Source organism: Strigops habroptila, chromosome 10 (genome assembly GCF_004027225.2).
Source record: "Strigops habroptila isolate Jane chromosome 10, bStrHab1.2.pri, whole genome shotgun sequence".
Taxonomy (NCBI): Eukaryota; Metazoa; Chordata; class Aves; order Psittaciformes; family Psittacidae; genus Strigops; species Strigops habroptila.
Genome location: NC_046359.1, coordinates 35,320,350 through 35,381,297, shown reverse-complemented (window position 1 = coordinate 35,381,297; position 60,948 = coordinate 35,320,350). Strand labels below are relative to the sequence as shown.

General features: G+C 46.0%; 3 protein-coding genes across 3 annotated transcripts; 2 read left to right on the top strand and 1 right to left on the bottom strand.

Moving 5' to 3' along the window:
- Positions 1 to 536: 536 nt before the first annotated feature.
- SDE2 (SDE2 telomere maintenance homolog) lies at positions 537 to 10,445 on the bottom strand. The gene is given in 8 exon segments (XM_030499786.1): positions 537 to 1,810; positions 4,383 to 4,788; positions 5,411 to 5,522; positions 6,241 to 6,410; positions 6,948 to 7,059; positions 9,176 to 9,293; positions 10,331 to 10,399; positions 10,401 to 10,445. Coding segments are annotated over 8 exon segments (1,248 nt in total). The 3' UTR covers positions 537 to 1,594.
- Positions 10,446 to 10,487: 42 nt separating this feature from the next.
- On the top strand, positions 10,488 to 25,610 carry LOC115613910 (forkhead box protein L2). Its single transcript, XM_030499977.1, has 4 exons — positions 10,488 to 10,520; positions 24,646 to 25,029; positions 25,340 to 25,371; positions 25,482 to 25,610. Exons 1-4 carry the CDS (start codon positions 10,488 to 10,490, stop codon positions 25,489 to 25,491), a joined length of 459 nt encoding a protein of 152 aa, XP_030355837.1. The 3' UTR covers positions 25,492 to 25,610.
- A 1,327-nt stretch (positions 25,611 to 26,937) lies between these two features.
- Positions 26,938 to 34,200, top strand: LOC115613840 (histone H3.3A). The gene is made up of 4 exons (XM_030499844.1): positions 26,938 to 27,140; positions 28,576 to 28,730; positions 30,485 to 30,638; positions 33,551 to 34,200. Exons 2-4 carry the CDS (start codon positions 28,603 to 28,605, stop codon positions 33,677 to 33,679), a joined length of 411 nt encoding a protein of 136 aa, XP_030355704.1. The 5' UTR covers positions 26,938 to 27,140; positions 28,576 to 28,602; the 3' UTR covers positions 33,680 to 34,200.
- The last annotated feature ends 26,748 nt before the right edge of the window (positions 34,201 to 60,948 follow it).

Below are 60,948 nucleotides of genomic sequence, written 5' to 3'. Positions count from 1 at the left end.
AAGCTGTGGCTGCCCCATCCCTGGCAGTGTTCAAGGCCAGGTTGGACACAGGGGCTTGGAGCAACCTGCTCTAGTGGAAGGTGTCCCTGCCTGTGGCAGGAGGGTGGAACTGGATGAGCTTTAAGGTCCCTTCAACCCAAACCAGTCTGTGACTGTATCACGCACAAACCTGCAGAGCACTGAGCCTTGCAACATCATTGTATAACACAGTCTGCCTGGGAAGCCGTGTTGGTGCGGGAAGGATGAACTATCAGGTTAACCAGCATTTCAGAGCAGCTGCACCAACACAGCTGTTTAGCAGCTTGCCTGTGGAGTTCATCAGGAATAAATCCTTGACCTTTAACACCCTCTCTCAATCCAAAACTTCCACACATCAACAAAACAGCTTCTGAGGAGAGATGCTGTAAGACTGCAAAACTGACTGAAGCATCAAACTGCTCGTGTCAGAAACATCCAATACTACAGGAGTGATTTCCCAGCATTGGCAGCCCATTTCCTGCCAGTACTGCAATTCAAAACGTGATGAGCCGAACGGATGGTGTGACATCAGAACAGGAGAGAGAAGATTTAATTTTGCAAGCATCTCTACAAGACAATCTGATAGCAGATCATAAACACAACACTCTCCGGCATATGGTGGTAAATGTGAGATCTGAAGCACTGAACTAAACACTTTTCAAAGCTTCTCAAACCAGAGCTGTGGCAGTTGCACCCATGAGGGGCCCTCACCACTGCACTGGAGGCTCCCAGCACTGGGGGGGGGTGTCAGATACTGCTCCAGGTAGGATAAATGACTGCAGTGGTGACGCTTTAAGTCCTTCCATTGGTTTCCACATAGGAAAAGAATTAAAAACCACATCCTAAATTTCCCATTCAGGTTCAGATGATCACTCTGTATGCTACTCACCTTCAGCAGCCAGCCAGTGTATTCTTTCTAATTTCTTAAGGATGTGATTCTCTTTTCCCTCACTCAGATATTTTTCCAGAGCAAAATAAGTAAATACCCTTATTTAACTTCTTCTAAAAGAAATATTTACACACATTAATGATTTACATCATACCTGACATCCCACAGACAAGCACAGTTATTTATACTGACCTCATCCATATAAAAGTGTTTGTTTTATTCAAGGAAACTTCAGCTTCTAAGCCTAGATCCTAAGTTCAGTGCTTCTCATTTGACAGTTGTCTCTGTGCTAACTGGAATTCACATTAAAGGTGATTCAATATAAAGCTCACAAAGGATTGCTATTTTTCTTAAAATAGGTGATGACTGTGCCATACAGCCATTTTCCAGAAAACATTCAGGCTATTTCTGTCCATATACAGAGAGTCTGTTTTACCTGTTGCATTAAGACTTGTTATAACCATCTGTAAAGCTGATCAAAAGACAGAAGTTTCACTCCTTTAGTATTGAACATATTGAATGCATAACTAACTCGCTATCTAGCAACTCACTCTGTGTTACGTTACTCAAACTTCATTAAGAATAGAAACAAAACCTATCCAGGGATGCCAAAGAATTACATGTGGCCGTACAGAATAACAACAGAATAAGAAAAATGTAAAAGCACATGGATACAAAGTTGAAAAATCACTTTTTTTTCCCTTTGGAGGGCTTTGCAAATAAGGCAGGATCGATCTGGTCTCTAGACAGCCCTCGCACTGAAAACAGCCTTGCTGCTCTTTCCTTTAAAGTGCCTCCACATTTCAGTCCCAAAGACATCAATTCCATCTTCAGTTTGTCTAAACCCAGGGCTTCCATTTCAGCAGCAGAGTTGAACACCATCAGGTCTATCGGTTCCACCTCCTGCAAAGAGAAAAACATCCCATCAGACTATTATTATTGTCTTCTTAATTGGTGGGAGGAAGAATGAGCCTAGACAGAATGCTTCGTTTTACAGAAGACCTTCAATTAGCATTGTCTCAATCTCCTAATTACTCAAGTTGAGCAATGTCTCAATGTGTATCATCTTGCATATTATTAGGGGTCCTTATGCTACCCAGGCAAAGTATTAGTGCATCACATACAAGCAAACTGAAGCTAGCCAGCAGTAAGTAACTGTAAGACCCATAGAAGTACTCCCCAAAGAGCTGTATTAAAACCAGCCCACCATCTCACCTAGCACTTCAGGATCTTACTCTTGGCTTCCAGAGGCATGGCAAAGCCAACAGCCCCTTCTGAGCCCAACATGGACTATAACCAATACACCCCAGCAGGAGCAGGAAGGAGGCTGAACAGTTATTTCCAATGCAGTTACACTGTAATTATAGAAATACATACAAACCCACCCTCTTTTTAATAAGATTAATCAAAAAGCAAGTTCTGAACTTCACATCTCATCCTGCTAGAAGAAAATGGATTAAAATTACATCTTAAAAGGCAATTAGGATATTTGCAGAATAATCGAGGGTGAAAGAGACCTCTACACATTGTCCAGTCCAAGCTCAGGGCCTTGTACACAAAAGAATATGGACAAAGACTGGCTAATTCAAATGTTGGAAAACACTAAGCATGAACACACTAAAAAGGACACAAAAATCTATACCTGTTTCATTAGATCCTTAAAAGCACGTGTTAGTCTTATGGCATGTATCATGATGGAGTTCTCAAAGAGACCTCAGAGCATGTAATGCCAGCAGTGGGAATGGGACCACTCCATTATGCACTCAGCAAAAACAATTAGCCCTAGCAGAATTAGAACCTTTGTCCTGCTAAGCATACGAAAAGAGACTGGTTGCCTCATTATTCTCATCCTACTTGAAAAAAAAATATCCATCAAGGGCTATTATAAAAGTATTTCCACCTGCAATAACAATCTGCCACAGCATTGGTGGAGTTTCCTGTTCTAGGAATAGAGAGTCTCACAAATACTGAGCAAAAGGTAAACAGTGAAGAATGGTAAACATCCTGTTCAAAATTTGCCAGCTCTAATAGGTACAGTAGATGACAAAGTCCTAATTTATCTCATTATATCCTTGGTTGTTTTTCCATTTAACTGTATTAAACTTCCACTTACCAGAATTCAGTCATTGGCAGTGGTAGCTGATGGTAGGCTTAAATCCAAGCAACTCCTTAGCCCGCAAAATGAAGCCACATTTTGTTTTACTGCTAGAATAAGCCTAGATTCACTACCCCTAAAAATGTTTAATAGTAATATCATGCAAGGAGCAACAAAGTATAAGTATGGACATCTTCTACTGCCAAGTATTAGTTGGGCTTTTATCAATTCAGTGAGAAACGCCACAGCCTCTCTTGGCTGGAAGACTGATCCAAAGCCTCTTGAGCAAAACAATCCCAGCCATCCTCCTGGCAACCACCAGAGAAGGAACCTCATGGTCAGCCCTGCTCCCGATGTGGCTGAGGGCTATGACTGCCAGTGCAATAATGGTATGGCAACAGTACAGACCTGCATCCTCCACAGGCATGGCAGATGATCAGTTTTAAAACCACTCTTCCAACACTCTCTGCAGTTCAGATGAAGCCCATCACTTACACTAATCCTGTCTCTCTAGTGAAGGAGCTGCTGCTTCTAGGCTTTCAACAGTCAACAAAGAACTCAAGTTTGCACTAGAACACCAGGGTTCTCTATGAACTAGACTCAAGTCTTTTTATACTAAGAACTAAGAAAGACTCATCAGCCGACTGGTTTAGGGGACATCTACTTAGAGCATTCTAATTTAAACATTGAGGTCAATAATAAACATTAAGGTCAAACTATAAATAAGATTAGCCAAATTGGACAGTGGTAATGTGCAAAAAGTATTTATAAGAGTCCTTCATTCTACAGAAGGGGTTTATTTTCCTTTTTCCCTTCATGAAGAATTTTGGATCCAGAGCGTAACTATTTATGTAGAAGGAGAAAAAACAAAACCAGAACACCCCCAAGAGAAACATGGCTCTAAGGAAAGACAATACTAGACAGCCAAGGGCAACTGCATCTTAGTAGAAACTCTATAGACTATTAAAATCTTAATCTTACAACATTCTTTCTTGACCCATCCTATTTAGCATCTCTCAAGACAATGCTACCATCCTCTAATTCAACTTTCTCCATGGAGACACTGTCAATGAAGAGCATCCTTTGGCTGCAGTTGCCATTAACTTGCTACATTCCATTGTCCTAATTTGTGTGATGCATCTTCAGTTAAGCTGTTTTTCCTTTTAACTCTGGGATTTTTTTATGCTCTGAAGCAAACTCTGGAGATTCCATTAGCTTCTTAAAGAGACTATGATTGTAATTCAAGCACATACATCTAATGCACTGAAGTCTTAGGATACAAATCCCCCCCCTTTTTCTGCAATCCACAAAGGGAAAAGTGATGGAATAAAAGCAGCTGAAGAAAAGGACAGAACACATTTTGTACTGCTTCATACTTACTGTGCTCTGTAACTGGTTTGTTTCTTGTGCCTTAGGAGAAACATTATCTTGTTGTTCTTTTGGAGCTTGGGCTACTTCATTCTTTTCTTGGACTTCTTCCTTCAGGGGCTTTGTCATTTTACTGTTTTCTTCAGCTGGAATTTCAGGTTGCCCACTTGTGCTTGTCTCTCCTTGGACATCTCTTCCACTACATTCCGGCTGCTCCAGTGGTTTCTCAGTTGCACTGGTAGCCGGACTATCCTCTACCGGCTCCATAGAGGTGCTTGAACATGCATTTGAATTTCCAGCATTTTCATTACATCTGCTGCCTGATGGACAACCTCCATCAGATGCATGAGGGGAATCATCTTCACTGTCATCCTCAGAATCCGAACTGTCACAATCATCCAGTCCTTCCAACCCCAGCCTGGCACAAGCAATGTGTTACATATTAATATTCATCTATTTGAACCTTTTTCTTGAAAACAAAATAATTCTTTTTCTTGTCACATTTCTCTTTCCAAACCTCACTTCAGAGAGATATTGTGAACTACTCTAGTTAGGATAGTTTAGCAAATGGAAGAGCTGCTAATACTGAAGAGGACCCAACATACCCAAAAAACCAGGTATTTTTTTACAGCATTCCCAGTACAGAAATATGTGCTACCTATTGCTACTTGGAACACTGGAATCATTAAGATTTCCCTTGTGTGTTATGTTAGGTGAAAGATGCCAGGAATAAAAAAAAACATAAATCTTTTTTCAGTTCATTGTAAATTTAATTCATTAATGAAAAAAGGACAATGTGAAGTAGTGGAATATAACCATATTAGAAGGGTTTAGTTCAAATAAAGTTTGCTTGCTCCAGCTGGACAGAATTATATGAACACAGCAACATTTACTCTGAGTTCTCCGATTTAACCAGTTCAATTTCCCTATTCCTATTGAAGTCGACATCTCAGATAAGACATTGCTCACTCGTATGTATCTAACCTTTCATCCTGTTCAAGGCTTAATACTTGAGTATAAAACCAAGGCATAATGCTTACCAAAAACATTTTCTTTTTCGAGGTTTGGTTCCATTCTTTCCAGGTTCACCTGGACGTTTCCGGCTACTGCTGCTCTCTGGTGACACCATTTTGCTTGAAGAGGCCTGCAATCCTTCAAAACAAAGTTAAAAGTCCACCTCATCAGTACACAACTCATATGTTGTGAATTCTACTTTTCATTTCAGATGCAATTTAAAACACTAACTGAAAATAATTGATATTGATGTCATGTGAAGAACTCAAAGATTCAAGACTCGGTAGCAGCAAAAGCTTTTCTACATGGCTATACTAAGGCAAAGAGTGAATTCAACTTGGAGTCCCCAACTGAACTCTCAGGTTCTACATCCCATTCAGCCTCGAGTTTCACTATCAAGCTGCCAGCAAGGGAACAATCCATGGATAAATAAAATAACTACAAAGAACAGTAAGAGAAATAAGGTGTTTTCTAGTTGAATTCAGTTTCTGGTTTTTATGTAAGACCTGTTAATATTTTATCATTTCACTGAAAATGACTGCAGAATTCTTACACCTGAACTAGCAACACTTAACTTCACAGAATTTTGCTTTTATAATGAGATAACACTGTAGCACAGCAAGATGAAGCATCACTTCTCTGTGTTATGCTGTTCAATACAATTTAAGAGAACCAGCAGACAAAGACTTAAAAAATCAAGTCCAACAAATTTTACTGGAATTTAAAATTTCATTCAATTGAAAGAGTTATTGTCAGAATTAGGGGGTTTTCCCCATTTTCATACTGGAATGAGGCTACAGGGACTTTTAATTTGCTTTATTTTTTGAGGAGAGGAAGTGAGGTGAAACTGCAATACCTTTAAGGACTGAGTCTTCCAGTCTCTCAGCCATTTCATGACACTGCTGCTGGTAGTCTGGGTTGGTGAAAAAGTGCTTTGGCTCCGCAAGTTTCCGCTGCAGCCTTTCCAAGCGCCTCTGCTCCTTCTCTGCTTCCCGTTCTGCCTGCTGCTTCACCCATTCAGCCATCCTGCAGATGACAGAACCATGAAAATCAGAGTGTTTCCAGCATTTAATGTAATATCAGTTTGTTGCTTGGCAATTACTGAATGCTTCTACCACCTGCTAGGATGGGAAACAATGGGGAAAGAGAATTAACAGCACCCAAGGGAATTACTGAAGGAATATATAGAGATTCTGCTACAGAGAAGAGAGTAAAGTTTATTTTGGAAGCCAGAAACAGCAGTAAGGTCACATATCCCCAGTACCACAGTCTGCAGCTTCAGAGAGAACTGTAAGAATTGCAGATAAGAATCTCAGAGGTGCAGATCACTCAGAAGCAGGCTGCAGTGCAATCCCTCCTATTCTGCATTAATATAATTACAGTCAGAAGAATCCTGCTGGCTTCCAGTCCATCTGTGTTTAAGATCTCACTTCTGCTCTTCTGTATTATTCAAAATAAAATGTCATTGCTACAACAGGCTGTCATTTGACATTTGTCATTTGCTAACAGTGAGCTACATGGTCAGTTTAGTTTGTAGTTCTAGCCTCTAAGAAAATGCCTTACGCTTTCTCATGGTTGACATCTCGAAGTCTCCTCCCACTGAGATCTCGGCAAGCCTCCCTGTTTGTTGTCTTCTCAATCTGAGCACCAAGTGCTCGCAGCATAGACCCGAACCCTGAGAAAAGAGACATCAAGAATTAGCTAAGCAGAAAGAAACAGAGACAAGCCGTTACACAACAAAAGAATTCATTCTGGATAAAGAACACGGTGAAGTCAACACCTTCCTCTCCCTCAGTGCAACTGAAATAAAGGGTAGGTTGAAAGTTGCAACGTCAGAGAACTGTCACTGGGTGAAATGCTGAAAGACTACATGGAAAAAAAAGGTACCCAGCATTCACCACTCATCTTGGTTTTGTACTCCTGGTATCACACCAGATGGACCCCAGACTTGCTAGAACCTGTACGGCACTTCTAACATGCAAGCCTACTTCTGGACTCCCCCAGCAAAATGTTTTGAAACCTTTTTTGTCTCAAGATAACATTTTGCCAGGATATACTTCCCCCTTAAGCCCCTTTAGACTCCACCAAACTTAAACCTCCTTTTAAAAATCTAACAAAAGATAAAATAACTTTTTTAGAAGATAGCCTTAACCACTTCATCAAGATGATCATGACGTATGTTACGCTGGAGAGCCTCCCAAAATAGATCTATATACACTCCTCAGCCACTAACTACTCATAGGCAAGACAGCTGATTTCTCTCACTTGGTCCCACCTTATGTTGTCTCCAGCTGGAGAAAGACACTTGTTTAACTACCTCAAAGAAACACACTCTGGATCAATACTAATATAATCCAACCAGCAATTTGGAAGTGCCAAGCACTGGTTTTTAACTAGAAGATGAACAAATCTATACTTTTTAGTGCCCCACAAGTACCTTTAAGGAATCTCACAGTCACCAATCCAAGCAGCCTGCTGTATCATGAGGCAGAAAAAGCATCATGTTCGGTTAATAAAACCAATGGCTGCCATTAGTGAGGAGAATTTTCGTAGCTCATGAAACATGCTATTCAATTTTACATTCTGAAGAATGAGGACCTAGCTGCTACACCTGGCCAGATGTGTTCCCAAAAATCAACAGCAGTGCATTCACTAAGCTAACTGGTGCTGAGTTAGGTCTGATAATAAAATACGCAGTTCTCTTCTAAGCCTGCATAGTCTGTGCTCTGTTGAGATCATACAACAAGTCCCAATAGTTCTGACCCATTTTTGTCTGCCTGGTTTTATCAGGCTTTTAAGTTATAAAGTCAAAACAAAAGGAACCCTTTAGAAAGCAAATAAAATTGCACATCCTATGTCATATTCTGTCTTTGGTTATCCCAGGATAACCAAAGCTGATGGACAATACGCAAGGAAGAAGCACCCTATATTATGAACTTCTATCATACGCACAACTTCTAGGGCACTTAAAGAAAACACACCACCTCATAAGCTATAGCAACTATATTTATTTCCAGTTCTATCCCAAACTGAAGGCAGCAAAGTAAGCTGAGCTGCAGTCTGTGCAAGACTGCACAGTTATTCAGCATTTTAGTGCAACAGCTGGAAAATTGTGACAACTGGATTCAAAAATCAAACATATGACTCCAATTACACTCAAATACTCTATTAAACTTGCTTCACCCATCATGTTCCATTGTGGGGAATGCCCGCATTGCCAGTGGCTCTATTGTTCTATATGATTGATATACTCCCCAAGTAACACAGTTTAAATATTTTATCAATATAAGGAGTCCAGCTTAGATTGAATTCTTTAGTTCTGAGGCTACTGAGAGCTTGGAATTTATATGTTTTGGTTGTTGGGGGTTTTTCTTAATAAGAGAAGACAATTAAGTCATATAACATACTCAAATCGCAGACTATTTGTACCTGGAATATTTGTCCTAAATGACCACGAATGAAACTTAGGAGCCTAAGAAGCCAGGTACTTTTACACACAATTTCAACTCTGAAGTCACTTTGATATACTTTACAGATTTCTACTAATAGAGCTAAGCTGACCAGGGATGTGAAGAAGAGCTATGCCAGCAAAGCTGGTAGCTGAACTGCAGCCTCACTCCTCAATTCTCAGCTTTGCATGCAGACTTTGGTTTCAGCTCAGAGACATTATCACATTCATCCACATTAGAAGAGATCTAATGTATCAGGACTGCTGCTATCAGCATAGACTACAGCATAACAAGTTTTCCAACCTTAGAATCCAATCCATAACAAGCAGTTAAGCAACAAACCTCCTTTGCCACCACAAAGCCTTGGTTCCAGACTATAAACGGCTCCGTTTTGCAACACATCGTCATCACTAGCCAGTCGTCCGTTACACTTCACATACAAGCTTTCTTCAGGAATGTTCTAAAAAATAACAAAATTGAGTCACATTATGGCTGAAATCAAACATTCTTACAAAGAAATTCATTAAGGAGTAATGTTTGTTTCCTTCCTTCCTACAGGAACTGAGGAGAAGCAAAAATCAGACAATCTCGGAAGCATGAATATCCTCTGTGGTGCTTGTTTTAATTCCTGTTTATTGAAGAATTAAGCACAGCCTAAATCAGCTGATTGTAAACACGAACAGGAACCCCTCTCTACAAGAGAGACACTGAGTTGTTGGAGCAGGTTCATAAAAGGGCAACAGAGCTGGTGCAGGGCCTGGAGCACAAGTGTGATGAGGAACGGCTGAGGGACCAGGGGGGGTTAGCCTGGAGAAGAGAAGGCTCAGGGGGGACCTTATCGCTCTCTACAGCTGCCTGGCAGGAGGATGGAGCCAGGAGGGGGCTGGTCTCTGCTCCCAAGGAACAAGGGATGGGACAAGAGGAAACAGCCTCAAGCTGCACCAGGGGAGGTTTAGACTGTATAGTAGGAACAATTTCTTCACCGAGAGGGTGCTCAGGCATTGGAACAGGCTGCCCAGGTCATTGCCATCCCTGCAAGTGTTCACAGACCGTGTAGCCGAGGCCCTCAGTGCCATGGGTTAGTGCTGGCCTTGGCAGTGCTGGGGAGTGGTTGGACTTGATGAGCTTAAAGGTCTTTTCCAACCCGGTTGCTTCTATGATTCTAACAGCCGTGCTTTGGGAAGCACACACCAAGTGTTCAAACACTCCGCATTAAAAACAAACCAACCCCACCGGTTTTGAACCGTAAAGAACTTCAGATTGACATATTTTATATACATACACCCTGTGTAAGTGCCCATAGCACTCTTACAGCAAGCCCTCCCGCTCTGCTGAGCGACAGCCCCCATAAGCAGCGTGCCCACCGCGCTGCGACCCGCCACAGCCGCCAGCCAGGCGAGCAGCCGGTAACCGGGGGCTCCCACCACCCTCCCCACCGCATTATCCACCACCACCACCACCGAGGCCTGAGGGGCGGCCGCTCCCCCACTCACTCACCAGCGCCCGAGCGCGGTGCCGGCGGAGGCCGCGCACCGAGCAGTCTCCGCCGGGGGGGGGGCAGCGGCCAGGGCCGCGCCCGCGGAGCCAAAGGATCCCGCACTAGCGCCGCCATCGCTACCGCTCACCCCTCCCCCTCCCGCCGCGCACGCGCCCAATGACGGCGGCGGCGGGGCGCGAGCCCGTAACGGTAGGCGGGGCTATGGCGGGAACGCTGACGGGAGCGCTCGGCCCCGCGGCTCGGTGCTGCGGGTGAGGAACCGGCCTCGCTCCTGGGGTGGTGTGACCGGGCTGCGTAATGGCCGTGAGCTGCTTGGCCTGAGTTGGGAGTTTTAAAGGTTTCTTGAGGGGTTTTGGTGTGTTTTGGGTTTGGTTTTGGTTTGGTTTTTTTTTTGGTGGTGGTTTTGTTTGTTTTGTTCGGCTTGGGTTTTGTTTTGGTTTTTAAGTGCTGGAGGCTCACGCTGCACTTAAGGCAAGCTGTATTTCTGGTATTTCTAGGTCAGTCTGATGTTTCAGTCCTTTTAGGGGCTCAATTTATCATTTTTAACCCACAACCTGTATTTATTTTTTTTTTTTATGTTTTAAAGTTTGGAATCAGTCTGATATTTCAGTCCTTTTAGGGTTCCAATTTGTCATTTTTTAGACACATAAGGTTCAATGAGAATCCAGGTATATTTATCAGTTGGTCTTTGGGAATGGAAACATTGGAGCATAGGATAACTCCGATCCCATAGGATAACTCTGATCATACCCTAATCTTACACACGCTGTCCTGATACCTTGTTTTAGGAAATAGCCCTGAGCACCATTTGTCCACAGTGTGATGCTCAGAGAAATGTCCCTGTCACCTAGCGTGATACAAGAAGCAATCCCAGGAAGCAGTTTCCTTTTCTACATGAGAGAGCCCCATCATTCTAATTCAGACAGCGATGTGCAGCCTACCAGGTTGTAAAGGCTTTTTACAACCTGTCACGTTGACTGTGTGAAGGTGTAACAGCAAACAAAATGGACTGTGGCTCAATGGAAATACTCATGCAGCTGGAAACAGGCAGTGCTGCTATCGCAAAGTGTTGCAGGTGTATGAAATGTGATGGAAATGTGCAGCTGTTAATTGTCCTGTCAAATATAGCGCAAATTTCATGTAAGGGCTTGCAGGATGATGGACTCTGTCTCTATGGCTCCTTTGTCCTGCTTATTCCTACGTGCATTTTAGCATATGGGTGGGGGGAGGCTCCAAATGCTGATATTTGGGGCAGATTTGGTTACATAGTCCAATAAAGTGTTTTTAAATGAGGGTGAAAGTTGAGCTGGAGCAGGAGGCCACACTCAGCTCTTCACAACATGCAGGAACTACCCATAAGCAGGAAACTGGAGATTTGGTTAGAAGAAAATGCATGTCTCTGCCTCTCTAGAAAAGGACATATACAGGGGTGTGAGATGGCGATCCAGGTAGTGTCGTTATCGCATTCTTTGGTGGCTTCAAATCTCCTCCATGTCTTCAACATAACCATCCTGCTAGATGATATGTGAATGTAGGTCGCTCTAGTGGAGGCTGTTGCAAGCACTAGCGAAGGCCTAGCTGGGCTGCCCTGCAAAATGCAACCTGAGCTAGTTAAAAATGTCCCTGCTCCTTGCAGAGGTTTGGACTAGATGAGCTTTGGAGGTCCCTTCCAACCCAAACTGTTCTGTGATTCTGCAGTGCGATGCACCTCTCACCTTATTTCCAAATAATGACAGTCCCTGCAGTGCCTGTTTCTTTAGTAGCAGCATGGGCAAGGATTATCACTTCCCATATAATCCACCCACTTCAGCTCTGTCCTTACCCAAGAGGGAGTCTCCTGCCAGGGTGGCACCTGGCACCCTGAAAATCCCCTGTTGGCAAGTGAGATAAGCACCTGTGTCGAAGCCTGCGGCTAAATTCAGGTCTTAAGCATTGGCACTGCTTTAAAAGAATGGGGCTTGTGTGTGAGCTGCTTGGCTGTTCCAGAAAGTCCCACCCTTTTTGCTTGCAGAAGAGCCCTGCTGCCTGGCCAGGCCTGTGTGAGCATGGGTAGGTAGCTCTTGTGCCTTATGTCAATGTGGTAGAAAAAGAGGAAGCTGGGAAACAAAGGGGTGGAGAAGTGACTTCACTAGGAAGTGAGGACCTCACTTGCAAATATAAACAAATTAGTGACAATTTAATTAAGGGGATTTCCCCAAGGGCTTGTTTTGGCCAACTCACAAATCAAACTTTGCTCACCCTTTCTTGCACTACATTCATTTTAGCTAAAATATTTTCACAAAGCACTTCAACCCACTCTAGACAATCCCTTCCTGCCTTTACTTTCTATAACAAGTTAGTGTTTCTGAATTATGTGTCATGTTGCCACACCATGACCATTCAAACCCGATGCCTGTGTAGCCTGGAAAAGCCGTGGTTATTTTGTGCTGCATCGGGCCCAAATTCAGTCAGTGTTGTATTTTAAGTCACGTGGTGCTGCTTGTTTCATTTATAGATCACGTGCTATATCTGTGGAATGCCATCTAATGTTAAATTCCACTAGATCCGGAGTATTTTTTTCACATGTACTATCTGATTGAAATGTAATCGGCAATATAGGAGGTATGCACACACACGTATGTGCAGATGAATAAGTATTTTCTTACATCTGTGGGATTTCAGTTGCATTCCGAGGGTATGATTCATTTCCTCCTCTGAAGCTCCTGCTATTGGCTCTCAGGGTGTGGAACTTGCCAGTACTGGCCAAATAGGTGGAGTTGTCCAGGAAGGAGCTGGGCCACAGGACTGTCCAGTGGATGTGCTGAATGGGTGTAATTCATTTGAGCCACATCCTTTCTGAAGGTTTTGAACTATTTTATCTGTGGTGATGAATTCCCAGCCCTAGTGAGCACCAGCTGAATTAGAAATTCCCAGTGAGGAGCACCTTAGCTAACACAGCTGTCATCGTAGAGAAAAGAGGACCAGAATAGAGAGCCCAATGCACCCTGAGAGATGTGTGTCAGTGACAGCTGCCTGTCATTCGTTACTCTGACACCTGGATTCTGCCTGCAGGCACATGCTAGAGCTGTGATACACCTGTGAGCATGAGAGCTGACAGCAGTGGAGTCCTACTGACATAAATCAGGCCTTTTGCAGATCATGCATTGCCACTTACAGGTACTTTTGGGCTATTAATGCCATACTCTCTCTGGTTCTGGGTGGCTGTACCTAGGTGACCTGTGCAGATCCTTACGCGTAGTCAAGCTACAAGCAAGTGACATCTAATAGGCAGCGGAGTAGTTTTCTTCCAGCTTGTTCCTACAGCAGTGTTAGGTATATAGTCCCCATTCTCATGATTTATGCAATGCTGTTTAGCTGGTGCCACGTTAATGTCAGTGGGCAAGTGTTCCTGTATCTCTTGTTCTTGATTACATTTCTCTTCCTAGAACCCATCACAAATGTATTGCCTTGCTCCTCAGAAAAAAGTCTAAATAAGTCAAAAAGGCTCTTGTTATAATTTCCCATCTGAAATTTGTTTTAATAGGAATGTTATTCTCTTGATAAAACAATTCTCAGTCTCTAATTCTGCAGTGGTGTTTTAGACTTAGTTAATAAATCATGCTTGCCACTTTTCATTTAGAAAGGTTTACAGACATAATTAATTAAACCTGGCAGTATCCTTCTGGGATAAGTAAGTACTCTGACTTTTTAAATAGTGACACTCAGGCAAACTGGTTATACTACTTTCTCAAGTCAGTGGAAGGACCAAGATTAGAATTTAGAATTCCCTGCTATCTTGATATTATTTAAGAGATGAGACTACCCATCCTTTTCTTATTTCATTCTGATACCCATGTGTGTGACGCCTGAGTTATTGGGTGTGCTTAGAGTATGCAGTGTGGTAGATGAGACTATTTCCTGCTTAAAATCTACACAGAACACAATTTTTTCAATATCTCTATCTGGCACCATCAGATATGCTGCTATTCATTCATTCATTCATTCACTCTTATTGTTTCCTCCAGTATATTCTGTTTTAATAGTAGTAGCAGTGCTTTATAGTGCTTAATAACGGTCGGTCAAGACCAAGATTACATTATGCAAGACTCTGCTGAGAGATCTGTGAGTTACTTACTGGCCTTTGACTTCTAATCTGCACATGAAAGATGCCTGTGGGAGTGAAGAACACAAAACCAGTTGTTGACAAGGTACCCAGATTAACAACGGATGGGGCAAAAGTTGCTCTGATAAGAATTCAGTGTTTCTCACTTCTGAAAATGTTCCTAGACACAGGCGAGAGAAAGGATGAAAGATACCACTTAAAATATGAAACAGATGTTCCTTTTAGCATAGTCTAAGTGTGCAGATACTAACCAAGGTAAATTTTGTCCACTAAGGGCACTTCAAGCATTTGAAAACATTTCTTTTACGAGTGAGTTTCCCGTCTGCTCGTCAGTTGGTCACGTACTGTCATATGCATGGAGACTGGCTCATCTGGGTCTATTTTCATATACATTTTAATGGTATCCCAAAGCGCAAGTTCCAGATAATATGTTTGCAAGACTTCAATATGTTACATGCTTTCATATTATATTTGCATGGATGATCAGGACAGGATGAAAAGGAACCTTTGTGTGCGTGTTCTTAGGACAATAATTAAGATGTTGTATGACATGAGGGAACATTTTTTACTTCAGATGTTATGACATCATACTGTGTGACAAAAATGTAATTAACCATAATGAATCTAAGTTGATATTTGCAAGTGCAGCTTCCTGCCAAATGTCAATAGGCATCTGCTTCAGTTTCTGTGTCATCAGCACAATGGGTACAGACAGTGTGTTAAGATACCTGATACTGGGTTGGGAGCAGGGGGGAGAGATACAAATGTTATGTTACTTCTATTACCCTTGTATGAACACAATAGCTACTGTTAAATATACTTATTGCCTCTCAGTGAATGCCCAGATCTCAATCTCCTAACAAGTCTGTGGTGAATAACTGTATTTAACTCTTCTTATAGCCCACAGTTGGTAATTGTGCAGATACTTAGACGTAATCGAGATTTAAAGATAGCTGTAAAACTGGTTTTGCCCTCACATTAGTCTCTTTGTTGTGCTCAATATCTTTGTCTCCATCCTATGCAAGGATGTTTAAACTGTGAGTCCTTTCAAGAAGGGACTCTGCAGTATATATGTAATGAACCTGAGAAACCAAGGTCCCTTTTTGTTTGGTCATTAGCATGAGCAACACAGTCTGACTTGTTTGTCTTGCTAAAAAGAATTTTACATTTGGCAGCAATAATTTGAAATAGATTGGCTGATTAGACACCCAGGTAATACTGTAGAAACAACTTCTACTTCAGATTCCAGGATTTCCTTAACCTCATGTTTCCTCTGATTTGCTAGCCTTAATGCTTAGATTTGGTCTGTTCTGATGAATTGTAACTGAATCCAGCTGGAGAGCAGTGAATGGGGGAGTTGTAGCGGACAGGATATTTTATAGGAAAACAATACCAAAAATAGGTCTTTGCCTCTTTACTTTTGCTCTCCCTGTAACGAAGCTAACTGCTTTTAATTATAGCTTTCAGAGACACTGTGCTAAATTACTTAATCTCTGTGTAAGGACTGGATCCCAGTTTCCTAATTGGCATCTGAATGTTTGGCAATTTTGCAAAAATCCAAGCCTAAGAGTGACTATATGGTACCAGATGTGCATTATGTACGTGGGAGATCTCTATTATCTGTCAGACTCCTCTGCCTTGAAGTTTTTAAGAAACAGGAGTGAACATTGCATGTACTTGCAATATGAGTTTTTCATCCCATTGTGATGCTGTTTGCAGTAATTTGAAGTCCTTAGACCAAAGCAAGTTATACTCTGCTTCAGATGAGCTGAAGGAGAAAAAAGTCAGGTATCCTTATTTGGTTTTCAACTGAGATGAAAGTTGATTTGGAAATGTTCCTTGCTAAAACTGAAGCTGCATTTCCAGTAGTTGGGAGGAGCTCCCAAATTACATTACCCCACCCACATCTGCTTGCTTTCGGTTTACCTGGGGAGATTCTACAAAGAAACTGAAGGAGAAAGGGAGGACAAAAGGGAGAGCACACAGGGCAGGTCTAAAAAGACAGAAATGTAAAGCAGAGTACCTCAAGTTTGGGTTATACTCAGGGAGGTAACATGTGGTTAGCAGTCTGTGGCAAGTTGTTGGTGTTCATAAATCCTTTTTAAAGCAGATCATGTCACTGATCATTCAGCCCTTGATAAAATATGAGTCAGATCCTCAGCTAGTGTGAATTTTCAAAGCTTCATTGGCTTGAGGGAGAAATGTCTGAAGGATCCAGCCTGTAGTGTAGAGAGGCCTCATTCTTTGGGTGCTGAGTTTGACGTAGCTTCCTTTTGACTGGCTCATTATAAGCCCCACTTACATTCAGACAACATTCTTGTAATAGTAATATTTATCTCCCTGTGTAGGGAATGTTCTGCTAGCTTAAAGAGGACCTACAAATGAATAACCATGGATGCAGGTTTTGATTTGTTTTCCCTTAACAGAAATAATGCAAATAATTTTTAGGGAAAATGCCTGGGGTTTGTTTTGTTTTATACAGTAAGTTTGAGTTGGAGAATACTGACATTATAACACTGCAGACGTGTGGCCTCTTGTTGGCTCGATACTAGAATGCTTTGCTATTTTGTTTAGACAACATCTTTTCACAACCATGCAATTGAAATTAAATTGTTCATATGGTGTTTAAGGAATGTCACTGGTGTATTTTGGACTCCCCTCCACTGTTTCTTCTAATCCTTTCCAAAATAGAGGTAACTATGTCTCATCTATGAGGAATATGTAATACAGCCTACTATGCCCCTTGAGGATCTTTCTTAAGTCATATGTATGTGAGGCCTGGAAAAATCATGTCCTCACATGGTTATATTTGAGTATTAGCAACATGACAATGATACAGCTGTGCATTTGTTCCTTTGTGTGCCTGTCTGACTTGGGCTCTGGCCTAGAAGTGATGTCGGTGTCAGAATATGTCATTGCTTGTTTCTCAAAGGAGGGCTATGAAGAAGTATTGCCAGTGTGTGAAAGTCACAGTTGGAAAATCTTGTAGATGTTGGTGGTTGGTTTTTTTTTTTCCCCTCACTGTTGTTCTTTTATAGTGGAAGTTACAGAAACAGTTTGTCTGGAGAAGCCTTCATGCCGCTGGAGCTGTGTCTTACATCTGTAGAACTGGACATGGCACTGGAGTGTGTTCACTGCATGGTTTGTGCAGGCGGCCCTTTACCTGTAAAGGCTCCACAAGTATCTTGTGGCTCTCATAACCAAGAATCTTAAGTATTGTAGATGTAGTGTGGCCCTCTGAGTCACGTACCAAAATCCAGGACTGCCAGCCAGCCAGCTCCTTCTTCAGTGAGCCAAGGGAGAAGGGCGCTGTGTGCTTTTTGCAGGTGGGAAATGACAGTGGCACCCAGGAATGTTAGCTGTCCATTGTGGGTCAGGGCTAGGCTGAAGGGTGTAACTTCAAGATGTAATGAAGTGTGTAATGTCAACTTCAGTAGCACCTGATAAATTACTCCCTCTCACAGTAGGGATTTATCCTACATAAGCACAGCTCCTCCGCTGGATGTGGGACAGAGTGCCAGCGTGGGAGCTCTGCTTGAAATCCTTGTAGCCCAGGGGAAACAGGCTGGAAACCTTTCCTGTAGCTCTTTGTTGCCGAGGTTTCAAGTGGTGCTGCTTCTCTGCCTCTGTCTTGAGATGTGTGCTCTGCAGTCCATGTTAAACCCAGCTGATGTTCTCCACTTGGATTGTGGCTTGTATTTTAACACCACTTGTACACTTTGAGTAGCAGCGCTAGGACTTAGCATGCAAAAATCATAGCGAGTCCCCACACAACATAAGATTTGCCAGAATCATGCAATGTTAGCACATGCAAAATTTGTGCATTCTCATTTACCTTCTGCTGCTTGTTTGTTTGTTTTCATGGGTTTTGAGCTGTTAGGGCATCAAGCTTGTCTCTGCAAGCACAACTGCCTGACACTTTCTTTAGCACTTAAATCCAAAGACAAGATTTTGATGTTATCATCCGTCTGCAGAGCGGGAGAGAGCAGGACTTGGCTGGCAGCTTTGGATCAGAAGGAACTACCTATTGCCACATCATTCCTTTGCACCCTTGCTTCCGGCTCTCTGTCACAAGAGATGTGTGGTCACAGCATGTTCAGGGAGCCATGAGCTTCAAACTGTGGCTCTAGCACTATCTTTATGGTAAGAAAGCAGGTATTTGGGCATTTTTAAAGTATTTTTTTAAATAGCCTCTGATTGGGATGCCCACATCTGGGGATGTAGTCAAGGTCATCCTAGGTCTGATTTTCAGTGAATCCTTTTATTCTCATCTGGGTGAATACCTGTGAATCCTTTTATTCTCATCTGGGACTGTAAATTGTAGAATACCTAATTTGCCCTGTAATCAGGGCAAATTAGGTATTCTTTAGAGCTTGAGCATGAATTGTGTTACTGAAGTTTCTAAGCACTAAGAAACTAATGAGCAGCACTACTATTAAGCACTGTTCTTAATAGCAACTGCAGTTTTCACATTTGAGATGCCTTATGAGATGTGAATTTGAGAAGAGGAGGAGGAGAAAGGAAGAAAAATGATCTAAAGATGTGGTAAAGTCCACAGAGTGTGACTTACAAAGGATGTTAGGGAAAACAGGAAGCTTTCATTTGTTTAAACAAACAAACAAGCAAAAAACCCCCCAAACAAACAGAACCCCCCCAAACCCCAAAACTCTGTAGTCTTGGAAGACTGAAAATAATTAATGTTCTTTGCTGTCTCTTTAAGATAGACTGTCTGCCACTTCATTTTCTCTTTCCCTTTTCTGCTCTCGGGAGACTAGTTCTCCAGAATGTGGGGTTTGCGATTTGGGAATGCTTGTTAAGAAAAGATGGGATATGGCAGAACACTTCATAGCTGTGTTAGGGTCAGGCCTCAGAATAGTCATTTCATTTCTGAGACCCTTCCTCAGCTGGTGTTCACAAATGAGGCTCGTGAAGCATCCATGCCATTTCAAGACAATCTTACTCCTGTGCTTTTACAAGGAAGAAGCAGATGTAATTTTAAAAGTAACCAGTCTACAGAAGATTGTTCCAAATAAATGACAATGCTGGGCATCATACTTGATATTTCGTTCTGCTGTTTCCTCTTGGAGCCTGAGTACTACGGTCTGTGCTGTTTGCATTGTACTCAAGTATGGCTGAGTTTCACTCTGATTGCTGCCCCCAGGGCCCTCATGAAGAAGAGATTCATATCTCATGAGATTACCCCATTGAGCAGAGAAATGAAATAAATAATATTACTCTTAGTTCTGTCAAGTATAGTGGCTCATAGAGCCTTTCAAGGCAGTGTCAGCATGGGCTGGATACTGCCTCAGTGCATAAAAAGACATCCTTTACAAGAACAACACTGCAAAATGAGGCCAATGTGAGCCTAATGGGTGGTGGAAAACAGGGAGCCTTTTTTTCCTCCTCCCTAATGCAAGCCTGCAGGGGTTTATTTTCTAGTGTGTTCGAGTCTTGGGGCAAATCAGCTTGCTGAAATTCTTCTACAACAGGAGCTCCCTGTAAATCACTGTAGTAGTAGGGATCTTATTTGGGAACCAATTAGAGCTTGTGCTGGTTGTTTCTCCTTGGCAGCTTTAATGAACCTATTGACACAGAAGTGCTGGAAATAAAAGATTTTACAGTAGTCTCCATTAGGATGAAGCCCACGGGCTCTCCAGTTCCTTCCACTGTACAATCCAATGCCTCAAAAAGACAGAAAAGGTTGTTATGATAACTTAGTCATGTGTGAAGAACCAGGAGAGCTAAACCGAGTTGAATAATTCTATCGTACTGTAACTTTAGGAAGAAATATTCCCCAGAACAATTGTTCTTCCCCATAGTGCAGAAAATCTTGCAAAAGCCCACTTGAAATGTGTCTGTCAAAGCAAACTAATCAAGCAGGTATGGCAAATTTCAAAATCTTGTCTTACTGTTAGAGAGCACAAACTCCCTTTTCTTTCTACTTGTCCATCAGTCCTTTCCCCCAATGCCTTAGACATATTTTTATAATTAAATTTCACATCATATCTCCAAAATACATTATGACATTTGATCATATTTTATCTAAAAATCACAGCTACTCCTTGTCGTCTCACATAATTCCTCGTCTTTGGCAAGGCTGTCCAATAACCTCACAATTATCTGTTGTACCCTATTCCCTATCTCCTGCTAGGACTCGGGTTCTGTTTCAGTTAACCCTGTAGTGCACTCCAAACCAACAGTGTCTGCGTAAGAAACAGAACAGAACTGTCCTGAGAACTGGAAGAAGAAAAGGCATAAGCTTAGAGAAGTCAGTAAGAAGCTGAAGCTCTCTTGACAAGGAGAGGTCCGTGTCTGTGTAAACATGTAATGCTGGTTTTATTGTCATTTCCCTTTATCACCCCCATGCATTGAAACAAATGAGAATATAATTATTCCATATTAAGCACGTGAGTCATGCAAAATGAAAACACGGTATCATACAGAGTACAGCTGTTTAAAAAGCCACCTCTGTTTCTGTTTAGGATTTTTCTAGTGTCAGTGGAACAGGAGGACTGGTTTTTGGTGTAATATTTCAAGTCCTGTTTCCACCTTAAGAAAATGAGCTGTTGCATGCAAGCTCTTCAAAGCTGATAAGACAAATGGAGACTGGTTACAGCTACGATGCGTCTTATGGACCTGAAACTGTTCTTAGCTGTGTAGCAGGCAGATAAAGATATTTAAAAAGATTTATTTAAAAAGATATTTTTAACTTCCAGTCTTTAAAAGGTGATGGACTCTTTTTTTCTTGTAATATAAAAATGATACTACAATATTAAGCATATTTAAAAGGCTATCATGAATAAACAAGATAGGAATAGGAGTGGAGCTTTGGGATGTCATGCTAGGCTGCTCTTACAGGTTTTCTGTGTAGCACTCCTTCCACCAGAAGAAACTCGCTATGGAAAAGAAAGAATTAGGGCTGGTTTAATGTAATGTTATTTACTCTTTCACGTTCTGCAGGACCTCATTAGAAGGATGAGAGATGAGTTCCAGCCATGCATGTATGTTAATAATAGGCAGTACAAACAAGATTATAATAAGAGAATCCTGCATGATACGTAGGGAATTAGAGCCAGGAGTCCATGTATAAAAGCAGGCACGTACTGGGTGAAAGCGAGTGCTTGTAAGTCTTTGCAGAAGAGGAACCACAAAGGTAGATGCTGAGTCAAACTCTTCAAGCTTGCTAAAAATTAGTGGCAATCCAAACAGTAAAGTGAAATCCAGGAGTCCTCTGAGCCACTGTAGGCTCATTTTCACTCTCTTAGAACTTTGTCCTTGAAATTCCTTTTGGAAGAAACTTAAACCAAAACAGATTTACTGCTCTGGGGTTGTGAGACAGTAGAAAAATGCAGTTTGTCTCCAAAATGGATTGTTCTGAATCCCCTGCACACATGTGATGCTCAAAGTGTGAACAGAAGGACCTTTGACAGGACTTGTAATTGTGCATTTTAAAGTAGCTGCTGCTTTTAAGCCTTCCTAAAGAATCCAGGAATTCCAAGATGTTTTTCATGTGGCACAAGTACTCTTTTCTTACTATTTAAACAGGAGGACTTTCCTTAGAGACCAATCTTCAGGGAAACACTTCAGCACGTGTGTAAATTTAAAGAGTATTTATCTCCCATTGAAGTCCGTGGAGCTTGAGAGGTACCTAAAAGTAAACAGGGGTTTAAGAGTTTTCTTTACACATCAGGGCCATGATGTCTAATACATGTGAAGTCTTTTAGAGAACTGCAAAAGGCAAAATACACGATGAAAAGACTGAATGAAAATAGATGAAAGAGAGGAATAAGCTGTGTCCACTACTATTACACAACTTCTTATCAGTATTTCCAGCAGGTGCCAGTCTCTAAAGATAAGTACACCATTCAGCTGCTAGTTTGGGATGCTGTATTTTTTGCCTGTATATTGGCAGTATACATTAAATGATGGAAGTGTGCAGTGCGTGGTGTCGTGGTTCAGTCCAGCGTATCAAACCCCTGTGCATCACAACAGATGCTGTTACAATGCTGTTATTTCTGTGGGATACAAATCCAGGACAGAAAACTTCAAAACAAATAATAACAGAAAACTATTTACACAGAGACAAAATCACTTTGAGGTTTTAAATGACCTGTACTTTCCCTCCAAAGTGCCAGTGATTCCTACCCCTAGTAACTTCCTAGCAAAACCACTGGAACTAGTGTATTTTCATCTTTTATGTAGATGATTATTTAGGAATACATTAAAATCTGCACCAAAATGTACTGGTCATACAAAGTTAAGGTTACAAACGTCTTCATTCTGCCAAAATGCATCTTAAGAGGAAGAGAGTTGACAAACTTGTCAGCATTTTGTACTGACATTGTATAATTTTCAGGAGACATTTTAACTGCGTAGCAGCCACAGCCAGAAACTGGGTGGCAGACTCGCCAGGATGAAGCAACACTGGGCTGGACTTGCAAGGATGGAGTTGGAATTGGCTAGGAAAGGCTGTCCAGCCTGGGAGCTGCAGAAGGAAACACAGCAGGTATGGTTCTGGGACTGGCTGAGAAACTAGGGGAAGGTGGGAATGGTTTGGCATGAAAATCAAGAGGATGCAGGGTAGGGATAGGAACAAGGAGAAAAGGGAGAAAGATGAAACAGCCTGAGCAAATACACTGAATCAAGGAGGGTGAGCAGGGAACATGAAATCACAAAATGGCCACAGGCTGGGAGCTGGGACAGGGAATTGGAGTGAGGGTGTACAGCTTGAGTGCAATGGTGGTGGGGGTTCAATGTGTGAGAGAACAGAGATGGAGCTGAAGGAGAGCAAGGAAGGGAGAATTTGGTCTGGGAGGAGTTATGTGAAAGTAGGAGTCAAGGAGTGTCGTAGATAAATAAAGCTAGTCTTTTGTACTCCTTCCTTCACCAAAATGTCTGGGTAGGTTTTTGCGTAAAACAAGTAACACCCACAACTTTGCCTGGGTAATAGGAGGGGACCTTTCTCTGAGTTGGAACTAGACTGAGTCTTTTGGACTTCTAGTCCGTGCTTTTAGGGGGATTGGAAAGAAACATTTCTTCTTTGGTCAGAGTCCATTTGGAGTTTGGTGATAAACAGTCATTATCTCTTGTTGTGGAAAACTTTTCTGTTTCTGAAAGATATCTGCAATGTTGCTTAGAAGCAGTCATACTCCAGGCTCACTTGTTCTTCTCTGGCCAGATAACCTCAGAACAGGCCCACTTCATCTGCTCTGCTATGTTTTGTTCTGGGGCTTGTAACCTGTGCTGCTGTTGCTTGTGGATCTTCACCCAGCCTGTGATGTTCCTGGGGCTGATCCCTTAGCTCTTTGACCAACAGGGCCAGTGCCTCACACCCGTTAAGCTGACCAGGAGCTATTTGGAGGACTTCATCTTGAAGCCTTAGCTCCAAGGAGAATTTATTCTTTGTATTTTCAGCTTGATAACAGTGAATTGAACTAACCCAACCTGATGTGAGGAAGGCCTGGCCTTGCTGTGCCCAGAGTCTCCTGGGCAAGTTGAGAGCTTCCCAACAAAGGGAAGGTGATAGAGAGTAGTCTGGAAAACGTGTGCTGCTTGGACAGCCCAAACGAGTATCAGCTGTGGAACTCTGCCTCATTTTGCTGCATGAGGTCTGTGAACTTTCTGTGCAAGGTGCTAAAAACATCTCTGACAACTTCTGATGTGGATGTTCTTCTTTTCTATCCAGTATCACTTATTTGGCTCCAATCCGGACCAGCTGTTTTCCATCCTAATCTTCTTTCCCGTGGCAATCTGGACACGTTCACAGCAGCAGTGTTACGCGGGGTGAGGGTGAAGCACTGCGGTTGTCCTTGCCGTGTTATTGTCGGTTAAACCAGGGGAATCTCATTAGGCTAGACTGCTTCGTAGCAGCTTACAGATGCTAAAGGGCGGAAGATCCCTGTGGTCCGCAGAGATAAAGGCCTTCGGAGAGGGAGAGCAAAGGCTTATCAGCGCTGCCAGTGGCACAGGAACGGCTGGAGCCGTGTTGGTGTTGGGCCAGCTCTTTCTGCAGTGTCCCGTGGGCACGCAGACAGCGCTTGCGTACAGCTGAAAGGGCTGCCCCGGCCTCGGGCCTCTCCCCGTAGGCCTGGAAAAGCGTGTTCGTAATGGCGTTAATCAGCAAGGACGAAACGAGGGTGCCAAAGTTGATCATGTTGGAATAGTTTTTCCTTAGAGGGGCGTTTCGTGGGGTTCGGGGCCGGCGGTCGGCAGGGAGCACGCCCTGGCCCTGCCTGCGGTGCCTCGTCAGCGGGGGCAGAACCGCTACCGGCGGGGCAGGCAGCAGCGGAGCAGCCCCGGGCACGGGGACAGGCTCCCCCGGTGCCCGCTTTCCCCGGCTGCGCGCGCGGGGACAGGGCCGAGCGGGCAGCCCCGGGACAGCCCCGCGCCCCGCCCCGCCGGCACGTCACGGGATTCCAGCGCGTTTCCTCCAATGGCGCCGCGGCGCCCCCGACCCGGCCGCGTTCCGGTGCCGCCGCCCGCCGCGGCCTGGGGCGGCGATGGTGGATGCAGGGAGGCGCTCCCCGGCGGTCACCTCACTGCGTCCCTCCGGGGGAGCCGGCTGCGGAGCGCTCCCGAGCGTGGCCGGCGTGGAAGGTACAAGAGGGGCACGCCGTGAGTTGTTAACGTCCGGGCGGCTGCTGGCAGCTGGGAAGTAGCGCTGCCGGCTATCGGCTTGTCCAGCTGCTCACGGTGGGGTGCGCGGGGTATGGTGGGAACCCGTGCCAGCCGCAGCGCCTGGATTTTGGAGTTCAGAGAGTATGTGCAAATACTCGGTTGTAGGAGCTCTCCCTGGCTGTCCAGTGAGGTGCTGTTCTCTTGTAAAATTCTATCGGTAGATAGAACTACTCCACTCATTCTTCTGTAAGCAGAGCAAAAATCCTTTGTAGTTTCTTTTTCCCGACAGCCATCTCTCATCAACTCACCGCCAGGTCAGAGGTGTGTATCTGCATAGTACAGCCTGGTTTATCCATACAAGCATCGCAGCAGCTGACATCGGCTTCAGCAGGGTGTCCAGCCCACGGCAACAACGCCCCTTTCCTCAACAGGTTTGGTTAGCCCCAAGCAAATTGCTCTGCTCGCATGGGTGAACTCTGTCTGCTGCTGGAGGTAGCTTGGATGTCTCTGCACAGAACTGTGTTACATCATCAGCCCTAATAAAGGCTTTGCAAATCAAATGTGGCTCCTCCTTATAGCTAAATGACAGACAAGATGGTGGCACCAGTTTGCCTGAGTACAGAATTTATCTCTGTAGTTGAAATGTAGTTAAGGAAATCATAGAATCATGGAAAAGTTTGGGTTGGAAGCGACCTTAAAGCTCATCCAGTTCCAACCCCCTGCCACAGGCAGGGACACCTTCCACTAGAGCAGGTTGCTCCAAGCCCCTGTGTCCAACCTGGCCTTGAACACTGCCAGGGATGGGGCAGCCACAGCTTCTCTGGGCACCCTGTGCCAGCGCCTCAGCACCCTCACAGGGAAGAATTCCTTCCCAATATTAATCTAAATCTCCCCTCTTTCATTTCAAAGCCATTCCCCCTTGTCCTATCACTTCATGCCCTTGTAAAAAGCCCCTCTCCACTTTTCTCATCAGCCCCTTTAGGACCTGGGAGCTGCTCTAAGGTCTCCCTGAAGCCTTCTCTTCTGCAGGCTGAACAAGCCCAGCTCTCAGCCTGTCTCCATAGCAGACTGAACAGTCACTGGAGCACCTCCAGCCATTTCCTTTCCCACAGGGCATCCCATTCCTGATGTTAACAGCAAATGAAGGAAGGATGAAGCTGCTTATTAAGCAACATGGCAGCTGATACCACTGCATGGGATCCATTGGTGATGACGGTGCTAAACTCACATCGCTTTTCCGACAGCTGCATTTCAAACTTGAGATAGTTTGACAGCACTATTATGGGGAATGAGACTCCTCTGCCTTCCCAAAACCGGATTTTCCTTGTGAACCAGTGTGTCAGCAGTTTGTTTCCAAACTGAGGTAACCCCAACAGCCCCCTCACGACGCTCAGCTCTTACTTTGGTGGAACAAGGAGTACGGCGCTTCCACAGCAGACCCTCACCGGGCCTGCTTATGGCGAGAATGTTGGCATTGCTTCTGTGTAAAGCGATAACAAACCCGAACCCCCAAATCCCACCCATAACCCCAAAACCCACCCAACCCCCCCAGCTCCCACCCAAACCCCGCAGGCCTGAGGGACCTCATACTCCGGTAAGGCTGGGAGCTAGGCGGGCTTCCCCCCGCAGCGCTGTGCCCGGGGCGCGCCCCCGGTCACCCCGCCGTGGCCCTGCGCGCCCCCGACCCCGCGGTGGGGGGAGTGGGGGGAGTGTGTATGTGTGTGTGTCAGGAGGGAATCCCCCTCGCGCGCGCGCGCGCGCGCGCGCGGCGTGTCTTTTGTGTTTGTACACACGGCGCCGCGGGAGGAGGCGGGGCCGCGCGCGGGGCGGGGCCGCGCCTTCCCTCCATTGTGCCCCATTGGCTGGCGGGCGGCCCCGGGGCTGGGGGGGCGTGTCCTGCGGTCGCACCGCCCCTCGCGAGTCAGCCATCTTTCAATTGTGCTCGGAGCCGCCGACAGCGCCAGCAGCAGCACCAGCCGCGGCAGCGCCGGCTCCTCCTCGCTCCCGCCCGCCGCCCGCCCCCCGCCCTCCTCTCGTCTCTCCTCTCGCTCTCCCTCCCGCACGGCAGCCGCGCTCGCCCAGCGGACGGGGTAAGTCTGGCGCCGCGCCCGCCGCCCCCCCCCGCGCCCCGCCGCCCCCCGGGGGCACCCCGGCCCCCTCCTCAGGGCCTCCCCGCAAAACTTTTGGGGGCGCTGGGGTAAGCGGCGGCGGCAGCTCGCGTCCCCTTTCCCCGCGCCGCCTTTCCCGGAGCGGCTCCCTCCGCCGGCACCCCCCGGCCCCGCTTCGCGCGGCCGTTGCCCCCCTGTGCCCCCCTCGCCCCGGCTCCAAACCCCCCCCAGCAGCCTCCCGGACCCCTTAGCTGTCCCCTCGGCCCCGCATCCCCCGGATCCGGGCCCGGGAGCGGGCGCGGAGCGGAGCCGCTCGCCAGCCCCGGTAACTCTCCTGCCTGCCTTCCCCTGCTCCCCACAGTTGTTGCTCGGCTTCACCATCTTGTCTCTTTTCTCTGGTCACCGACCATATTTTTTTTCCTATTGCATAAAAAACAATAAAAAGGGAAAGAAATTCGCTGAAGAAACGACCCAAACCGAACGCAATTTTTCGGTTTTCGAGTGCAAACTTTTCCGTTGCCTCCCCCTTCATCCGCACCCGCACGGTTCGGAGTTCCCAGCGATTTTTTGGGGCGTTATTTTTCGCAATTTATTTTTCCCTTCCTTTGCAAAAGGACTAGGGCTGCATTTCGTGATTGTTTCCATTTTGTTCTGGGGCTGGGAGATGAGTTTGCCTGTGAGAGGCGCTTGGGAGCGAGGCAGCTTTGGGGAAGCAGTTACACAGGCAGAGACGGACGGCACCCGAAAAACACAACACCCCCCCAAAATATTTATATATATTAAAAAAACAAAGTTAGTTGCTTTATCGCACTTTCCCCGGACCTTTTCCGCCCGGTAACGCCGGTTTCCCCGCGGCTGCCGCCGGCCCGGGGAGCGCTGCCGGGAGCCCCGGGCTGCCTGGCGGGCCGGTGGGGACCGCTCCGGCGGCGCTTGTGGGCCCGGTGGAAGCGGCGGGTGGGTGCCAGCCCCCCGGGGCTCGCCGGGCGGTATCGCTGATCGCTTGGCAGGTGACGGGCGGCCGGCGGGGGGGGGAGGCGGCAGCCGCTGCTCCGCGCCTGCTGCCGGGCGGGTGGCTCCGCTTCGGCCGCCGCCGCCTCGTTAGCGAATTCGTGGGCAAAAACCCCGTTTTTAAATATTCTGCGATCGGCGGATGTTTAATTCCTCTCTCTAGATATAGATTTTGATTTAATGTTTCTTCCGTTGGCGCTCGGTCCGTTGTGCGGCCGCGGGCTCCGCGGCTAACGGCTCGCTCCGCGGGCAGGGGCGCGGGGCTGCGCTCCCTCCCGCGGGGGGCAGGTGCCGGCGGGGCGTGCGCTGAGTGGGGCGGCCCCTACCCCTGTGTCCCCCCCACCCTCCGCACCCCTTTCTCTCTCTCTTTACCCCCCCTACCCCGTTCCTCCGCCCCATCGTTGTGCAGGTGTAAGGCAGCGACGTCGGCAGGAGCATGGCCCGCACCAAGCAGACCGCCCGCAAGTCCACCGGCGGCAAGGCGCCCCGCAAGCAGCTCGCCACCAAAGCCGCCCGCAAGAGCGCGCCCTCCACTGGCGGGGTGAAGAAACCGCACCGTTACCGGTACGAGCGCCGCGCAGAGGCCGCGCAGGGCCCCACCGGGAGCACCCCCCCCCCCCAACCCCATCCTCCCTCCCTGCGGTGCCGGGAGGGGCGGGGAACCGGGAACCGGGAGAGCTTGGGGGGGTTTCCGCCGCACCCGCCCGCCGGCTTCGCGCCGGTGTGTAACATCAGCGCGTTTTGGTACCGGTGCCTAAAAAAATCAACACCCCCCCCACCCCTCCCGGTGAACGCGGCTCTCCCGGTGGTGTTTTATTATTATTTTTATTATTTTTATTATTTTATTTAATTTTAATTATTTTTTTAAATTTATTTTTACTCGTGGATGTTTCAGTGCTACGGGGGGGTTGTGCCGCCGCGAAGTTTATTGTTACCGGCGTATCTTGGTTTATTTGAAGGGGTTTGATCCGTCCCCGGTGCCGTTTGGGTGCCGCTGGACACGGGAGCGGGGGGGTTGGGGGGTGGAGGGAGTTGAAGGTGGGGGTATCTGCCGCGAGAGGGCGCGATGCGTCCACGGATGCTCGGTTGTCCCGTGGACCGGCGCTGAGGGTAGAGGGGGCAGCGGGTCTTTCTGACAGCCCTCCGGTAACGAAGTTTTCCAGCCCTTGCTCGGTGCAGAAGGGTAAGAGTCGTACTCCAGCCCGGAGGATGGTCCTGGGCTATATAGGTATATGTATTCCCAGTGGAATAAAAGCAGATTGGGAAGGAGAAGCTGGTTTGAAATCTTAATTTCATAGGGTGTTGCTGTAGGTATGAGGCAGAATTAAGTGACTGGGAGAAAGGTAATAATGCCAGAGTAGGAAAATACAAATTTTCTGCAGAGATAAACATGATGTTAATTTCAGGGATGAACTTTGTGTCTGCAGAAGTATGTTGTTATCTGAATTTGTTGTTCTGACACCAAAACTAACAGAAGGAAACACAATAGATACTTTGTACAGATGATACAGAATTTTATATATATATTTATATATGCATGTATATATATGTGTGTGTATGTATATGTGTGTATACATATGTAGGACAAGAGGTAACAGCCTCAAGCTGTGCCAGGGGAGGTTTAGATTGGATATTAAGAATAATTTCTTCACTGAGAGGGTGCTTGGCCATGGGAACAGGCTGCCCAGGGCGGTGCTGGAGTCACCGTCCCTGCAAGTGTTCACACACCATGTAGACGAGGCCCTCAGTGCCATGGGTTAGTGGTGGCCGTGGCAATGCTGGGGGAACAGTTGGACTTCATGATCTTAAAGGTCTTTTGCAACGTGGTTGATTATATAATATATATGTAGATATATATAATGTCAGTTCTGTGAATGTTGACAGTTTCTTGCACCAGTAAGGAGGAACCACCAGACCCCCCATTGAGGCTGTGCTCACCATCAGGCAGGTGGCTGGCAGGGGGGTACTTCGGGTGCACCCAAACCAGTGAGCTCCCAGCCAGGTTGTGGTTTGCCATCTCCACTCTCAGTCATGTTGATGCCATGTTAGCGCCAGCTGGGCATGCTGCCCACCTCTTGGAGAAGTCAAGACCTTGGGGTGATCCACACGGGGTCTGGTGTGGATCCATCTCATGGATCCGCAGTGGGAGAATGGTAATCTTTTACCAGTGGAACTGGTTTTGTATTGTAAACACTGGGGTTCTTCTAGTGAGAACAGCGTACAGTGCTTAATTCAGTGTAGGCGATGAACCCGTATCTTTAAGGTGACGTGGAACGTATCTTGAATACTAACCGCTTTCCATCCTTTAACGTCGAAAGGCCGGGTACCGTGGCTCTGCGTGAAATCAGGCGCTACCAAAAGTCTACCGAACTCTTGATCCGCAAACTTCCCTTCCAACGTCTGGTGCGTGAAATTGCTCAGGACTTCAAAACAGATCTGCGCTTCCAGAGCGCTGCCATCGGTGCTTTGCAGGTGAGTGTCCCCCCGGGGCCGGGGGGGCTCCCCACTGCGGGACCCCCCCAAACCTGGGCACCGCAGGTACAGGAGGGCTCCGCCCCCCCCCCCCCACGCCCATTGGCCAGCCTGTTTCTAGGGTTAGCCCCAGCTCCTCCTGATTGGTGGGCTGGCGTGGTGGGCGTGGCCTCAGCGGGGAGGCGGGGCTGATGTGGGGGGGATGCCCCCATTCATCCTTCCCGCACTCGCACTCGGAGTGGGGCTGGTGATGCCCTATAGATGCCATAGGGTAAAACAACGCAGCGATGGGTCAGCAGCTCCTCGCAAAGGCTATAAATGTGGTTGGATTTGTCTTCGTTTAGTTTTTTGTGGTGGGCTGGGTTCTTTTGTAGTTGCTGCGTTTTTTGTTTGTGTTCTTTTGGGTTTTGGAGGGGTTTCTTTTTGGGGGTCAGGGGTGGTGGTTGGGATTTTGTGGTTGGTGGGGTTTTTTTGTTTGGGTTTTTTAGGGGGTCTTGGGGTATTTTGGGGGGTGGCGATGTTTTTTTGGGGGGGGATGTGTGTGTTTATTTGTGGGTTGTTTGGGTTTTTTTGTTGTTGCTTTTTTTAATAGCCTCCACCCCTCAAGTAGTCACACTTGCCAAAACAGCACATCCTATTAAGACACTTAAGATAAATCTGTTTCCTCTCTCCTTGAGCTTTGTTAGAGGCTTTGCCTTCAAAAGCTAGGCAGCCTCAGAGGAAAGCGTCCTGTATAGCTTCTTCTGCTGTGTCCACATGGAGGTCTTGATGACCTCAAATGATCTTTAAAGAAAAACAGCTGGAAAAGCCCAATCCAAATGCAGTGTCCTGGTTTTGGCTGGGATAGAGTTAATTTTCTTTATAGTAGCTGGTACAGTGCTGTGTTTTGGCTTTAGTCGGAGTATAGGGTAGCACAGGGATGTTAGGGAAATAAGTGCTTTTGTATATGTAGTTGATGCTAAACACTCTAAAAAACCACCTTGGTTAAATAACTTATTTAGAGTATATTGAGGGTGAAATATCAATTGTTCATTTCTAGCCCAAATTCCTTGATCTAAGTGAAGTCACCTCCAAGACTCTGTTCTTATCATAAGAACATTTCCCTCTCGCGATAGAAAGACAATCTCAATTAAAGATATGTCTTTAGTGTTCTTACAGCTGTTGAAAGATTGTTCCAGAACCTATCTGTAGTTACAGAATATCTATAACCAGAGGCAGGCAACATGGTCCTTTTTTGATAAAGGACTTCCACTTGATAAAGGGCCAGGATGTGCCACGAGGTCCTATAAACTTCAGCACATATTTAACTTCAGAAGGTGCTTTTGCTTTTAGTTGTTCTGTCTTCACTGCTGTGAGTGAATGTGGTGGCTCTTAAATCCTGAGGTTTACCTGTGTGTCTTCTTATCAGGAACCGATTATTGAGTCAGTACATTTTCAGAAGGCTGGTTTGAACATTCCTGGGTTTGCATTAAGGAGTTGTTGGTATAGAACTTGTTCACATACTGTTCCTGGTGCTTCCTGCTTCATATTTGAAAAGGGAAAAAAAAGCTTAACCCCTTTAGTAACATAGTGTTGTTCATGCCAGCATGGCTTATTTGGTGAAGTGTCCTAACTTTCCAAGTAGTGATTTAGTAAGACTGTGTTGGGGTGCTATATCCTACTGCATATGGAATGTCTTACTAACACCACAGTCTTCATCTGCTGTAGTAAATGCTTTGCTTTCTTCACATTAGATAATCTCTGTTTTTAAACACAAACTTTGAACCTTGTAAGTTGATTTTTGTGGTTCCTGGTGATGAAATGGTTCATACAAGCTGTTCTCTAGCTTGTATTCTAGAAAGCAGGACCTCAATCTCCTTTCTGTAAGCAAGCCCCATCGTTCCTGCCTTCTCACCGCAGCTGTGTGCTGTGTCCTGGTCTGTGTGCTGGTCTGATGTGGCATGCCAAGATGCTTCCTAGAAGATGGTTAGGTGTTAGAATGCTCTGTCAACTCAAAAATGCATAAACAGTTACCATTGTTGCGCTGGGCTCTATAGCAGCTAACTTACTCTGAGCCAGAAGAATAATTGGGTCCAACTGAACATCTGTCCAAGCCGGAATCCTTCCTGCAGTTGTTCAGTAAAAGGGAAAAAATACTGTGGTCAGGGTTGGGGTGTTCCCAGGATAGGGCTTTGTGCTCCCGAGTGCTGACCCCATCATTCTGAGAGATGTGAGATGAGAACCTTCTGTGGTGGGGGCTGGTGCTGCGTGTCCCACATGGACAGGAGATGCTTAGGCAGGCAGAAAGTATAGGAGTAGGGCAAGTGTCTAATGGTAATGCTCTGATTTCTGCCTTGGTTTTGCTGATGCTAAAGGAATAGTTCTCTTATTTCTATAAATTCTCACTACATTTTTTTTTTTCCTGCTGATTTTTGACTTTTGAAAGAAGTCACCTCTTCAGTATCCTGTGGCAAGGAGCTGTGTGCCCAAACTGTTGTGAAGGAATCCTGCTGCTCTTTTTCCTTAGCATCTGCCAGTTTTACCTGGTGCTCAATAGCTTTTACTCTGGAAGAGGCAGGAGACAAGTCGCCCAAATAGTGTAGCCCAGCCTTGAAAAAGAGAACCTCCTAAACTAGCCTTTTGATAAGTTAACCCTTTATCTTGTGAGAGTCCTGTCAGAAGGGTGGTCCAGTTGTGTTCTGGAGGATGTCTTCACCAAATGGCAGTAGTAAGCAACTTTGACATAGAATATTATTTGGTGGTTTATAAGAAAATAGAGGCTTTAACTTTTTGAGAAGCTAGAACTTCTGATGTTTGTGAGTAATAAAGGTAGAAGCCTAAACTTAATGCCACGTTACATTGTACTTTGAATTACTACTTTTTCCTTGTGTTCAGAGAGTGACCGTGTTCTTAACTCTTTTCTCTTACACTAGGAGGCAAGTGAAGCCTACTTGGTTGGCCTGTTTGAAGATACCAACCTGTGTGCTATCCATGCCAAACGTGTCACAATCATGCCAAAAGATATCCAGCTAGCACGCCGCATACGTGGGGAGCGTGCCTAAACTTCACCACGATGGGTTTGTCATTCTCGAAGCAAAATCTTCTTCCTGTTATTGGTAGTAATGAACGTTAGATATTTTTTCCATGGGGTTAAAAGGTACCTAAGCATATGGTTGCAAATGGAAAAATAGGGGACAGAATTGGGTATTGGCAAGTTTTTTTCCATTTTCATTTGTGTGTGGATTTTTAATATAAACGAGGGGACGTAAAACATCAATGTGGTCAAAAAAAAAAAATGTTTGGGTGAACAAGTTTCAACAATTCAACTTTATAAAAAAAAATAATAATTATAAATAAACCTGTCAAATTTTTCTGGACAATGCCAGCATTTGGATTTTTTTAAACAAGTAAATTTCTTACCAACGGCAACTAAATGGTGTTTGTAGCATTTTTATCATACAGTAGATTCCATCCATTCACTATACTTTTCTAACTGAGTTGTCCTACATGCAAGTACATGTTTTTAATGTTGTCTGTCTTCTGTGCTGTTCCTGTAAGTTTGCTATTAAAATACATTAAATGATGCCTGCTTTTAGTCTTGATTTTTAAGTACTACATGTGGGTTATATTTGATTTTAAAAATAATCCAACTTCCCTTCTGCTTTTTTTCCTCTTCAATATGTGGCTTAAATACTTGGAGCAGATGTAGGAAACACTGGGGATACTACCTTGGCTGAAGTAGTCTATAGGTGAGGGTTTTTTGTCTTAAAAGCGTAAAATCTCTCTGCTCCATGTGAAAGCAAGTTTGGTGAGTATAATACTGGATAGAATCTGGAGCTGGACTGAGCTCTCTAAGCTGCAGTGCTAAGAAAAAGCAGGTTTGTTGCCGTTTAGATTCTTTTCTTACCTGATTTAATGCTGAACTTGGAAGCATTTCTGATTTTCATGATTTGTTAGTATGGTGTAAGTGGTGAGGTGTAGTGGTTGAGGGTTTTTGGTGTGTTTTGGGGTTTGGTCATGGTGGGGTTCTTCCCCCCATTTCTTTTTTGAACCCGTTTGCACTCTTACCTGGTTTCTCGGTTTGTAGGTGTTCACTTTCAGGTTGAGTACCTTTCTGTTTCAGTCATACCCCTAGCATGTTTAAGAGCTTAGTCCATGTGTGATTAGTTTCAGTTTGTACACTCCATTGGAAAGACACTTTTCTACCATTTTTTTAGTTATAACACTTCATAAAAGCAGTACTTAGACAGGAGTGCATGTTTGAAACTTAACTGCGTTTTCTTTATATCCCGCCACAATTGCTGATGAAAGTTCCCGTGAAGAAATGTACTGTTGAAATTATGTTCTGTAAAAACTTGGTTTTAATTTTTCACCTGAAACTTGGTTAAAGATTCTGATGGAAATGAGTTACGTGGTGTACTTTCTGATAGCTCTTGCAGATGATGAAATGAGTTACGTAGAAGAAAATAAGGAGACAGTGAACAGATTCCACCTCTGTGCTAAGACCCCTACAGAGCTTATTTGCTGTTATCTTCTTTCAAGAGGTTCTGAGTGAGCTCTAAACACACGAGTGAATTTGTCTGAAGATTTCCAAAGAGGATTAATAGAGATATGTTGTGTGCTTTGGTATCTTGAACAGAAAGCCAAAAACTACAGAATATATCACATTATTCATAACTTGCTCGCTCCAGTAATGAATGCTGTCTGCCACGGTTGTGCGGAGTAAAGTCTATTTAAATGGAGTAACTTGTCACAGGGAAAACTAATGCTTGACAAAATGTGATCACACACTTTTTGATGCCAAGCAGTTCATAGCTATCAACTAAAAATTAAGGAAGACTTGTCTTGGAGCATCCAGAACAACAGGAATACAAAAGGTGAGCAACCAAGGCCTAACTGGTTTGAGATGTTGCTTCTGTCTGCTTGGTAACGACCCTCTTAAACTTGCTGTAAATGCATTTCAGCATAGTAACTACTTGTTTTGTCCTGTACTTCAGAATTCTGTTTCATGCATCAGTCAACAGTACTGTAGTCACCTACACGAAAAGGTAATTAGGCTGATTTGTTTGCTTGTTTAATAACCTGGAATTAAAGTGTTGATAAGGAACTTAATTTTTTGTTTCTTAGATATCTGTAGACCCACATCTAGGGATTTTGGTAGTCAAATGAAATACTGAGCTCTTGAGAGAACCAGGGTGAGGAATATTCCAGTCAGTTCCAACTGACTATGCAGTTAAACTGTTCAAGGCAGAATAACTCATAGTGTAAGATGGGAGGGTTAGGAATCTGTGCAGTTGACAACATTTTAAGTGTGCATTGCTATACCTGCAGCTTAGGGAAAAACTATGCCTCTTTGAGAGCGCCATTTGTAATGGTGGTGGCCCTAGAGATGCTATGTGAATGCTGCTCGTGACGTCAATCTATATTGATAATATCAATTAGTGATATCAATCTATATTGATACCAAGCGTTGTCTTGGTTGTATTCTTGAGGAATCTTAGGGTAACACTTCTGCTCCTCTGTTTTTTTTCCGCAAGTATGATGGATTTTCATCCTTCAGGCTTTTCCGTTGTTTTACTGAACAAATTACTTAATCTCCATTCTCACCCCCTCCCCTGAGTACGCTATCCTTTTGTCTTTACTGTGCAGCAGCGTGAAAATAAGAACAATTAAACCATCAGCTTTCATTATGAAATCCTTTTTTACAAAGAAGTGGTCACATGTCAGTCCAATTTTTGGATGAATCTTGATGCTGTCTAATTTTAATGGAGGAAGGGGAGTACAAAAGATGAAGTCGATTTTTTGCATTTATTTATTTTTTAATGCTCTAAGGTTAGTTATTTGGTTTATTTGTTATTTCGGTTATTTTAGTTACTTGTATATTTTTTTTTTCCAGCAAAATCTTAAGTATTGCTGGCATAACTCATCCAGAGTTGAGAGCTCACTTGCACCTGGGAGTCTCACAAAGACAGGCTCTGCAATACAGAAAGAGCAAAATGAAAATGGTGGGGATTGGTGTTAATATAATATCTGTAGAGGAGGAGGAACAAGACCATCTACAGTTCCTGTTCAGTCAACTTATTTTCCTTGTGTGATAGCATTCCTACAAAAAACATTTTTGGAAAGTGTTGGAGGGGCAGGAGGTCTACACAGCGCTGGAGAATCCACAGTTAGGGCACACGTGGATGGGTAGAGAAGGTAGGATACAGCATGTTATTTAGAGTACAGTTTTAAGCTGCTGCTGTTGTAATGCTGACACTCCCTTTGGTCACTTCAGGATTACAGGTTCCTGCTCCTTGGGGTGAAGATGAGCAGACAAAAAAGTGCTGATCCATTTACGTGCAGCGATGTGGTTTAAAGATAACTGAAGAATTGTGTTTTGGTCAAAGCAGTTTTCCTATTTCACACGTTGCCACATGTCCGCCATGCTGTTCGGAGTGATCAGTAGCTGCTGGTGGGCCCTGTTAGCTGTCTGCATGTGAGGGTCTGGGCACCAGCTGGAAAGAAAATCATCCTGTAATCTGAAGTCTGGAGGTGTTTACCAAAGAGGTATTGCAGCTTGTCATTTTAACTCTCCTGGTCTGGTGAGGAAATAAGTCACAGGGGGTGTTAGCTGACCTGCAGGATGACAATCCACTAAAACATTGTATTGTTCTTGGGTGTCCTAAGTGTTATTCTTCAGAGAAGCACACTTTTCCTCAGCCAGTTTTGCAAGCACTGTTTAAAGTCTTGCAAGACTCTTAAACTTTGGGTTTTATTCTTAAAGTCTTAAAGATTCTTAGCATCTACGGTTGCCATACGTCGAAGAAATTGTAGTATTTAAAAATGTAAATTCCTACTAGTCTGTGGTATTTGGGAGTTGTGGGGACAGGAAAATACCATCAAACTTGAATGTGCGCTAAATGAACAGTGACAGAAAAAGAAACCGCTTAAATCACATGCTGCATTCTCTGCAAAAAGAAATTGATTTACATGCGAGAGAGACGTACTGATTTAAAGCATTCTCATTCTATGGAAGAAGTGGCTTCAGGTTCCTCTTTCACATCTGAAAAAACCCCAGGCTGAGCTTCAGTTCCTACAATAGTTTACCTTTTTTTCCCCCCATAGCAATTCTGCTATTTCCTGGGCAGTTTACTTGCAGCTGAGATTTTTGAATACTAGAAACAAGTTGTGGTCATGTGCGCATACTGCTGGGGAGGAGTTTAACTGTAATGGGTGGAGGGATGGATGTGGTGGGGCTCCTTACTTAGTGACAAATATATTTGAAGTTTGAACATCTGGTTAAGGCATGTCGTTACATGTATGTCCACATTTCAATATCTAAATTATTTTGTGAAGTCCTTTATAATGTGTATGTGATAAGCTGGTTTTTAGGTCTTTGTTTTAGATCTGTTTGTTAACAGCTGTATTTACCTGCTATTTTCTCAAAGGTAAATACAAAACCTCTTTTTCCTTAAGTTCAATGCTTTGTATTAACAACACACATCAAGCTTGCCCACCAGAGCCAAAAATTAATGTACTGGGAGATCCCTTCAGACACAAGATCAATCTCTCTCATGTGGCTGTATCAAATTCAACTGGTAGTTTTTGAGAGCTTGACCACCGTGGAGCTTAAACCCAGCATGTCACATTTTGTTTAGGAAAGTAACTTGCTGAATAACAAACACTAAAAATAACTTGTAAAATACAAACACACTTTTTTTACACTCGTTATTTTACACTTGTAAAATAACAAACACTAGTGTACCTATGTGTAAGCGACGCATTGCTGAGCTGGGTTCACCCTTTATCCTATCTGGCAGTAGCTGTTAGGTGATGCCACTGTCCAGGGACCAGATTCATTAACAGATTGTAGCACCTACTTGAAATTAGTAATGCTGTCTTCTGGAAGGAGAGTAACTGCAACTATTTGTTGGAACAACTGCTTGCTAACAGTCTCTTACACTGGGATGCATTTTGTAGTTTGGGATTACTGTCCCAGGACATGCATCCTTGCCTTCCAAATTTCATGGGGTTTTGTGGCCACTTAATGAATTGACTCCGCTTTTCAGTGTGACTGAAACCACAGACACATATTTCCTTTGCCACTGTTTTTGGTCAATTAGCCAAATAATTTCATTCAGCATATCTGCTTGATTTGAGTATCTGCTTGATAGAGCAGGCAGGAGAGCAGGACTATCCATTTCCCTAACAGTACGTAGTTTAGGCTCAGTTTCACAACACATTTAATCCAAACTTAGGCCTGTGCTACCATTCTAATACCAGCTTTTCCTGCCACGCTTGCCTCTGTTTGAGACTGAGTGATACTTCAGTTTATCTTCTGGAGCTTAATTCTAGATTCAAGGTTTGATGAAGTACAGGCAGTGCTCAGATCAAAGATGTTGATTGTGGTGTTTACTCCAATTTTGTTTCTTCCTGTAGCAAACAAACGCTTGCAAATTTTCTTGGTCTTCATAAGGAATAAGGAGTTAAAAACACTTTCATGTAACTTTGATTCAAAGGCTTGAATTTGGAGGAGGAATTCTAGTACCAGGAAAGTTTTCCCCTGGTCTGGACTACCCTGTTGATACTGAGGAGCTGTTTGCTCAGCTTTTACTTGTGTGTTATTCCCATCGCCAAGTATAATGATTCATTCTCAGTGAAGAGATTTTTTTTGCACTAAGTGGATGTTGCAGACTTGTTTGTGGCACGTTTGCCTACAAACAGACAAGTATTTGCCAAACAAAAGCCACTGTTTATGTATTTATTTTGTTTTTAACCAAAGGAGGCTTTGTTATCTTCTGGATAATATGATATATAAAAAAACCAACCTAGCTTAGTGTGTGGAACACTACATTTATCAATATTATAATTTAAAGGGGACCATTACAACTGCATAGGGTGATCTGCTTAATGTAAGCTACTGAATTTTATCAGGTGGTACCTAATCCAGTTCATACTGTCTTTTTGAATTTAAAACACATTTTGCTTAGCAGTGCATGTAGCAGAGGCTAAAGACTTGTTATAAAAGACTGTGCACCAAAAACATCTCTAGGGAATGCGAAGGGACTGTCTGGTTTCTGCTTGGGAGAGCTGCTTTCATGTAGTTGATTAAGGCAAGAAATTGCTCTTCAACCCCACAAAGTATAAGAATTTATTACTTGTCACATATGTTTTGGAAGGATGCTTCAGCACAGTATGGGCCCTCTTTTGAGGGTTATATTTCAAGCAGTGGTTGCCTGGTTGAGGGAGCAGAGTCCCCTTATTGCCTGGTTTCATATTGTTGGACAACTGTTACTCAAAATGCATCCCTTCCCTGCTACCCTGAGAATAAGGAATATGAGACTAAAGTAAATATATGAGAATAAAGTAAGTTGGGCCAAAAGAGTTCAGGTGTATGGCCAAGTACTTACTGCAGATGAGATGAATTGGTGACATCTCAGGGGCTATGCATGCAGAAGTAGGCTCAAGGAGGGTCATGCAGGTAAGGACATGTCTTTTACTTCTCTCGCCCTTGTAGCTGACTTTCTCACTTCTCACTGGGCAAAAGTTGTGACCTATTTCAGAGGGATTTTCTGCATAGAAAGTTGGTTTTGGGGTCTTGTCCCACAGGCAGCTGTTACATCTATGGTTTTCTTTACTCATACCACCCCTTCCCATCTTCCTGGCCCATGCATGTGGATTTTAATAAAGTTTAAAATAATAATAAAATCACAAAACCGAAACCACAACAGCAACAAATCTGATTCTTGTAGGAGATAGGTACCACAATTCTTTATCCAAGAATTTTCTCTGTATGCCTGGCAGTGATGGGGTACTTCTGAGTAAATGGGGAAGGACAGCAAGAATTGTAGCTGTAAGTGTGAGGGGCTTTTTGGTTGCCTGTCATCCCTGGGAATATTACCTGATCACAGCTAAATAAATATACAAGAAAATATTTACTTAAAATGAAGAGTACTGTCTAATTGTGAGAAATGGCTGCAAAATGCTGAGGCTTAGGAATGCTCACTGCGCTTTCTGCTTTTTCCTTGGTGGTGATGCTTACTGTCCCTTCACAGCAGCAGCACTGAGGATCCAGATGCTTGGGTAAAAGATGAGGTTGGGGTCAAAGGCAGGTATGGTGTGTGCTCTCCAAGCCACTCTTGATAACACATGTGTAGCTTGTGGTTTGAGATGTGCACATGTATTCTCTGCTCTATTGTCCCCTGCCAACAGCATCCCCCTCATCTTCTTGCGTAGGCATGCCATTACACACAGCAGGATCTCTAACAGCAGGGATGCTTTGTGTTACTAGAGCCTCCTGTGAAGTCAGAAAGGTTTAAGGAGGGGAAAAAAAAAGCCTGGAAAAAAGAAAAACCAAATCCCTATGGCTCTAGAAAACTACATCTCCTGATGGTGTTAGGACTGAGCGCTCTTGTCCCCTTACCTTGAAAGGAGCCTGTTCTCACCTCCTTATTGCATGATGTTTGTGTTTTATGTATATGCTGTTTCGTGGAAGCATCCCAAGTAAAACCCACCTGGAAAACATCTACTGCATATACATCCCGCAGTGGCTGTGAGCTAATCCCATATGTCTCAGCGCGATCAACGTTAACCCTTGGTTTTGCTCCCACCACCCTTTGCTCATGAATAATTAAGCTAGTTGATGCCCTCTCCTTCCAACCTGGATTTGTGATGTTGTAAGTTCAACTACTTTTGAGTTTTCCTTAGCATGTATTGAAGTTGGTGAAGAATACGATCATCTCTTCTGCCTTTACCCTGTGGACTGCTTCAAGGAGAGGACAGGCTAGGACAACACAGCAGTCATCAGGTGAGAGATGCTTCATTCTTTCCCTTGTACTGGAGGAGGAGGAAAGCTGAAGAAATGGTATTTACAGTCCTGCTCTGGCCTCTCTAAATGCATCATTGCCTGGCAGCTGAGCCCCTGTCAAGCAGCCCATGGTGGGAAGGCTGCCAGGTGAACACATGGGCATGGATGCCGGCTGTGAGGAGCGTGAGCATGAATTGTGGATGGCAGCATGGGCGTCCCAGCTGGGTGCATCCCCAGGACCGGTTACTGCTGAAGGGCTGTGTCCCTACATCTAAAGGTTGGAGTGACTTCAAACGGCCTCCGTGCCTGCTAATTTGGGGCACGGGAGAGTTGCCAGGCTGAGGCACGCATAGCCCTGAGACCTCAGGCTTCGGCTTAGCTGTGGAGCAGGTAGGGAGTTGGCAGCAGTGATGCAAGCTGCAGTGTGCTGGCTTGCCAATGTGCTTTGCCCGGAGGGGCCGAGCCCACGGGCGAGTGGATGATGGCTTTTTCTTTGTGCCTCCTTCAGTCTGCACCCCGCTGAGGCTGAGGGCAGGGGCCAGAGAAGATGCACAGTGGAGGGGACACCTCTACAGCAGATCCTGGACAATGTGGGCAGGCGTATGTAGGAAGCACAGGGCTGATAACAGCACTGCTCTTGCAGGAGGACAGGCTAGAAGCTGGACCTTCACCAGGCAGACATGAGCGATGAGGGAAGTCCAGGGTGTTGATCTGAGGGATGCTGCCATGGATGCATGCACTGTCTTCCAGGACATAATTGGCACAGTTGACTCAGGTTGTGCTGGCAGGGCTTTGCTGTATTCCCAGGCTGTGATCAGAGCTGTGGTCAGCAGTGCTGACTCTTATAGTCATTGCTGATCCGACACTAGGGAGTTGTGCCTTACCCTGTGGCTGGGTGGGAAGCTCATGTGCTTCCAGAGGCACAGCACCAACCAAAGAAAAGCATTACATGATGTGTGAACCTGTGATAGCTGTTGCTGGCTCCCTCCAGCCCTCTCCTTCAGGTCTGTGTGTGCAATAAAGATGAGCAAAAGCATTTTTCTCTGCTGGAGTTGTTAAGGAAGAGGGACTCATTTTCTTTTAGTGAATTTGGGGTAGGTTAGATAGCCCCATCCCCATAACAAAGGTGTCTTTCCTCCATTCCATTCCCTGGTACACAAAATCCTTTAAACTGATGTCTACTTGCCCTTGTTCTGCAGTTATGGACCTGGCTCTTTGACATAACCACCCCCTCTGCTGTGCAGCTCAGTCGTAGTGAAGTTAAGAGATGCTTTCTGTCTGGTGTCAGCTTGAAGCCTCGCAGGCACCGAATCCCTCTAGAGGAGGGCACATCTGTTCAGGAATCTGATCTCATTTCTGCCTTACAGAGTCTCCAACTAAATGGCCCATTTGCTTTTGTGAAAGTAATTGCTTTGAATGCTGTGGAAAAAAAAAAAGAAGCCAAAGCCACAGACAGTATCTAACCTCACTAGTGTATATTCAATAAATTAATAAAGTAAACACAACCAGGGTCGCTTTCAGGTTCACAACAGGGCAGTAATCTGTTTTTCAGCTGTGGTGGCTATTGCTAGCAGAGCACACTGCACAGCAGCCACTATCTGTAATGTAAAAAACTTGGCTAGGGGTGCAGAGAGCGGTTATAGTGCACCCAGGAGCATCGTGGAGCCAGGGCATAACAGCTCCATAGAAACACATCTGCTCCCTGCCACGCTGATGAGAGCTGCTCTGGTTCCACTGCCAGCCAGCCGGCACTGAATTTGTCCCCCTGATCTTGGTTACCTGAGCTACAGGAGGTCATGTAAAATATGATGCTAATAGTGGGGGTCTTGGCACCTTGCTCCTGAAGCTGCTCTGACCTTCCTGCTGCCCGGCTGTTGTGCAGGCAGGACATACCCTCCCAGCATGGAAAGCAGCCACTGTGTCCCTGAACACAGGGAAACCTGGGTCACCCAAACTCTTTGTCAGTGTGACTTGTGTCCTCTCTGTACAAGTAAGAAAGGCATAATTGCATTCTTGCTATAAAGCTTCTTCCCTTCCCTGCTATATCACCCTGCCCCTCTCCACCACATCCATAGTCATCCTGCTCTATACCTATTATAAACCAGAAATGCTGCTGTGCACCGTGTCTGAAAGGAGCAGCGGGTACATCTCTCCCCATGCACTGACTCCCTCATCTCCCTTTCCTGCCACTGCATCCACACTGTTCCTGGCCTTTCCTGTGGCCGGGAAGGTGCTTTATTTCTGCAGGAACCACAGCTGCTGTAGTGATTTGGCTGGCTAAGGCCTTGTCCTCTAAAGCTGGCAGCATCCTGCCCTCATAACATTTGTTTTCCCTCACCTTCTGCTTTTTTATATGCTTAAATAATAATAGAGATTATCTACTATATTACAATAAATAATATAAAATCTATTATACATAAATAATACACATAATTTAAGCATATAGTTACTGTAAATATATTATGAATGTCTTTATAACAGTATATAGGATCACAGACTGGTTTGGGCTGGAAGGGACCTTAAAGCTCATCCAGCTCCAACCCCCTGCCACGGGCAGGGACACCTTCCACTAGAGCAGGTTGCTCCAAGCCCCTGTGTCCAACCTGGCCTTGAACACTGCCAGGGATGGGGCAGCCACAGCTTCTCTGGGCACCCTGTGCCAGCGCCTTAGCACCCTCACAGGGAAGAATTTCTTCCTAATGTCTATTTGTGTAATATAAACAATATTATATTTATTTTATTTAAGTATATATGCACATATATAAATATATTGATAATGTTATTTAAGCGTAGGAGGTTGGGTAGATGCTTTTTTTGTGCGTAAATAATAATACATTATTCATTAGAAATACCTATTTAAGCTCATTAAAAAGCATCTCCTCAATCTCATACCGAATTGACAAGGTGAGAGGAATTGAGTACTATGACAGAAGGCTCTGCTAGCTTTATATATATCTATATGTTACTAATTTTCTTTTCTGGAGGACTGGTAAAGGTGGGTTGCCTTGGGTTTACCTGTTAATTTTGCCTTTTCTGATTTTTTTTTCCCCAAAGAAACAGAACTTAAGTGGATTCCTCAGGCAGAAGAGACATTTTTAAGGATATACAGCTATTAAAATGGCACTAATAAAACTGTGGAACTCAAAGCTATTACCCAGGCCACAGCCACCAGGGGCCAGCCCAGGCACTTTCTTCAGTGGGTGTGACATGCTGCAAGCAGAGGGAGGACTGTGATTTCTCTCCCTCTCATACATGTACCTGCTCTGTCCTCACCTCCTCCGAGAGCTGCCTTTGCAGTTTTAAGGCAGATGCAACACAGTCTTAATGATGGCTCTTTCTTGGGTATCTTTTATTAGGTGCTAGAAAACCCATTTTGTTTCTCTAATGGCTTGCCATCCTACTGAGATTCCGGGACGCGCTCTGCAGAGCAGCTCAGGGCCATGGTGTATCCTCAGGTTCCAGCCTGCAGAGACAGTGAGCAAGGCAGGTGAGGAATTGAGTACAGGAAAGCTGGTGGCAGAGCAAGTGTCCAGTGTAAGCGGGCTCCTGGGCTGATTTGCTGTCACAGAGAAGTGATTTGGTGACACAAAGATGTGGTTTCTCATGCCAGGAAAGGTTTTGCTGGGTGGTTGTGGTTTTTACTGGCAGATGGATGAAGACGGCTCCAGTTGGGGACCAGGACAACTACATGCAACCTCCTCTTTCCAGCTTGAGGAACACACATATCCACCCCCAAACCAGAGCTTGTGTAGGTAGATGTCATTTCTCCCTCTGACTCCATGTCCCTGCCCAATGCCCATGACGGGAAGGCAGTGCTGTTAATTTAAACTGATAAACCTGTGCAAAGGGTCCTTGTCATATGAAAAATAGTAAAAATCGGTAGGAAAAGTATTTTCATTCTGGGCTTCCAGAAAAGTACATGACCAAGCTAAAATGACCTCCTCAATACTTACCAGCAGAAGAGCCTTGTCCCCAGCTTTACTGGTTGTGGTGGCACCAGTAAAACCTAGAGGTCACCCCTGATGGGAGATGTGATGGAGATGATTCTGCCCCTCTATTCTGCTCTTGTGAGACCCCACTTGCAGCACTGTGTGCAGTGCTGGTGTCCTCAACATGAAAAGGACATGGAGCTGTTGGAGCAAGTCCAGAGGAGGCCATGAAGATGATCAGGAGCTGGAGCACTTCCCATATGGAGACAGGCTGAGAAAGTCGGGGCTGTTCAGCCTGGAGAAGAGAAGCTGCACGGAGACCTCAGAGAAGCCTTCCAGTATCTGAAGGGGGCTACAAGGATGCTGGGGAGGGACTCTTCATCAGGGACTGTAGCGTCAGGACAAGGGGTGATGGGTTTAAACTTAAACAGGGGAATTTCAGCTTAGACATAAGGAAGAAGAGCTTTACTTCAAGCGCCCAAGGCAAGCCCACCCATGGCTTACATGGTAAAACATCACCTACTGGGTACTGGGAAATAGTGTGGGATGGTGCGGGCTGGGTTTGTGATTCCTGAGTTCTGAAATCCTGTTTTACGTCCATGTTTCCCCCACTCATTTTTATTTCTCTCTTTCTCCACACCACATCCATGCTGCTTTTCTTCCTGGTAACAGCTTAGGCAGGCTCTGCCAGAGGGAGAAATATTGGCCACTGTCTGGAGCTTGCTTTTAAGCAAGGTAAGCAGGGAGCAGGCAAGGTCCATAGGAAGCCATTTGGCACCATGTAGAGCTGCCTTTATTAACACCGTGGTGCTCCTGTCATCCTGAGGATGCAGCCTGGCACTAATAACTTCTCCACTTGGCTTAATTATGATATGTTGGTCCTGAGATGCTGCTGCTTTTATACCAGTAATGTGAAGATTCAGACAGTACCTGTTGCTACATCTCAAGGGTGCTGGGAGCTGCTGGACTGAAGTGCCAAATCTCAGCTCTTGAGTAAAACTTAGTGAGATGCTGACCTCTAGCTTTGGGGTGGAGGCAGCCAGAATAAAACTAAGCAAGCATCTACCCATCAGTACTTATACAATGCCACAGTTATGACTGCTGCCTCATGGGTTGGGGAAGAGCTTGTTGGAAGTGTTTCTATAGCAAATAAACCCAGGACCAAGTACAACAAACCACAGGGTGGAGCAGAAGTGTGGTGGAGACACAAACAAGCAAAGATGAGGACTGGGGAAGAGCTGCCCTGAAATGCAGGCAGCAGCGGGTAGACAGAGACCCAAACTTGCCCCATCAGCCCAGGATCAGGTTTCCCTTTCCCAGTATTGGGAAAGGGAAACTGAGAAACACTTTCTCAATGGTTTTAGGCAAGTAACATCACTTCTGAACTTCCCTGTTCTCTCTTAAAAATGAGGCTCCTGCTTTTACGCCTTTGCAGTGGTGCTGGGAGGACTCTTACTCATTGCAGCATGCTCCAAAGAGCCACCAAATGCTATGTGAGCTTTACCTTGGAATGAGAGGTTTAGCCCTGAAACGCACCCTCCTCCTATTACAAGTCCTGTGGAAGCTGGAAGAGACTCTCCACTGTTGGCAGAGCAAGAATTCAGGTGGGACCATTGGGGAGAGCTCCCCTAGGCAGCTCGGAGATGAGCACAGGAGAGGAAATCTGCTTTCAGCAATGCTGCTGAGCTCCCTGCTGCTTTACGTGCTAGTCTAGATGTTAATAATGGTATTATTCCATTGCTGGTCAGATTAAAACAGTGGGATATAAGCAACCTTATTTAAGGGCAGCTAAGTAAGCATATTCTATTTAATGAAGTATCCTGGTGCAATTTTGGTCCTTGGTGTCCTGCGTTGGTCCTTGTGCCTCTGTTGGGTACAGGGCTGGACAGTGCTGATGTTGGCAGCTGAAATGGGTTTATTTGGGGAGGAACCAACACCTTTGGCTGAGGATTTTAACTGCAATCAGCCAGCGACAGTTGAAGATTATGATATTAAAAATATACTTTTTAACTACAGTTAATTGATTCTCTTGGGAAATTAGCATGCAATGGGCCATTTACTCTCTGTTTATCACTACGCTTTGCTAAATGAACTCGGCACTGCTGTCTGCTACTGTATTTCCTCTGTGATCAGTGAATGTCCTTGTACTTCAGTGAAGCCAGGCTTTGATTTTGGAAGACAGAGGCTAATGGAAGACAGGGGCTAAGCGCAACTGGGGCAGGCAGCAGCCACCCGGCTCTGTGGATAGCAATGGATGACAAATGCTGCTGGATGGTTTCAGTTATTCCATGGATGCTGTGCCGTACCCTGCATCCCCATATTTCTTACTGCTGTTTTCCTTTTCCTGCCCCACTGCAGCTCCATCTGGGAAGGCAGAGCCACGTGCGTGTCTCGAGGCTATACATCAAAACTCGGCTTTCTGCAACTGTGGCTCTGCAATAAACAAGGAGGAGAGCGTGTCCCTGCTTGACTGGTACGTTAAGCAGATGTTCAGTATCTAGACCTCATTTCAGGCAGGCGGAAAAGAGAAGGAAGGAGAAGAGGGTGATTTTCTCCCCTCCCTAACAGCCCAGTGATGCCCTTGCAAACCTTTTGCGATGTGACGCCAGGCTGCAAATTCAGCGTTAACATCTGTTCTTGAGCTGCTGGCTGGATTGCAGGGATGCTACCTCCCAGGGTATTGGAGCGTGTGTGAAGCTGGCTGCAGCTGCAGAGATGGAAAGGGCTAAAAGGATGCTTTAGAGCCACCAAGGAAATGCTGAGAGAATATGCTAGAAGCTGGGGGGTTATCAGGCTGTGTCACATTCGAACTGACCGCTTTAACTCCCCTTCAAGCTAGTCTCCTTTGTATTTATTTCGTACAGAAGCAGCTCAATTTTTCATAACTTCCCTGTGTGAAAGGCTTATTATTATCAGTTGCTGTTATTATTCTCCAAGGTTACACAGCATCTCTGTGGTAGAAATGCAGCCTTAAGAATGAGCTGACACTTCTTGGCTCTTGGTCCCTTTTTCACATCCATCCAGACACCTTTGCCCTCACTCACAAGCAGCAGCAACAGGGAAGTGTCCCACTGGCAGAAGGATGTAATAACTGTTGTTAATATGACAGGGATTTCTAGGCACAAAGCATGGGCTAATTAATGTGTAATGTGCCCTAGTTATTTGAGGAGAGTATAGATACCATTCTACGTGGACTGGACAGAGTTAAGATGAGGTGGCTTGCTCCATTTCATCTGAGGGCTGAGGAGCAGAGCTTAGTTCTCAGCCCTGTGCCTCAGCTAAGAGGTCAGCCTTCCCCCTGCCAGCTTAATCACCCCCTTCCCCCCTTCATCTATGCAGACAGTTGTTAAAATACCCCCTCATGTTCATATTTAAGTTGTTTTAACTGCACAAATGACTTCTATGTAGGTACAAGAAAGACAGCAGTCAAAATTGCAGCTGATGGCAGAGCATCTGTGTAGCAGGTTGGTAAATTCTGAGTGTTTTGTGTATGAAAATGGAAGGGCAGTGTTGCCTTTTAAAGCTGTCCCAGAATAAATCCATCACGAAGCAGAACTGCTTTAATCCACATACTTCCTAAGGAAAAATTTCCCTTCAGCAGCAGCACAATAGTCACCACAATGGGATGCTTGTAGCAAAAAACATCTCAAGGCTGCACCAGGATCCATGGCATTTCATAGGATGCCATGGGAGCGACAGTGACCAGGCTGGTTTCCTCCACTTGGCCACTGAAAAAATTCAAAGAGCATCAGTTGTGGTGACAATGATTGAAGCTGGGTGAAAGCTTCATCTTCCTATCGTAATAAAAAGGGTTATCCTATACTAAGACTTCTTCTTAGTCCCGGAAGAGTGCTGGTGGAGGCACAGCCACAGAGGGAAACAGATTTCTGCCAGCTAATCATAGAATCATAGAATGGTTTGGGTTGGAAAGGACCTTAAGATCATCTAGTTCCAACCCCCCTGCCATGGGCAGGGACACCTCACCCTAGATGGTGTTGCGCAAGGCTCTGTCCAGCCTGGCCTCGAACACTGCCAAGGATGGAGCATTTACCACTGCTTTGGGCAACCTGTGCCAGCGCCTCAGCACCCTCACAGTAAAGAACTTCTTCCTTACATTTAACCTGAACTCCCCCTGTTTCAGTTTAAACCCATCACCCCTTGTCCTATCGCTATAGTCCATGATAAAGAGCAGCTACTCCTCTAGCAGCAAAGCAAGGATGCAGGCAGGGACCCAGCCATGTCCTGCTCTCCAGCCAATGCTCATTTTGTTTTCAGCAGGATTTGCAAGAAGTAAGAGATTAAAATCCTCTGGGCAGTGTAGGGCAGGTATTGAAGGGCGGTATGTTTTACACGTGATTGATGGCTCTCAGGCAATGAGGCTGTGCAGCTTCACTGGGCCTAAGGGACTGAATCTGGACCCCGTTGAAGGAGCCAACAGCTCCCTCAGCTTCAATTTGTTCTCTCCATCTCTGTGTTTCAGAAAAGAATGGAGATTTTACAAGTTGAGGAAGAAGGAAAAGGGGAAAAATAAATCTTTGATTGATTACTTTGCTAAAAAGTAGTTGAAAATTGCTCCTGCCCATTATGCATCTGTGCTGGCAGCAGTGATACTGAGGAATCAGTGAGGAGCTGAGTTCAGCTCTTTGGTGTGCATGAGGGCAGTTTGGGCAGTTTTCTGTTCTTTTAGCAATAAGGCAGAAAGAATTTGGGGTAAAGGACTCATGTGGGAGAAAAGATGCTCAGGGTACAGAGTCAATTCAGAGAGGCAATAGAGTGCCTGGGTGCAGGGAAAAAACATGGTTTAGCAGAACACAGGGCTCCATTTCCAACTGTGTGGAATATCTCAAGCCCTGGGGGAGGCTTTTGCAGGAGTTGCCCTTTGTCAGTGCTTCTGAGGACAGCGGCCACCCCAGCGCCCGCCTGGCTCAGCTTTGGCCACCATGGTGCTGGGCACTGAGTGATGACAAAGGCCATTGCAGCTGTACCAGAGCACCCAGCACTGGTCACTCACTGGGATAAACCGGCAACTGTGGCTGGAAAGGAGGAGGTGAAGGGGTGTGGAGGTTATTTTGGGTAGCAGGGGCAGAAGTCGAGGGTGTTTGCTCAACAGACATGCTGAGGCTGCCCAGCACAGTGAAAGCTGGATCCCTTCCTTCCTCTGAGCTGCTCTCATCAAACAAAACCACGAGGCCAGAAGCTGAGGTTTATGGCTGGCATGTCTGAAACAAATCAAAGGATAGAGTATTTGGCTGGCTCGAGCGTGGCAGGGAGCGTGCCAAGTCTTTCATGTAGGAGTATGGCCGAGGTGTTGCTGTGTGCTGGGTCAGGGGTGGCGCATCCTGATGGGCAGGGACTGATAGTGACAGCAAGGGATGGGCCGGGGATCACAGATATGGACCACAATTGAAAGAAACAACATAAAATAGACTGTGTAGCTCAGTGCAACAGAAGAAAGCTGGATGTCACCCCAGGAGTCTGCGGTCCCCTTTAGGAACCTGCAGTTACACTGTGCTGCTTATCTCCTGCCTTCCCAGCCCCTTCCCCATCCCACCTCCATCCTGTGGCAAAGGTTGGCTATATAAAAGGGCAGGATTTCAGGCATGAGGTGAAAATGGCCTTTCATTTCCTTCCATCTGTTTTTGCTCACTCAGTTGTCTGCCTGAGTTCCTAAATCAGAATTTAGCACCTATCACCTCCCCCCTAATTTCCCTGCCTTGTGATTTGGGTTTTCCCTGGGCATTTTTCTACCTCTTGGGCTGTGAAATTTCCTGTTATGACCATCATTTGAATTTACACACTCAATGCAAAGGCTGACAAGAAGAGATAAGAAGCATGGAAGCCATGTGAGGAGTATATGGTTTGTGTAAAGCATCCACAAATGAGAGGACAGTACTGAATTGGGTACCAGGAATGGCTCTACAGCCTGAGCCTACTGTGCTGGAACAGCTTTGGGGTAGAGACAGGTATGGGGCTGGAGAAAAGCATCTCTTCTTGGGCGAGCTGCTAGAGGAGCAGCAGGAACTCCTGCACGAGCTGAGCCAGACAGAAAGAAGCATTGTCTTGTCTATTTTAGGATTTTGTGCTGCTGCTCTTCACAATCCCATCCAAATACATCCCTTTAATGGATGTCGCCCGAGAGGAAGCAAATACATCCTCCTGTGAGAGGGTGCCTGTGCCTGTAAGCCTGTTTTCACAACACTATAAATTGGTCCTATAAAAGATGTTACCTCTCCCTGCCTCTCCTTAATAACTAGGTGCTGTGGCTATAACAACACTTTGCTGCCTTCATATTTTTCACCAGGACTCCAGCCCCACTGCCTCCTTTTTTCCTTCTGGGTAAAGAACAGCACTCAGCAAAACCAGGCAGTTCAGCATCCCAGCATCCCATCCCAGTGGCAGCCACTGAGTAGGGCAGGAGTGGTTGGGCACATGGATGTGAACAGAGAAGCATGGGGAGGATGTCTTGGGAAGAGGTAGGACACTGGACACAGAGGGGAGGGCAGTGGCAATGGGGCCACATGAGGATCTGGAAGATGAGTCGGGGTGGCTCAGGTATGTACAGTGAGGTCTTGGGCAGCCCTCTTGGGATCTGGCTCCAGAGTCACACAGGTTAATGCACTGGTTTTTGATTCACCTTCCTGGGATGATCACTCTGTCACCACATTACAGTGCCCTGAGATGGGAGCTGCAACTGGGATTCAGCATTCCATGTGTGTGAAGAGCATCTTTGCTGCCCTCATCAAGCAAAGGCAGTAAGTGCCCACCCAGTGGATGGTGCTGCCCCACACCAAACTAACTGAATCTCAGGGTGAGATGGAGCAGCAAGGGTGCTTGTCTGGTGCTGAGGTAGCCCATTTCCTTCCCATCCCAGCTCCATCACACCCTTGGCACACTACTAGGGCCTATGGAGAGCTTCGTGATGTCCCTTGCAAGAGGAGTGGAAAGGGAGACTTTCAGTCTTATTTATAAACAGTCAATGCACAACTCCCCCTGCCAAGCAACCAAGCAGGGAAGTGCCCATCTGCACCCAGTTCCCCCCCACCCAGTGCCACTGGGACCAGTAGCAAAGTTAGGTCCTCTCTGCATGACAGGCATCCAGGACCTGACAGGTCTTCATGTACGTTGGGACTGCTCCTCTTGCTCACACGTGCACGGAATGTAGCAGAGCAAACTGCATCTGAAAGTTCCCGTTTCCAGGATTTCCTTTCCCTGAGGACCTCAGAGCCCTTCCACAGAATGCTGCAGATGGGGCTGTGGTCCTTCAGAGCCAAATGCATTCCTTGGGTGCACACTGTGTTAGCAGAGCACAAACCCAGCATCAGGATGTAATATATTACAATACTAAAGGTTTAAAATAAGCCCTTAGAGGTTACTCTTAGAGATGAAACTTTGAGGTATCCTTTGGTCACTGGGTAAAGCCTTAGGGAGGAGGTAGTTCACCTCTTCGTGCCTCACTCGTATGCATGGCTGGGTACCAGCCATGTGGTGGTAATGTGGCAGGCCTATATGCTAGAAAGGATTAACACATCTAGGGTCAATTGTATCTTTAGACTTAGTAATGGGACTTGAACATGATGATCCTCTTTGCTGTTCGTTGTGTGAAGGAAAAAGGGAACATTTTGACCTCAGAGCAGCCTTCCAATATCTGAAGGGGCCTACAAGGATGCTGGAGCGGGACTCTTTATCAGGGACTGCAGGGCTAGGACAAGGGGTGATGGGTCCAAACTTAAAGAAGGGAAGTTCAGGTGAGAAATAAGGAAGAAGTTCTTTACTGTGAGGGTGGTGAGGCACTGGCACAGGTTGCCCAAAGAAGTGGTAAATGCTCCATCCCTGGCCATGTTCAAGGCCAGGCTGGACAGAGCCTTGGGTGACATGGTCTAGTGTGAGGTGTCCCTGCCCATGGCAGGGTGATTGGAACTGGGTGATCTTAAGGTCCTTTCCAACCCAAACCATTCTATGATTCCATGATTTAAAAAGGAGCAGATCTCGTCAGCTTGCAGTTGGCACATCCTGGCCAATAGCTTGGGCAAAACCAAGCCCCTGAAATGTCATATCTCTCACTGGACCCTAGATATTTTACAGATGATCCCACCCCCTTGCCATAGTTCATTCTCTCTGAGCTAAGCTGTGACCCTCCTGCTGGAACACTGTAGTGAGTTGCCATAAAGAGCAGCCTTCTCCTTGCTGTATGCCATTACAGGAAAGCACGGCCAAGTATTTGCATGATGGCAGCTTTAATGAGCTGGTTTTCTGATGATGCATGTAATCTTGTCATCTTCCTGACAAATTAAGTCTTAAAAAAAACCCCTTTTTAACTAGCTAAAATGTTAACCATTATTGCTCTATTCGTATTTTGGTGTACTCTAGCGACACTGGGGAAATGCCAGGAAGTTGTAGGTATTAATTCTTCTTTGCTTGTCAGGGTATTTAGGTCTTAGGTGTGGGATGTGGGTGATTTAAATAATTTCCATAGATCCATCAGCTTCCCATGTCACATGTATGAGGACAGGAGAAATCACACGCACAAGCATGCTTAACTAAGGAGCTGTCTAAGGGAGCTCTTTTGTCTACAGGCATTAACCATCTACTGTCAAACAGATCAGGGAGAGAAAAGGCATATATTCCCATGTCAAAGTCTTGTTCTGTGTCCTGCTGTCTTTAATGACAGCAACTGCATGTGAGAGATGCTCCCTGCATCACATTAGTGTTCAATGCATTTGGCCACCAGTGAAACGCAAAGGCTCTGAATAAAGCAAACCTGGTTAGTGGGAAGCTGGTGAGTAACAGGAGTAAACTGAAAAATCCTTTGTAATCTGATAAGAAGAGACTTATTAACAAACCCCAATGAGCAGGGGGTCACCAGCCACATGAAATACAAGAAACCCCAAATGACTACCCTATAAAATGAGGAGAAATCTAATATGGGGGAAAAGGAGTCAAAATTTTTTCATAGTTGCATGTAGTAAACAGAAGCTTTCAGTAAGATGCTCTGACAATGCACATTTAACTATGTAATGGTCACACATCTATAGCGCCAGGCCCTGCCTCTGCAGCAGGGCTCTCCAGGGGAAGGTATTGCCTGCAGCAAATGGGGCTGTGGGGCCAGGAAAGGAAAGTGCTGGCTAAATCCAAACATTTCCATGGAAGCAGGAAAACTGCTACCTATGATTTGCCCAAATGCACTGATGCACATCGGTCAGCAGTGCTTCTGGGGCATTCGCAATGTCACCCAGTGCTGTTGGATGCAAGGAACCACACTGGGTGACCACCATCCCCTCCCCGCTTGCTATAAGCAATTAAAAAGTATCTCCTGGGGCTCCAGCCTTTCTGCCCCTTGAGTTGGGATTTCATGGCGTTTCTCAAGCTGTAAGTAACCCGTCTCTCTGTTTTCCTCCTGGAGCACAGCAGGAGGTGTTACAGTGAGGGTCCCCATGGGCTCAGAGGGCATCGATGGCATTGCTGATGGCTGACTCCTCACAAAGGCTGTTGGGAGGGGTTTTGCTGCTGGGATTGGGATGTAGATTCAGGTCCTCTTGTTTTCTAAGGTGTTTGTCATCCGTATATCCAGGTCTCTTGATGCATCAGGTGCAATTTTTACTTGGATGTGGGCTGTGAGTCTCCATCCATTGCCCCGTGCTTTAATCTATTTCCCTGGAGGCTGTGTGGGGCCCCGGCCCTGCTCAGCCTGTGCTGGCACCTGTCCCATCGATGTTTCCTGACTTCCCACGTGCAGGAAGCAGTTTTGGGGGATGTTGCGGAAATTCTTTGTCTCTGCTTCCTATTTCTTTTCCTGCTCATCCGCCTCAGCCGGGCGCATATGCTGCTGGCCCCGACAGCCTGCTGCTTCCTTGGTTTGGTCTGTATCTCGCCATTTATACTCTAGAAAAGATGGAAAAGGCTGGTTTATAGTAACAGATGTTAGCCTGGGCAATATCCCATGCACTCGGGTATGGCCTGATGTGCCCGTCCCTGCTGAAGTGCAACAGCTTTTGGCCAGGCTGCTCCATCCTTCCTGGAGACCTTTCCTGGTGGCTCTTGCGCTGCAATATCCTCCACTTTGGGTGCTGGGGGAGCAGAGTGGGTTTGGGTACAGGCTGAGGGTCTGACTCCCTCTTCTCAGCCTGGCTAAATGGCTTTATGCCCACAATTAATGTGAGGTGGCACGCTGCGAGCACTGCCAAAACCCTGTCCCTTTCTAACAGCATTGTGCCTTTTCCTCTGGTTTCCTTTGTTTGGGATTAAATGGTCAACTAAGAGAAAATACAAATAAAGTCTTAAAATAACTTTCTGGGCTAGCTGGTGCTCTAGAAACCCTCCAAGTGCCCAGTCCGGAGACACAAACAAAAGCCTGTGGCTGATGTTTTCCCACCATGACCACTTTTTGGCAGCGGCCTGCCCTGCTCAACCTGACTTGCATGATAAGCACTGTGCCTTAGCGAGACAAAACTTAAAAAGCTTTGAAAATTGGGACCCCTTTGTGTCTCAAATCGACCTTTAAGACTGACGGACACTTTTCCTTGGGCTATTGACTCTTGCATTGTGGGCACAGGTACGTCCGCACACCTTCCTCAAGGGAAGATGCTCACCCTGCAGCCCTGGAAGGGCGTCTCTTCCCCCACCACTGGAGCTGAAGCTGCTCCTTGTTTCCTTCTCCTGCTGTAAAAAGAAACTAAGATTCAGCCTCAACAATATGGTTTTAGGTTTTTTTAAGTGCACAGTTCCTGGGGAAATGTGAGGTTTGTTTCCATGAGCTGCAGCATCAGCCACTTCTGGGAGGGCAGCAGCTGTCCAGGATTGTTCAAGAGTCACTTAAACAGGGTGAGAGCAACTTCCATTGCTGGTAAGGCAGCCTTCAAAGAACATTTCTTTCTTGTTGCTTAAGGTAAGACTTGATTTTCCTTCTGAAGATGCCTCCCTCTTACCTGTACACTGGGCCCCAGGCATTGCCCTGTGCCTCTATTGCCTTCACAGCATCTGCTGCTGCCAGCTCTGGCTCAGGGATGGGGTGGGGTGGGATTTGATGAGACAAATATATCTGAAATCTATGGCTTTCACTTGTCACTTAATGAATAAAAAAGGATTTATTTTTGTTTTGCCTAGAAGAAGCAGCCATGGGAGCAGAAAGCCAGCAGCTGGGCACTTGTGTCCTCAAAGGGGGAAAGGGTTGGACCTAAAGCACTTGTTAGGCAGCAATTTGCAGTGCTAGAAAGTGGATTTCTGCTATGCAGAATGTGTCTGTGCAGGGAGGAGGCCTTGTTTGCCTTAATGGCAAGCTCTGGACTGGGAAAAGATGGGCATGTACATTGGTCCCACCCCATGAAGCTGGGAGCATGGCATCAGGCGCAACCTGCCTGATTCGTTGTGGGCAAAATATTACAATTCACTGAGAACCTGTTTGGGAATAAAACAAAATTATTTATGGAAAGTAGGGAATATCAAGGGGGATGTGTCTGGCAGCATGGTGGCATGGAGCAGCTTGGTTTTATGGCTTATAATCCAGTAGTTACCATACGGCAGTAGGAGAGATGCTAACGCTGTTGGGGCAAGGACCAGCCCAGCTCTTCTGCCTCAGGTGCTGCTTCATGCACTGTGAAGTCACCTGAGCTTGCATGAACATAGAGATGGGATGGCCCCATGGCAAAGGGGTCTCCCTGCTGCTTGTCTTGGCAAACCCTGTGCTGTGTCTCGTCCCCCATCAAGCGCCATGGAGATGCTGATGCCCCTGGGGGTCACTGGGCTTGGAATCATTTTGGAGCTTCAAAGTCTTCAGCTGGATGATTATTTTTGTTTTCTAAGCATTCAACCAATAACAGCAGCTCTGATGGTTAATCTGGTTTAGGTCAGAAATCGGTGCGACTGGGTCTTCCTGTAAGTCAAAAGGAGCCCATGGGCAGATGAGCACCAGGCATCTGCCGTTGTCAGGGGATTTTCCCATTTCTATCATCTATATAATGCACCAGGGAAAAATAAGGGGTTTTACAGGGGAATTAGGATGGATAAACTTTGCAATGCCAGGAGCGGACAATTTGGTATTTTGTCCCACCTACAGCTTCCCATGGGCTCTCCTGCCATGACTCTGCATCCCAGAAGCATTCATCCCCACCATGGTAGATGGGGGAGCCAAGGCAGGGATGGCCAATACTTACTTGCTGCCCCTGGACGAGTCCTGTCTGGAGTCCAAAATATAATCTACAAATCCTAATTCTTTAACTATAGCCCCATCTAATGGTGTGATCACAGCTGCTCCCTGTGCCATGCTGGTGTTTGGATGGATGTAAATCCACATTCGGAGCTGGGAGTTCCTCACAGGCATGGTGCTGTTGTGCCAAATCCAGCCCTCCAGATGTTCCTGGTCCAGGACACAGCAGCAGCACAGGCTGCCACTGTCACCATGCTTGGGCATGCATGAGGTTGCCCCCGTTTTATTTGCCTCCCTTTTTACTGGCATAAAACCCAGCAGCCCCCATGACTTCGATGAGGCGTGCTGGCCTCTGGCTCCTGCCACCCCAGTATGGCAGTGCTTGGATGGATGCTCTGGAGCCAATGCAGGCAGCTGCTGGGAGCAGCAGGATTTGTGCTGCAGGAACCTTGTCCTCCAAGGACCTCTTTGCACCAGGCTGGTGTCTGGCACATCATTCCAGGGCAATGCAGAGCCAAGGGTATGAGCAGCTTGACGCCACCAGTGCTCGTGCACAGGCCGTGGGGCAGGCAGGATGGTCAGTAGGTACTCCTGTGTGCGTGTAAGCAGCACTGGGATTAATGGAAAGCAATTAATGGGAAGCCCTTGTCTGGAGGGTCCTTGAACACACACAGGAGGAGCACATCACCAACAGCTCCATGGGACACGCTGTCCCAGCCACATGTGCTGGTGCTGTGGGGACCAGGGCACTGTCAGCATCCCAGGCAGAGCCATAAGGGCATGGCTGCCTCCCAGCCCTTTCCAGCAAGGAAAATGGGGATCATCTCCAGGAATGGGCCCAGGGTGTACAGCCCATACAGCCTGTTCCTCGGCTGAACCCCTGTAGCCACACAGAGTGTCCTGGCTTAAACCACAGCACAAAGCCATGCACTAATGTCCCAATGGTAACAGGAAGGTCACCTAATGGTGATTTTAATTGAATTTAAATGCTTTCAATGGTGAAGGCATGGAAAGCCGTGGGAAATTAAGGCGGTGGGGCTTGTTTTGTAAGGACAGCACAGAAGATGGATGCCCACCAGGCACCCAGCCGCTGCACTGTATCCCTCCACCATAAAACCAGCTGGGACCAAGGTTTTTCCAAGCCTTGCTGAGAGAAATGCTCCTAAAGCAGATTCTCCATGCAAGAGGAGGAGTTCTGCTGGGTATTTCCATTCACCCCCCCTTTCTCTATGTGTGAGGTTATTCCTTGAGATCCCACATGACACGGTCCCCAAGACCCTCATGCTGGTTGTGTCAGAGCAGGGACGGTGATGCTGGGGCTCTTGGAGATCCCTGTGGGAGCACGTGAGCTTTGGGAGGGAGGTGGCATCATTGGGCATCATCCCTTTGGCTCCAGAACATGCACCATGGTGAGAGCGAGCCCCATCTCTCCAACAGCCCAACCCCAGCTCCATGTTACACACTAGCCCTCAAAGGCACATTAATCTGGCAAAACAACAGCCAGACCCTTCTGCTATTTCTCTTTTTTCCATTGTTTTTGGCCTTTGCCCTTCCCAAGGGGCTCCTCCTGCAGCCGGGGCTGGACCGGGATGCTCTGTTATGGCTGTGGCTGGCTGGCTTGGCTGGCACACACCAGAGCAGGGCATGCAGGAGGCTCCTTGTTTCCCTGTGGTTTTCATTGGCTTCATGGCCACTGCAAGCCCCCCCGGCGAGGCTGGGGAGGGAAACCCAGCACAAGTCCCAGCAGAGAGGCTGGTTGAGCAGAAAGCAGCTCTTTGTGGGGTCCCTTCTGCTGGGGGGGGAGCGCTCACCCCTGTTTATCCAGCACTGGTGGACTGGCTACAAAAGGCTACCTGTAAAAACGAGTTTTGGCACCAGCATCCCAGGGAGAGCCTTTGCCAAGGGAAAATATTGTTGACAGGCTGCAGGAAAACAGCGTTACTCATCCGGGGGAAATAACCCAGCCGGGCTGAGCAACCTGCATGGATTTATTCAGTGCAGCTTTATCTCTGACCAGCAGCAAAGTGCCTGTGAAACAACCATGCTTTTCCTTGCCTGTGCCACCCAGCTTGCTTTGCCTTGAGTCTGGGCAGGCCTCAGGGTCCCCACTCCTCACTGAGGGACACAGCAGGACAAAGGGGCAAGGGATGGTTTCCTTGCTGGGTGCTGGAGATGCTGCCGATGCTCTGCTGTGTCAGGGAATAGCTGGGTCCTGGGGCACTGTCTGGGGGCTTGGCAATAAGCACAGCTGAACCCAGCATTAAAACATCGCCTGCCTTATTCTTCCCATCACCAGCCCAGCACTGAAGTCACTTCTCTGTGTGCATGAAGCAATACAAGGCTTAATGAGAGAATTCAGACATTAAAACCTTCTGGTCTCTGCAAACCAGACCCACATTTCACAAGCATCAGGTAAAGCTCCACTGGTCGCTCTGCACTTGCTCTGCAATGTTGTTTGACTATCTTGACGCAGGCTGCGTATAACTTCCTGGTGTTTTTACAGCACATGTCAAAGATAAGAGCCTGAGAAGTCGGATTCAAGTCAGTAAGTGACCGTTGAAACTCTCCGATGCAAAGGGTAGAAGGACCTTGTGTGCCTTACATTAGCTTGGAGACCCCTTTTTCTCCCCTGGCTTGGAGGTGCCTTTCAGCTCTGAGTACCACAGAGTGATGGCCGAGACACAAAGGCTGTTCTGCTTCATCTGGTAGAAGAACCTGGTGATGAGGAGGAACAGTCCCACAAGCGGCCAAGGAGGGTTTCGCTGAGCTCCCTGTGGCTGCATGGGCAGCCCCTCGGTCCCTGCTACAGAGCTTGTTCTCACATGCCCGAAACTGTGTCCCCGGCACCCTGTGTTGTAGCTTAATGACTGTAAAGGCATTTTTACTGAGGAAATGGTGGCAGAAGGAGAAGCATTTGTTCCACTGGGTGAGCAGTGGCCACCTTCCTGCCCACAGCTCCAGAGTGGTGGGGGAGACCCTGCATTTGAGCATCCACAGACAGGCAGCGGCTCCAGACACGCTTCCCCAGCGCATCCCTGCTGTGCTGGAGATGCTGTGGTGGGAGAGGAGCCACAAGCCAGCCTGGCAGTGTCGCACAGGAGCTGAAATACACTACACCATCAAGGGAGCAGAGCCGAGGGGTGTTAGTGCTCAAACACACCACAAGGGATAACACCAAACCTCCTCCTGGCCCCTGGCACAGACCAGCTCAGGAGAGAACAGGGATTGTAGCCAAGCAGCTGCTCCCTTAAACAAAAAGGGATGAAACCTGAAGTCCAACACTGAGGAAAACAGTGGCTCAGGAACTGAAATAAAGGATTGCTTACCCAAATCTGCCCACCAGCTAGGTGTGCCAGTGTTCAGTGCCCTGATTAAAAGCAGCAGATTTCTCATTAGCTTCATGATGGAGATGAGAATAGTCGAGGTCAGGAGGGGAACTTGTTATAGAGAACAAGTATCACCTTGTTTTTCCTC

Excerpts from the sequence above, each read along its gene's own strand:
- LOC115613840 (XM_030499844.1), top strand. The coding sequence starts at position 28,603 with ATGGCCCGCACCAAGCAGACCGCCCGCAAGTCCACCGGCGGCAAGGCG. Across the intron at positions 28,731-30,484 it reads AAGAAACCGCACCGTTACCG|GCCGGGTACCGTGGCTCTGC; the intron begins GTACGAGCGCCG and ends TAACGTCGAAAG. Across the intron at positions 30,639-33,550 it reads CTGCCATCGGTGCTTTGCAG|GAGGCAAGTGAAGCCTACTT; the intron begins GTGAGTGTCCCC and ends CTCTTACACTAG.
- LOC115613910 (XM_030499977.1), top strand. The coding sequence starts at position 10,488 with ATGACGGCGGCGGCGGGGCGCGAGCCCGTAACG. Across the intron at positions 10,521-24,645 it reads CGGGGCGCGAGCCCGTAACG|GGAGCACGCCCTGGCCCTGC; the intron begins GTAGGCGGGGCT and ends GGCGGTCGGCAG. Across the intron at positions 25,030-25,339 it reads GAGCGTGGCCGGCGTGGAAG|CCATCTCTCATCAACTCACC; the intron begins GTACAAGAGGGG and ends TTTTCCCGACAG.